General features: G+C 35.8%; 1 protein-coding gene and 1 pseudogene across 2 annotated transcripts; one reads left to right on the forward strand and one right to left on the reverse strand.

The window, feature by feature from the left end:
- Window positions 1-10,848: 10,848 nt before the first annotated feature.
- Window positions 10,849-32,124, reverse strand: LOC105518916 (dachshund homolog 2). Of its 2 annotated transcripts, XM_011952078.1 has the most exons (6): window positions 31,981-32,124; window positions 31,708-31,855; window positions 27,928-28,074; window positions 26,639-26,704; window positions 15,665-15,711; window positions 10,849-11,348 (listed from the first exon to the last, which is right to left on the reverse strand). In XM_011952078.1, exons 1-5 carry the CDS (start codon window positions 32,101-32,103, stop codon window positions 15,707-15,709), a joined length of 489 nt encoding a protein of 162 aa, XP_011807468.1. In that variant the 5' UTR covers window positions 32,104-32,124; the 3' UTR covers window positions 10,849-11,348; window positions 15,665-15,706. The 2 variants fall into 2 exon arrangements, with proteins under 2 accessions (XP_011807468.1, XP_011807467.1); XM_011952077.1 differs by having other exon boundaries at window positions 10,849-15,711; window positions 31,951-32,124.
- A 14,745-nt stretch (window positions 32,125-46,869) lies between these two features.
- On the forward strand, window positions 46,870-47,493 carry LOC105518917 (annotated as a pseudogene).
- Window positions 47,494-72,089: the final 24,596 nt, after the last annotated feature.

Consider the following 72,089-nt stretch of genomic DNA (forward strand, 5'->3'; position numbering starts at 1 on the left):
TCTATTGAGATAATCATGTGGTTCTTGTCTTTGGTTCTGTTTATATGCTGGATTATGCTTACTGATTTATGAATGTTGAACCAGCCTTGCATCCAGGGGATGAAGCCCACTTAATCATGGTGGATAAGCTTTTTGATGTGCTGCTGGATCCAGTTTGCCAGTATTTTATTGAGGATGTTTGCATCGATGTTCATCAGGTAATAAATGCCCATTGTCATTTGACAGTATCTTATTGATTAGCAATAACTCTTTATATATTACAATTATTAACTCTTCATCTGTCTATATTGCAAATGGCTTATCTGTTGTTTACTTTCAATTTTTTTTATAGTGTGTTTTACATACAGATGTGGTTGACTGCTAAGAGCCAAATCCATCAGTCTTTATTTACCTTTACGGCTTCTGCCTCAAAAGTTATGCCTCCAAAGGCCTTTCTCTTTATAACATGATATAGATATTAATCTGTTTTAGTTTAATGACTTTTATGGGTAAGTCTAATATTGTCACTACTACAATTTGAAATATTATTATTACTACTAGATTTGAAAGATTTGCGAATTTGAAAAATTTAGCAGTCATTAGGTTTGCAAATTCCATGTAGACACATTTAAAATATCTTCTAATGAAGAAAATTATTGTCATTCTTAGATAAAATGTTTCATTATCATTTTTTGTAATATTCTACAACCACAAACATAAAATTATGCAGATAGAGATATGTATGTACATTTATATGTATTTAAACCAATCTACTCTTTTTTCTCTCCTTCAGAAGCGTATGTTATTGTCTTTGTAGGTATATTTGTATATGCATGTTAACAACGTATGGGTTTATCAAATAATTAATGTTTTAGCCATAATTTTTCACTGTCATCATGGCTATATAGTAAAACATTATACAGTGACTGTGTTTCAAAACATTCCTGGATTTGCCCATATAGTGTGGCATTATATGCATTTGAAGGCTGATAATATATTATAGTAACATTTTTATGTCTATAGTTATACTGTATAGCAGCCAAAATACATCATGTTATTAGAGAGTGTACTCCTTATATGCCATACATCTTCCATACCAATTATCAACGAAATTTTCCTTTAGTAGCTACTTTGGATAATTCATAGTTCAAATATGCCTGTTCTGATGATGATAGTGATGCTGATGACTGCCTTTTAGTTAGAGAAACCTAATTTTCATTTTATATATATATATATATATATATATATATATATATATTTTGTTGGAGTCTTGCTGTGTCACCCAGGCTGGAGTGCAGTGGCACGATCTCGGCTCACTGCAAGCTCCTCCTCCTAGGTTCATGCCATTCTCCTGCATCAGCTTCCCGACTAGGCGCCTGCCACCATACCCGGCTAATTTTTTGTATTTTTAGTAGAGACGGTTTTCACTGCGTTAACCAGGGTGGTCTCGATCACCTGACCTCATGATCTGCCGGCCTTGGTCTCCCAGAGTGCTGGAATTGCAGGTGTGAGCCATCGTGCCCGGCCTATTCAGTATACTTTTGTGTTTTAATCAGTACACAGTAACTAGAGCTATTTTAATTTTCAAGGTAGACTAACTTAGTACTGGATAACCGTAATGTGCTTTGTCCTCAGTTTTTTTCACTGAAAATTGTTGTCTGATAAGAAAATTTTCTTTTATAAAAAATAAATCGAAATGCCTTCGGTGGCATTCCATTGCTGCAATTTGTCGTCAGGCACTGTGAGACAGATCGTGTTACAAATAAATATTTTAAATATTTAATTGCGTAATAAGTAATGCTGTGGAGATGGCCATCCCTTGGAGTTATAGTTTTATGGCGTGAAAGTTGCTGTGGTGCCTTACAACTTCTGCAAGTGATCTTTCTAGATTGCAATCACACATATATGCTTTACTCTTTTCTATACACATCACTGGGGACTCCTTCGTATAGCGAGATATTCACCTTGAAAGAAAATCCCACCGAGAGGCATTACTATTCCAGAGCACTTTGGCATTGCTGAAATATAAATATTCATGGTGCAGAGATATTTTCTGGCAGCGTGTTTCATGGGAGTTACAAAGAGACAATGGTTGGATTCATATTAATTAATTTGAATGTCATATTTAGGAATCAATCATTGCCCACAGATAATCCTAATTTGCTCTTATTGAGAGTATGAGAAAATTCAGCAAAAGAAAATATTAGTTACAAGCTATTTGGTTAAGTAAAGTTGAAATATTTGCGCTTCATACCCTGGCCTATCAATATATATCAGCAACAAGCTAATAAGAATTTAGCAACAGGTTTCTTCTGTGAAACTTATCAATTCCCTAAACCTCATTTGCCAGTAGTTTGACATTTTAAATTATTTTTAGAAGGGTAAATTAGAAATCAAGGACATATCAAGCTAATATCAGTGTAGTTTACAAAAATGTAAAGCAGGTTTTGAGGGGAAGTACTATGATTACAGTACTTTCCTTTTTATTTATTTATTTATTTTTATTTTATTTTTTTTTTTTATTATACTTTAAGTACTAGGGTACATGTGCATAACGTGCAGGTTTGTTACATATGTATACTTGTGCCATGTTGGTGTGCTGCACCCATCAACTCATCAGCACCCATCAATTTGTCATTTATATCAGTACTTTCCTTCTAAACCTGTTTTACATCCCTCAGAGATGTTAAAGAAAATACAGACACTTAGTTCTCAAAGTTCTCTGTGAAACATTTTCCATTAAACTTTACTTTTATTCCCTAAATTACGCCAATGTAAATGCACTGGGAGATTAGTCATAAGAGGAAATAGTAGTGTTAATTCTAGCAATCAGCAATAACCGTGAGAACTGATTGACAGACTTGTGCCCCGAGGTTTCATACTAAGAGTTCACAGAAGGATATTAACACAGATGGCCCTGGGCTGATATTCTAGGTGTGTTGAAAAACTGGCTGCTCAGTGAAAGAACATCAGATGTAATCCTAGCAGCATTTTCTTTTACTATTTGAGTATAATAGGAACACTGAAAACCTGGAATTTAGAACAGTGCTTTATCCTATCTTTTTATTTTACTATGGAAGTCTGAGAGCTAGTCTTAAAACAATAACAAAACACACACAAAGCCTTCCACATGGCAACTGGCTCTAATATATATATATATATATCATAGCCTAATTCAGAAATCCTTTAAAAAAAAAACAAAAAAAAAAAACAATGCCCTCAAAATGTAAAGTAGAAATCACTGGAAACATTTTATAGAGACTCTCCTCACCTCAATGCTTTCCCCCCCTTTTTTTTTTAATTGAGACAGAGTCTCGCTCTGTCGCCCAGGATGGAGTGCAGTGGTGCAATCTCAGCTCACTGCAACCTTCACCTCCTGGGTTCAGGTGTTTCTCTTGCCTTAGTCTCCCAAGTAGCTGGGACTACAGGTGCGTGCCACCATGCCTGGCTAATTTTTTGTATTTTTAGTAGAGACAGGGTTTCACCATGTTAGCCAGGATGGTCTGGATCTCCTGACCTCATGATTCACCCACCTTGGCCTCCCAAATCTCACGCTGGGGTTACAGGCATAATCCACCACGCCTGGCCAATGCTTTCCTTTTAAAAATTAGAGAGTGAAGGAATACTTCTGCCTTTTGTTTCTCCCTAACTCATCCCTTGCTTCCTAATGTTGGATGCCTTTGAGAATTCTGATTTTAGTAAAATACAGGAGGTAAGTGAATAACCATTTGTATGAGTTCTAGAAAATTATTTGTTTTGAGCAGAAGGAGACACAATTGGAAGTTGCTGTGCATCTGTAGCAGCCAATATCAACTTCAAGTGAAATGTAAGTCAAGGTGGTGGAAACATTAAACCATCCCTTCACACATAATACAACAAACACTAAAAGAATGAGTACTATGTACCAGATTCTGCCCTAAATGCTCAATAAAAGCATTAGTTCATTAGTTCATTTTGTATTGGGGGTGCTGCGTGTTATGGTAGATATTAGGAGAGTTGCAGAGTAATAAAGACAATCTTGAGTCCAGTGGGGAGACAAATACAATTGAAAATAATTCTAGTATAATGTCACAGGCCAGTAATAAATTAAAAGCTACCATTTAGTAGTTGCGTCCTTTGTACTAGACATTGTTCAAATTATTTAAGTACCTCAGCTCCTTTAACCCTATATAAATCCTGTGGGTAGTATTCTCTACATTTCAGACAAGGAAATTAAGGCTCAGGGTGAGTATATATATATTTTTTATGTCAGAGACAGAATTGAGATTCAAACCTAAGTTTCCCTGTTTCAAAAGCTTGTGTTCTTTGACAGGGAAAAGTGTATAGGTTACTAAGCAGATTAAAAATAAATGGACCTTTCTTCCACAGAAGGCAAGTGAATGTACTCGGTCTCAAAGGAGTACATAAGATGGGAAAGAGATACTGACAGGGCTGGCTTTGGTATTTAAAACTGGCTTCACACAAAAATAAAATTGAATGACAAATTTGTGGTAAAAATTTATATTTTTCATAGAATGACATGAAATTGCAATTTAAAAAATGTTAGCAAGAAAAAGAGAACATGGCAGAAAGGGAAAACATTTATACGTAAATTTAATGGCACTTATTTCTTGCTTTTTAAACAAGGGATTCCACATTTTCCTTTTGCACTCACCCCCAGGAATTATGTAACTCGTCCTGGGTCCTGATCATTTTAGGCAAAGAGAGCATGAGATTTAAGGAAATGGAAGCATTAAATATATGCATTGCGTAGGTTGTGGGTGTATGTTTAGCATACGAGGGGATGTAGCAGGAATTGAGATTTAAAAAGTAAGACTGCCTTATATGCCATCCCCAATTAGGGAGGGGCATTAATGTTTTAGAGTAATAATAACATGACCCTAATAAAATCCTAGGAAGAGCCCTCTAGTAGTTTGGTTATGATTGCATGCAGTTGAAAAGACTACTACCTAAAAGACGAGTTGGACTGAAATTCTTCAGGTAGGAGATAATAGAGGTTTAAATTAAGATAATAGCAATTTGGAAGGGAAATGATTTTGAAATATATTTCTGAGGTAGATGTGATAGGATTTGATGACTGGATGTTGGTTATAAGTCAAAGGAAAAATTCAGAATGTCTCTGAGGTTTCTAGCTTGAGAGATTCAGTGATGGTTATGCATTAACTAAGAAAAGGATTATTCCAAAAGGGGCATGTTTGAAAGAGAAGATCAAAAATGTTATTTTGAATATATTTCATGCCCTTCATTATTATATCTGAATGAATATATCCAGCAGACATTTGGAAGTGTAAGGCCAGAAGTGTTCGTGTACCAGTAAGACAATATTTTGTTACTTTGGTAGCAATTTTGAATTGTCTGACTTTCTGATTTCTGGTCATATACATTCAGAACTAGCTTCTAAGTTCAGAAATAAGTAAATCAGCCTGGGAGCCTGAAAGATTGTTCACAAAGTTTCTGGTCTAAAAACGTAGTATGTATGCCTGTTGGCTCTGACATAAAGACATAAATTTTACACCTATTAAAATTTAATGAGCTTGAGTATCTATCCCTGAGACCTGTGTCACTCATGCCATACTTCGTGGAGAAGAGCTCTTACAAGAATCAAGGTTGTACAATAGGGGAATATATGAAAATAAAAGAAAGTACATTCCCTTAGAAACATGTTGAATAACTGATATCGAATGAAGTGATTTGTGTGAAGACAATTTATCAAATGCAAATTGCTGCAAATATGTGCTTTAGTCACTCTAGGTCAAACTAGTCATTCACAAATACCAAGAGAATAAGACATTTTTTACCTTCATATAGTTGCAGATATTATAAGAACTAAGAATGAGTGGTTAACCTGGGAGAAATATATGGGCAGTTAAAGCACTGCAAGCTTTTAGGGGCTTTAAAACCTATCAAGCCCAATGGGCTATAGAGTGAGAACTTAGTACGTGGAGCCACCTTTATTTTTTTAATTTTATGTTCCTTTAAATGCAAAATAGTAATTGTACATCTTATAGGAAAATGTGATCTTTTCATATATGTATACATAGTGGAATAATTAAATCCAGCTAGTTAATATATCCATCACCTCACTTACTTTTTGCAGTGAGGACATTTAAAATCTACCATTTTAGCAATTTTGAGATAAACAATACATTATTAACTATGGTTACAATGTTGTGAAATTGAACACTAAAACTTATTTCTAATGTATAACTGAAATTTTATATTATTTGACCAACATTTCCCCTTTACCCATTCACACTCCCAACCCCTAGCATCTGGTAACCACCATTCTACTCTCTACTTCTGTGTGTTCAAACTATTGGATACAGAGGAGAGAGAATTTAAGGGGAAAAAGAAATAAGAGGAGACTTTAGTTTTATTTCTTCCTGGAGCACCAAGATATTAAACATGAAAGAACTTTAGGGGAATAAAGGTGGCATTTTTCTGGAAGTAAATCATATATTTGCTTGAAGGTGGCCTGACCTCTCTTCCTCTAGTGAACTGTGTTTGTCCTTCAAGTTGCAAGTGAGATGTCTTTTTCTCCAGGAAACATAGAACCATCTGTGCTTCAAACTCCCAACTATCTGTCAAAGCTAATCATTTGTCCATGGGGGAAAAAAAAATCTGCCTCGTTCTGAGTTCTGTGTTAAACCCCAAAGATACAGCAACCAGTGCATTCTTAGTAGCAGGACATATAATTAGTCTTCCTCATTTCAGTATGCTGGCTGATAGGAGCAAGGACTTTAATGGGACTGTAAATATTGTAGGGGCTCTGACTTTGGGGTTAGCTTGGTCAGGGAAGTACAGGTGGTAAGAAGATTTCAGTGGGACTTTGTCTACTTAAGGTGGCAAAAAACCCTATGTCTAAAAGTAATAAAAGGAGTGAGACTTTAGAGGGTAGAAATGGAGATGAGGCCTAGCTGATGTCATGGTTCACATATAAAAGGTGTTCGGTTGTAATGACACTTAGAATTCAGGGATGATCTACATTAGTAAAGTTGAAAATATTAGATTGATTGAGATTTCAGATGAAATGTTTTATTTCAAATAAAACTCCATTTCTGGCTTATGATTTTATAGATATTTGTGGAAGCTTAAATGCAAATGTTATACCTTGCCAAGAACATTTTTTGTTGATTGACCCGTGGAACACCTCACATTCTCATAGTTAGCTAGGATTATTAAGCATCTGTGAAAATTGATAGCATGTGTACCATCCTTGATTATGCTGAATTCTCCTTTTAAATTAAAAACATGTAGAGAAAAACATAAAAGTGCTATTTTATGCCATGTAATTGTCTCTCTTCCTGAAACTTCTCCAATCGCTTTATCCCACACTGCTCTCAGATTGATGTTCCAAATGAGTTGCTGTTATATGTTCATTACTACCTACTCACAGTGTTCTATAATATAGCCCCATTTTAACTATCAAATCTTATCTCCCACCGAAGCTGGATAAGAAGTCTGTGCTTTCTTAGAGTGGATTTCTTTCTGTTCCATGAATAGTACATACCATTTTACTTTCTTACCCTGGGGCTTAGCTGGTACTGAACTCTTACCATTGTCCTCTTCTCACAAATCCTTCTTGTTATTTAGGCCTGTAATCAAGTTTCACAAAACCTACCCATGATTCTTGCCCATAACATGTGTTTCCTTCTTTATCTCTGTACCACACATATTGGCATTTAATTATCTAACATTTGTAGTGACTTTTAATCATTTATAATGTGAACTGTGTTTTCTCATTTCTATTAGAATTTACTTGCTATATAAAGTATCCTTGTCTATGTCAGACACAAAATTATACCTAAACATTTAATTTTAATGCTCCTGTTTGACTAATTAAGATAGATTTTGAGGTGTCTTAGTGCTGCTCTGGAACTTCTAAGATCTTTACATACTGCTAATCTCATAAATGGCATGACAACTCAAGAGGCATACTCTACCTAATTTTAGCACAAATATTACACAAAAGATTATGAGTTTCATGCATTTAAAAAAGCACCCAAAAGTGAAGAAATATTCTCCCCAGGAGAGCATAATGAGTTATTGTGTAATGCCCTAAAATGTTTATTCGTTGAGTTCAAATGCATTTGTGGTTAATGTAGCTCTCGTTTGAATAAGTGAGAGAAGTTGTCCATGAGGCATAGATAATTCCGAAGATGTTAATAAATATGTCTGATAATCAAGGAGCTTTAAAATTAGCACAACTGCCTTTCTGGAGCTTCTGCCTCCCATACTTCTAATGTATTAGAACATAAAACAGGGTTCCATGGTTGTGTTCTCAGTTGGACTATCGTTCAGTTTAAACCTAGAAACTTTAGGGAAGGATTGCAGGGTAATTGACAGAGGTTTAAAAAATGAACTCTTACATGGCCAGCTGGGGTCAGGAGAGAGGACTTTTTGTTCAGAAAACTAAAGAGCTGAGCTTCAGAATTATTATTATAATCTGGGCACTTTATATTCAAAATGACTACTTCCCCTCCCAATGATTGCCTATTATCTTCATACCTCACATTTGCTTTACATCTCATAATTTAGCTACTCACATACTTTAAGAGAGAGTTGAATCAGGTGAAACTGGACAAATGCCTAGGTTTGATTTCAGTAATTCATTGACAAAGGGAAGCAGGAGTGTTTTGTGCATGTATCCTCTGTGTGCACACATGCATGCGTACAAATACAAATAGGAATAAAAACTATGCTGATTCCTTTTACTTTATCTGTAATATCTGACAGATTTCTATAATTTTAAAGGAGGGAGTCATTTAGCTATGTTTGTGATTGGGGGTAGTTTTCCTCCAAGTTCAAGCTGAAGTAGTAAATTTTAGTTCAATATCACTTTTGATCTTTATAATGCTGACAGCTGTCTAACAAAAGCAGCAGCTCCTTGACATTGTAATTCTTCAAATAGTAATTGTTTGCCTCCTTTTGATATATCAGACATTTGATGGTCTTTATAGACGCTCCCACTCACTCCCTAATCTCATATTCTATTTTAAATTATTTTTAGAACACCGTCCACATCAACATCTATCCCTAAGTAAGAGGGCACAAAGCTAGTGTTTGCTGGGTGAGAGAGGCCTTTATAACCAAATACATAGGGGTTCAGTGATATATAAATAGCAGTATATGTGAATGGCATACGTTGGGAAGAACAAAAACAGCTGTATCTGCCAAAAAGGTTAGGTGACTTGTAAGGTATGGGAAGACACTCAGACTAGGATTGTAACTATAGATGGCAGTGTTATGAGTATGTCTGGTGGTGGGAGCAACTGTAATCCCTCACCCCTACTCCATGATTAGGGAATTTAAGGGAGTCAGAGACCGCAGAATTTGCATGAGGCTGATCCAACTCCTACAGCCATATTCCCAGGATGAACATAAACTGTATTTTCTCCAAAGAGAGTGCAAAGGAAAATAACGTAATGTGGATCCTCCCAACCCTAGGAGAAAAGCGTTTACTGAGAAGGAATTGATAAACAGTGAAACCACCATCCAGCAATGATGGAATTCTTAGCCTTGACCCAGTTCCTTTTCTTAAGGCTAAGGTTCCTGTGCTTTTGGAGGAGGGAGGTGGTTGTGAAGAGGAGGATGTGGAAGAGTTGTCAAGGGGTAGCAGTGAAATGACAAGCAATCCTATCCCAGTAAACTTGAAGGTACATGGTGGGCCTCACTCCCAATATTTTTCTGTCTCAGTTTCTTCTGATGGGTCAATTAAGTGGGCTTTCAAATAACCAGAAGATTCCTATAATTGCTTTCACTTCCTTAGAAGTCCTAACCATCCATGAGACCCAAAATCAAATTATGCCCATTGATGTTAAGCCGGTGCAAATAATTGCTACCAGGTGAGATAAACCCACAGGCAGCATTAGGCACCAGAACACCTGAGAGTAGGGCAGCTACTAGCACATGCTTTCTTTGATTGTTAGATTGACTTTTAAATAGTGCAAGCCTGAATATCATATGTCTGCCTATTGAGGACTTGCTTTGTGTGTTATGGCAGGGGCTATAGTATGCTACCAGAGCAGGCCTGCTTAGCAAACAAAAATCTTAGAGATCTTTGTCCTTTACAACACAGAAAGAGCTTGTAGTCCTGTCAGAACTCTCAAGATTTCCATAAACAAGGATGGTGTGGACATGATAGTGAGAAGAAACATCTGTGGATTTACCAACACGGTTCCAAAGTAGAAGACCTAGTCATTGGGTGACCAGCTAGAATACTGTGAGATACAATACACTTCAAAAGACAGGCGTGTCGCTGCCACTTCATAGGAAAACCTGAGAGGTTTTATAATCAACCAGAATTTGAGTAAGCTCCAGTGTTTCACCAGAAGTGAACCAAGAGAAAGTAAGAGCACAGATTAAATAAACTGTAGGGCAGGGCTATAACTGGCCTTGGTTTTTCACTACATTGTGATGGGCACTTGGATATACAAAGAGACTTGATATTTTAGGGGGGCCAGAGAAGATATATACCCCTTCGTTTTTGTTTGCTTTTTAGTGTAGGTGGCTCTAGAATAAACTTTTGATGATAACAGATGCTTGGATAATATTTTCCAGTTCTTGGTGCACCCATTTTTCCTGCTTCCCAGTGTAACCCTTCCTCCTGGAAGCAGGCTCACTAAGCACACATAGCTAGGAAAAAGCAATCCAGTGTGAATCAATATAACAATCGAGGACAGGAATATCAGCCTGCTTAAACAAATGAACTGAAATAAGAACTGTGTTCATATCTGCTTGAAAATAACAAAACTAGAGGAAGATTTGCAAACATCTTGCTAGTTCCTGTATTTTGATTTGCATTGACTCTACTATATGTTTCAATGGCTGCAGTTGGCAGTTTGAAAATAAATACTCAGTGACAATTGACAAAGTCAAAATGTTTTTATTTATGCTGAAGTTTAGCAAGTACATTTTTAACAAAGAAGGTGTACTTTAAGGTTATGTATAATAGAACAGGGAAACCATACATATAAGTTTCTAGTCTCTAACACACTACTGCATTTTTTTTAATTTAAAAGACAAAAAGCCAAGTTGAAATGAGCATAGAAAAGCATCAAATATGGTCAAGTTACTTTAGCCATTAGGATTTAGCTCATATTTTTAAACTGGTCAATCTAATGCAAGGACAAAGTTTACATCATTGCTTTTAAAATGTACACGTGTTTCTTTCTTTTTTAATGTAACATAGATTAAATAGCTCCTTCAGTAAACAAAGCTTTGCTGATAAACAAAATTGAAATAACTCCATGTTGAATAGTTTCAGAGATAAACTGGAATCACAAGCATCTTCATTTATGTAAAGCCAGCGAGGACCTTTCAGGCTGAATAAAACTGTTGTGCCATTTCTAAACAGTAATAGTTACCTCCTTTAAAAAAAAGAAAACAAGTTAGTTCTTATGAAGAATAATTCTGATATGTGCTTAAAAATACTAAAACTTCTATCTTCAGGAACCTAAAATGATCTGATGTAACAGGCTCAATTTTGTGTTGGTAAAATTTAACATTTCTTAACATTTCTATATTTTCATCTGTCAGTTTTCAAAGATCCTTCAAATTTCATGCTATAGCTTCTGTTCTTCTTTCCACAGCACTGGAGACACTGAAGACTGATAAAGACTCTTCATGAACTATATTATAATATCTGTAATAATCTATATTACTTTTTCTTTTTGTATATAATGGTGCATCTGAAATACAATTCCTATAGTTTACCAGAACAGGGGGAAAAGAGTATCTGGTTATGATCTAACATAATGACAGCTTTGTACATTTAGAATTTCCTCTCCCGAGTTGACCCTGAGACTGTGTATACTGCATGAAGGGAGACTAGTTCCGAATTATCATTTTAGCTACAGTGTTTAGCCAAACCGGTATCCCTCTAAATGATAGTAATTAAAAGAGCCCATGCCATCCTAGAGTTAGATAATATTTAATTTGGGTGGGTAAAAGTTATTATTGGAAATTTTTTTTTTTAATTTTATTCTACCTCTTTTTGTCAAACCTTGTTATTTTCCACAGCAATGGCTTACAACTCGAGTCTTTACTTAGATGCATTACAAAGATTGGCTTTTGGTTACAAACGAAGTCGGAAAAGAAATGTGGATGAATCAGTACAAATCCATTACTTGTGCTTGAGAAATACTTAAAGATAATGTTTTTGAGTCAAGTGCTTTATTTTAACACATAATGGAGAGGACATTATCATTGTTGGACTAATATGTCTAATCTAAAATATTAAGTCAATCTGGTCAAAGCTTATTAGGAGGAAAGTATACCCTTTTTAAACCTTGGGTTTAATATCTTTAAAATCTTTATTCTTTCTGTGTATAAGGTATCATGGTGAGTAGCAGAATTTTCTAGATAATACCTCAGAACCAAAAATAAAGATGTAGTAAGGTAACAGACGAATAAAAGATTTGGGGTTTGGGTTAGTCAGACTCATGGAGGGTTGGACTTCATCAGAGGGCAACCAGACATTTTCCCAAGAAGCCCATGGAATTCACTAAGAGTTTTCCAGGGACCAGAAGAAAACAGAGCTTGAATTTTTGGACACTGGTAATTGTTCCAACTCCTTTGTGGAGTCTGAGAATATTTACTCTGATGAATTGACCAAATATTTGCTTAGTCCTCCAGTCTACCTCATCCTTTGTATACACAGCCTAAATGTCAAAGGAAAGCTCTTCGACATAAAATGACAGTCATTTTACCAGGATTGAAATTTATACAATATAGCTAAAGCTTAAATCATGCAACACAAATTGTGAACATTACAAACTGGATAGCAATGGCACACACTACGTCCCCTTAAAAAGGGTACATGAACTGGGCAATGAATAGCTAAAGACAATCACCATCTGTCCTTTAGAAAAATGCAGTTTCTGAAAAATTTCTACTTTTGTTATGTTTATTTCTTGCCTTTATTTAGAGACAGAAATATTTGCCCACATCCTTTATGTGTCTGCTTACAAGGCCTATTAGGAATAGTTCCCACAGCTGCTCAAAAATTGAAAGAAAAACTAGGCTAGCAAGAAAAAAACAATATTAAGTGAATCCACTTTTCTACCGGAATACAATAAATTGAGATTTCATGGTAGTGAAACTTTTTCTCCCAATTTTGAGGACAGTAGCAAAATAGACCCCGTGTGTAGCATGCTGTATAATGTTGACACATATTTGGTTACTGTTTTACATGTGCCAATGCTGAATGATCATAAGGAAGATGCCAGTAAGGAACTGCTAACTGACACCGATCCTTGGAGCAATCTCAAAGTTTGCCACATTTCAATTTCAAAATGCATTTCAGCTATAATATGAGTGATTTATCACTTAGTAGTAGCTGTCAAAGTAATCTCCTAGATAAACCGAAAACATCTGGAACCATAAACAGAGAGGAGTAGTAGCTGAATTTTAATCCAGACCCAGTGTGCTCACTTCATTAGGAACAGGAAACAGCTAATTAGTAATGGAATGTTTCATATTCTTAAAAGGGTTTGTTCTTGAGCTCCAAACAGAGATGATCTGATATGAACTCTGGATGTCAATAAGATTAAAGATTAGGAACAGAAACTAGCAAAGTCTCTCCAAGGGAATGTTATGGAGCTTGGGAACTTAAAAAGAGGGACACACACTGATATTTGGGGAGAGCTGACGGAGTTTATTGCTTTGGGATTTATCAGATAGGTAAAAAGGGGAATTTGATACATACAAATGTGACCATTTTTAAAGTAAAAACAAAGGTCCATGCAGTCCTTCCCTTAGCACAGCACTGCCTGACGTGGGCATAGGCCATGGCACAGAAGGTCAGTGTGGACACTCCATATAGGAGATGAACCTCTCCTAATCAATTGAGTTATCTTTACTGGGCCATAAATAGCTGCTCCAAACTCAAGTAAATGTGAGACTTGCCCTCTGTGGTATATATCCTAAACTTATGAGCCGGAATAGCTAAAATCATGCATCATAAACAAGGCAGATACATGGGAAAAGGCCAGAAAAAAATACACATGAGGAGTCCTCATAGTTCAAACAAGGTAAGTTAAACACATCTACTTATTTTTAAAAAAGACACTAGTTTATTTTGAAGTGACTTAGTTCATTTGCAAATTCTATTTAATGATGAGACTTTCTTGGATGTTATATTTTTAGTCACCCGTCATTGTTATTTATTTCAGGTATTTGATATTAATAAACGTTTTTATTTGACTTGCTTCAATCCTTCTCTGTGACTTATTTCTAATTTGGCATTATTTCACTGAATTGGGCTAAAACAGTACACCTACTCGATATAAGCATACCTTCTACAGCCCATGAAGAATAGCAGAATCCAAATGCTTATGCTTTAGAAAACATTCCTTCAGAACATGGAATTACTGAAATGTCACATTGATATGAATTAATGTAATATTTTTAAGTGTTTAGAGTGGGTGGCCATTCCAGCAGAAATTGCATATACTGCCATGGGGAACCTCTTATTAGAAAATGGATAAAAACTCAGTTGGCCTTTTGCATAAGATGCTCGGTGCTTCTGTCACACCAGAACTTAATGCTAGGGCAGACGTGAAAACAACACAATGGATTAGATTTTGTTTAATGTAAGGAGGGCACTTTAGGAGGGGCATTAAATCTTCTTGATCATTAGAGTACCATATAATACATTGGAATGCTGCTCTATTAGATTTTTAGTAGGCATCAAAATGATGATAACAGGTATCTGCCCCCACCCAATGGCCAGATCTCCTCTAAGTAAACAGTTAAAAACATCTGAGGCCATTTCCTGGGCAATTCAAGCCAAACGACCCATTTGATCCTAATCATTTGAACATATTAGGAATCTGGCTATGTCTAGACCAGAGAGTGAACAATATAAAATATCCATAATCTCACTGACCCATCTGTCTTTCTCTTTTCTTTTGCCTGTAGATTTTTCATCCTGTTTGCTTATTAATAGCTTAATAAAGAGGAAGCAAGATTGGGGATGGGAAGAGAGAAGAAAACAGTAAAGGGGTATTTTTAGCAGCTTGGGTATCTGTTTTTATCATTGCATTCTTTAGGAATCAGGAATGTGCTAGTAGAAAGGGGTTAAAGGACTTGCTCCACCATCAGCAGTTCAAAGGAAAAACTGGGTGCGGTAAAATCTAAAAACTAGAACTCCTTATATTTTCTTAGAGAACACTACAGGCCAAGTGCTTCTTTTAGAAATGAGAGCTCCAAAGCAGTGATAACAAATATCGATCATTTGCACAAATGATTTACCACCTGATCTAATTCCTGTTAAATACCAGGTCAGACAAGAAGTTATTTCACAGTAATTGCAGCTTAAAGTAGGTGTGTCTGCATTTTAATTTGTCTCACACCATTTAGAAATAGCATTTTCTCTGTCTTAAAAATTCTTCCACCTACTTACCCCACTAGGATTCTGTGTGAATTAATGTGATAATGTCTTTGAAGCACTATGAGCTCCTTGAGAGAAAGCAGTTAAAGAAGTGTAAAATGTGTTCAGTCATTATTATGACTATCCCCTAAAAACCTGTGAAGCCCATTCTCTAGGACATTTGTCCTGTGTGTGTAAGGTTCTATTTATCAGTAATGAACAAACAGTAATTAAAGGTTCCATATTTTAAGGATGTGAGTATGAATTCTAAAGAATTTACAACACTACATAAGCAGGTAACTGCTACAGCACCCTATTCGTGCCTATGATCAGTTGGAGTTCCGGCATCAGTGTTCAGGCTGCACAGAAAAAACAATAAGACCTGGTCAAAATTTCATTCGAACAAAGAAAATTCAAAATCTACTCAATGCACTTCACTGAAAACCACAAACTCACTTTATAGTATTTCGCTGTGCTATGTGTTTTCAAGATTTGAATAAATCTCTCTGAAATTAATGTATTATTTTATTAGGTTGATCTATTAATCAAATATTCATTTATATGAGTCTCATTTTATCAAAAATGAAATTATACAAAGGTGAGCAAAAGCGTAGATTTACAGAAGTTTAAAGCTTAATCTTATTCTCTAGGGGTGATATCGACAATATAAATATGGTGTAAATGATATTCCTTAACTCTAAAATATGCTTATGAGCCCTTTGTGCATGTTCTTCTTCTTTACAACCTGCAGCAAAATGCATAACTAGCTTAATAAGCAAGGCATTTAGGAATTGTTTTTTCCTCCGCTGTCTAAAACATGAGTAAAGGCCTATATTGTTTTTTGTGAGTCAAAATCTTTGCTAATGACTGCAATGTTCCCTCAGTATGAGATTTCCTTCCTTGACAGGATGGTTATTTGAAAGTAATTGCTCACTTTTCCTTTTTCAAGAAACTACCAAGAACTGTATCTATAATGTGTTTAGAGGATTATATTTACAATAAAATGCATTTGTGATTTTTCTTACCCAAGGTTCGTGTTTGCTTCCAAATGTCTCCTCACCACTTGTTTACCTCTATAAACAATGGGACTGCAGTACAAACTAATAGAATTCACACAAGTATACTTTAGGCTATCAAACCTTTCTTTCAAGGTAGCTAAGCTATTCTTGAACTATTGGCAATATTTTGTAATGAGTTCTCCAGCTAAGAAGTAAGTTCTATGTTTTCTTTACGTTGGTTAATCAGTGCTGTGCTTCTGATTTACAAATGGGCACTATATTATTTAGGAGCAAGTAAGATCATCTCTTGAAGGTCATGATTTCCTGACCTGAATAAGAGAGAGATAAAATAATGTGCTAGTTAATGCTCCACTTGTTTTCCACTTCAGTCTTAGATTCAATCCTAATTAAATGTAGAATTAATTGTAGAAACTCAACTTTAGTTGTGGAAATATGTTCAGAATATGATATTCTCAAATCAAAGAAGTGACAGTAGTGAGGTTAGTTTGGGGTCCAGTTGGTTATTATTGGAGTAGTATAAATATGAGTTACTAATTTGAAAGTAGGAAAAGCAGACAATTGCAAGCAAGGGGAAGATATAATATAGTGTTTGATTACTTTTTGTCTAGAGAAGAGCACTATTTTGGAGTCATTTTTTCAGAAGGTTCTGTTGCTTATTTTTAGAATATGACATGTTTTTTAAAAACAGAGGTTTCTTGAAAAGAATAACCATTTGGGCTCATTAGCCTTACAAATATCTGACTTACAATTTAATCAAAATGAAGACCAGGATAGGTCAATAGGTCATCTTTTTTTTGTGCAAATGGTATCATAAAGGTGTATCAAACTATCTTACTCACTTGTATCACACCCTGGTTTTGTGAAATAATTATTTAATACATCTCTTTCCCCTTTTTTGAATCTCTAGTTCTTAGAAAACATTCCCTTAAAATGGAAGCATGAATGCCCTTCTGCTCACACATGGGGATAAAATGCAATGATATCGTTAACCATAACTATCTATGGGAGAGCACATTCTTTAGTGGAAGCTTTACACATCACTTACAGGCCAAATAGTTCACTCTTACCGAAATAAATATTAGAAAACACAAAATAAAATTTTTGTGTATTTTATAGGGCACCATGATAATGATACCTTGTATTTGTCATACTTATCAGATAGTATGTATCTAACTTATTGATGAGGAAGAATAGGCAAATATTATGATATCTATTTTACTAAAGTTAAGGCAGAGAGAAGGTAAATGACTTCTCAAGGTTAGTGACTGAGTTAGCAAGTTAGTAACTGAGAAATTCTGACTACTAGATCAGAGCTCCTTCTGCCACTTCATTGTGACTCTCACATACTGGTTATAAAACAGCAATAGAAGCGCACGTGTCCAGTACAGAGATCTCCAACTGTTGAGTCACATTAAGAGCTTTAGAAATACTGAAATTCTATTTTTCATCTTAGAAGAGAGAGGAAGGGAGAGGAGAATAAATGAAAGCTAACGTGTATGGAACACTATGTCAGGAGCCACTCCACACGTATATATGGCATATATGGAATGCCATCTTCCTTCATTATTTTCTTGTTGTGGATAATGCTACAGTGAAAAGTGCGAATTATGTTTCTATGCCATTTCTCTAAATAATCTGAGACCAAGTCCCCTACTTTCCATAAGTATATAAGTTACAAAATGTTTTTTCTTCTTCTTTTTTTTTTTTGAGATGGGGTTTTGCTCTGTTGCCCAGGCTGGAGTGCAGTGGCCGGATCTCAGCTCACTGCAAGCTGCGCCTCCTGGGTTTACGCCATTCTCCTGCCTCAGCCTCCTGAGTAGCTGGGACTACAGGCACCCGCCACCTCGCCCGGCTAGTTTTTTTTGTATTTTTTAGTAGAGACGGGGTTTCACCAGGTTAGCCAGGATGGTCTTGATCTCCTGACCTCATGATCCACCCGTCTCAGCCTCCCAAAGTGCTGGGATTACAGGCTTGAGCCACCGCGCCCGGCTTCTTCTTTTTTTTCCTTTTTTTTTCTGAGACAGAGTCTTGCTCTGTTGCCCAGGCTGGAGTGCAGTGGCAGGATCTCAGCTCACTGCAACCTCCGCCTCCCAGGTTCAAGTGATTCTCCTGCCTCAGCCTCCCAGGTAGCTGGGACTACAGTTGTGTACCATCACACCTGGCCATGTTTTGTATTTTTAGTAGAGATGGGGTTTCTCCATGTTAGCCAGGCTGGTCTCTAACTCTGGACCTCAGGCAATCTGCCTGCCTTGGTCTCCCAAAGTGTTGGAATTACAGACATGAGCCACCACGCCTGGCCAGAAAACGTTTCTTAAGGTTCTAATTGATTTGAGTTTTGTACAGGATGCAGATTGGAAATATTTTAGGTAATATATTTTAAAGTATAGTTAAGTTCTATTTTAAAATGACTTTTAACTACTACTTTTGTCTGCAAAACTTATAGAAGAACACTACAATACTCGATTTTAAACAAATCAAAATATGGAGGAAAGTGAAAAATGAAAGTAATGGATAAACAAATGTTGACTTGTACAATGTTAAAAATGATGACATCCAACATTTCCCATAGAAGGTTGAAATGCGGTTACCAGGAAATTGTAAGATCTGAGGGTTTATTAGTCCTATTGAGGGTTTTTCCTCACACGTTATTAAATGGTTGCTCACAGATGCTGAGATCAACATTACGTTTATTCATCTTTATTATTTTAATGAAAACGAGAGCACTTAGACATTTGTGAAATGTTGCAGGAAGTCAGGGATCCCGAATGGAGGGACCAGCTGGAGCCGCGGCAGAGGAACATAAATTGTGAAGATTTCATGGACATTTACCAGTTCCCAAATAATACTTTCATAATTTCTTATGCCTGTCTTACTTTAATCTCTTAATCCTGTTATCTTCATAAGCTGAGGATGTACATCACCTCAGGACCACTGTGATAATTGTGTTAACTGTATAAATTGATTGCAAAACATGTGTGTTTGAAAAATATGAAATCAGTGTACCTTGGAAAAGAACAGAATAACAGCAGTTTTCGGGGAACAAGGGAAGACAAACATAAGGTCTGACTGCCTGCAGGGTCGGGCAAAATAAAGCCATATTTTTCTTCTTGCAGAGAGCCTATAAATAGTTTGCAAGTTCGGAAGATATCGCTACATTCTTTTCCTAGCAAGGAATATTAACAACTAATACCCTGGGGAAGGAATGCATTCCTGTGGGGAGGTCTATAAATGGCTGCTCTGGGAGTGTCTGTCTTATGCAGTTGAGATAAGGACTGAAATATGCCCTGGTCTCCTGCAGTACCCTCAGGCTTACTAGGGTGGGGAAAACCCCACCCTGGTAAATTTGAGGTCAGACTGGTTCTCTGCTCTTGAGCCCTGTTTTCTGTTGTTTAAGGTGTTTATCAAGACAATACATGCACTGCTGAACATAGACCCTTATCAGTAATTCTGCTTTTGCCCTTTGCCTTGTGATCTTTGGTTTTGCCCTTTGTCTAGTGATCTTTGTTGGACCCTTATCAGGAGTTTCTGATTTTACCCTTGTCCTGTTTCCTCAGAAGCATGTGATCTTTGTTCTCCTTTTTGCCCTTTGAAGCATGTGATCTTGTGACCTACTCCCTGTTATTGCACTTCCTCCCCTTTTGAAATCCTTAATAATAGATCTTTCTGGCTTTAAGGCTCAGGTGGGCATCATGGTCCTACCGATATGTGATGTCACCACTGGTGACCCAGCTATAAAATTCCTCTTTGTACTCTTTCTCCTTATTTCTCAGCTGGCCGACACTTATGGAAAATAGAAAGAACCAACTTTGAAATATTGGGGGCAGGTTCCCCCGATAGTGAAAAAACAGGAAGATAGGAAAGAAATGTTTGTAAAATAACGATGCTTTCTTGAAAGCTAATAAAGTAATTGTTGGAAATGTTGCTCCAAAAATCATTTGCATTACTGACAAAAAAGTAGATTCCAGCTGAAGTATGTGGATCATTACCATTGTTAATTTTCAAATATTAAAAAAGTAAAATGTAAACTTGAAAGGGTCAAGAGGTTAGGGGCCTTAAAGGAGTTGTGTATAAAATCCAAAAGAATGTTTTTCTTTAAATTCATTTTAATTCCCAAAAGGTAATGTTACATGTCTATTATAAACGAAAAGTAAGTTCCCTAGAGTAAATAAATGAAACTTTATGCTAATGCTGCTTACAGAATTCCAATCTAAAATTAGTTAAGTGGTTGAGAGTGGTGGCTCATGTCTGTAATCTCAGCATTTTGAGAGGCCAAGGTGGGTGGATCACCTGAGGTCAGGAGCCTGAGACCAGCCTGAGCAACATGGTGAAAATTCAAAGTTAGCCAAGTGTGGTGGCCCACGCCTGTAATCTCAGCTACTTGGGAGGCTGAGGCAGTAGAATCGCTTGAACTTGAGAGGCAGAGGTTGCAGTGAGCCAAGATCATGCCACTGCACTCCAGCCTGGGTAACAAGTACGAAACTCCATCTCAACAAATATAAAATAAAATAAAATAAAATAAAATAAAAATGTAAAATTAGACAGCGAGGCTCTGTTGAAACCTAGTTCTGACACAGTGAAGTGAGTGTAGTCAAGAATAAAAAAGGTTATTTCTGTTACTATTTCAGCTGCTCCCACAGTTTTAAATAGAAAAGAGAGTTGTATGGTATTTGTCTAAATTTTATAAAGATTACCCCAATCTTTACAAACTTTTAAAAGCAGAGGTGATTATTAAATTACACCTAGTTTTAGATGATTTTAATTAATGAACTATGAAGCAGAGAAGCCTCTGCCCTTTCCCTGAACCCCATGCAGTGTTTTGCATTGGATAATACTATAGTCTTGTTATGTATCCTAACTAGCTAACTAACTATGTGAGATTTTTACAAGAACAGATTGATAGTAATGTACAGTGAGATAAATGAATGAGAGTTAAGACTGTGTTTTAGTTCCCACTGTCAATGGCAAGCAAATTAACTTAGGTTATTTTCATACTTACAAAACAGAGGTTAATCATGTCTTTGCAAACTACCTCCCAGAAATAATCCTCCTAGAGGATATGATGTAAAGGATGACACAAAGTACACCATGCTATATACATAATAGGTCCTGCCTTTCTTTTTTCACTATTCCAATTTTAGGCTATGAATTCCTCATTCTCAGAATGATAAGTGTCTTGGAACAGAAACTCCACAGATTCATGTGGTAGCAATATCATAATTTTAATTTTTAAAGTACTTTGAAAATAATGGCATATGATTACAGTCTTCTATGAAAATCTGTTTATTTTATTTATTAAAACACAAATGTGGAAGTAAAAAAGTGAAACTTGACTTAATCCTTTAATCAGGAAAATGTTTTTCCTTTTGCATGTCCTTCAGGTATACCTGGGTTGGGGTTGGCGTATGGTGAATCCCAAGCTTAAAAAATTGTATTGTATATGTAAAGAGGATGGGGCACAAAGTAACTGGTCAAAGAGTTATCAGAGTTAAGTTAAACAGCCCTTCCTAGATTATAGTAAAAAACACCTGTTAATTAGTGAATTACTCCTGTAGACTCAACATGCTGAATAGCAGAACAACTTATCATGGCTTGGAAGTCTCACTATTTGCTATAACTGATAAAAATAGATATATCCACATATATTTCATATTATGAATATATATTAAATGTTCTAGGCCATAAGCTATGCATATTAAATTATGCCCTAAACTATAATTTTTAATATAATAGATGTTAAAATGATATTTTCTGCTTTTGCAGTCAAATGACACTTTTTTTGCTTTTAATTCTTCAGTGGCACCTTCACCAGGTACTGCATAGATGAGATCATGACTTTTGTATCTTTGAATGGCCAGTCTGTACTCTTTATAAGATCCCTTTTTATCTGAGCAAAAATGGTTCAGAAAAAAAAAAGGTCTAGTAGTTTTCCTTTTACATCAAATTTTGGTTTCCTTTCACATGTAGATTTGACTTAATATCTACTTCTAGTGTGTCAGTAGCAAAAGGAATAAAAAATTTATTTAGGATGCTACTACATTTATGGAAAAAATATCAGAGAAAAATATATTCCAGTGCTAAATTATCTTGTGTCTTTGTCAAACATGTATACATAAAAGAAAATGTAAAAATTATTCACAGAGATTGATATTCCATGGGCAAAACACAGGTAAACATTTTGTGGTTTATTTTTTTTTCCTCAAGCAAATGCAGTGGCAGATACAGGGTCAGTATGTCACTGCGCCCTTGTACTTTATGATGTTATCTCCCCTGAATTTTATTATTTTATTTTATTACTATAAAGTCAGTTCATGGTGACAGTTGTCTATTTTCTAAAATGTAGGAGCATCATATTCTGTTTTTGTTTTACCTATTGTTATTAAGATGTTAACTTCAATTTTTTTAAATTTAGGAAACATGCACTGTCAACTATACCACTAACCACTAACAATGAAATATAGTCATACAAAAGTTAACTACGGTATAAACATGCAAAAGGAGAAGTCTCCCTGAGATCATAAAATGATGTTATTTTCTGTTCAGCAGTTCATGTTACTGCTGTTCATGCTAATTAATTAAAGGAGCTGTTGCAGTAATGTGCAAACAGGGAATCTGAGAAACTGAGAGGGCTTTTAGGTCTCCAAGTGAAGTTAAGTCAATCTGGGCGCAGGCAATCAAATGTAATGAAATCACTTGTCAGTGCTAAGCTTGCAAAAACTGTGAAGTTTGACTGGGGAGTAAAAGGATTATAATTAGATTTCCAATAGGATAATAACTAAATGGCAGAACGCAGTAAAAAGAAATATTACTTTGTTAGCTAATGGTACTGCTGTTCAGTTTTAGTTTTTATCAGCACACTTGTAGTTGTGCTAATTTAATTTGCTTTTATCAGCAAAAATGCACTATGCAAATGGCACTTGAATGTCATTTGCAAAAAAATCATTGATCTGAAGGTGCACTTAATGACACCCGGTATGTTTATTTTATGTGAAACAGGGATTGGTTGATAAGATGGTTGATGTGCTATCTTGCAGACCCTCAACTGAGTTATAGGAATTTGGATGGAATGACATTAGCACAAGTGCTCCACCAAATACTTCATCTCTAGAGATAGCAGACATAGCCACTGGAGTAATGTATACACATTGTGTGATCACCAGAAAATATTCTGCAGGAGTTGCTATGGTAGACTCCCAAAATATAAAAGATACAGATATCCTTTCATGGAAACTTGGTCTATGCATATTATCTTCTCTGTCAAACAACATTCGAAGCATAAAAGACATGAAATAACTAAGCTGAAGAGATGTATTATATACATATAATGTATTACATATGATACATTATATATAATACATAATATATATACACTATATATAGTATATATATAAAATCTTATATATGTAAGATTTCTGGTACATGTGCAGTTTGTTCGCACTAAAACTCATGTGGAAATTACCACAAAACTGGATATGACATTTTTGCTTCCGGGGTGGTCATGTAACGTTTTTCTAAGTGCCTTTTAAATTCTTAAGAAGATGTCACAGTGGAATCAATTGAATTTCAAAGGGAGAGTACTAGGTGAATGACAGATGTCTATCTAGCAGAGCTATTGACAATAGGAAGAGAAAGAACTTTCCTGATGCTGGAATTTTTCCTGTGATGGAGATGAATTTTGGAAATGGTATTGTATTGGCATACATGAACTGACCCTCACAAACAATGATAGGAAATGATCTTTCAAGTTAAAAAATAGGTTTCAAGGGAGATGGAAAAGATTGAAACAATATCAAAATAAGTCACAAAAAAGAACTGTGACTCACAAAACCAAAACTAATAGGAAGAAGAGAAAAATAATGGCTAAGCTTGCTTTTCACATTTTCTGAGCATTATACATTTTCTAAATTTCATAGATACATTCAAAAGTAATGTTTTTATTACTTTTTATTATTTTACAAATAATAGGCAAAATGTTTGGGATTTTTAGGTGATTATTTGACCTGATTGATTTGGTAAACTCTATTTAAAATTATTTCTGATAATATTTTTAGGCACCTATTTTCCTGGCTAAAAGAATAAAATTTGCTATTTTTTTAAATTAAATTGTGATTCTACTGTCATATTAACATAAGACATTAACTCTAATTTTTCACAAAGGGATGATAGGGGTTTTATCATTTACAGTGCTTAAATGTTGTGCTAAGAGAAGAGATAATGTGTATTTTTCCATTTGTATCACTTTTATATATAATCTTATTTAATATAATGTAAAAGACAGACATCCAATAAAGAATTATTAACCTACCATATTTTACCATATATAGACAATATTAAACATAAATACTAGACAATGTAATTTTTAATTTGGAAAAAACCACAAATCAGCTTCTTTGCTTTAAAATAAATTCCATCTCAATCCTTTTAAGATGAATCTAATTATCTCATATTTAGCAAGTAAAAACTTGTAGAACTTATTAAAAGTATGCACAGTGAAAACAAGTATTAAATGTGTCTTTCCCTAAGTACAAGTAAATATGCAAAAGCGATTCTTGGTAGATTTCATAAAAAAATTTGGAAACGAAGAGTGGATCCACCTTTTGCTTATATCTCCTAATTGCCCACGAATAAAATATCAGTATTTGCTACATGGAAATGAAATAATTTTAGGAAAGTTCAAAAGCTTGTATTTCTCTCAGAGTTAAGAAAGATGTTACTACTATGAACTAAAAGTATCATATAAATTAAATGAACAGCAATAAATCAGAGGTACAGGTTAAAAGATAATAAAGATAAAACTCACTAGTGGTGTATTCGGATTACCCTCTCCAGTTTCAAAGCTGACCTTAAACCCACTCAAAGCAGGGCACAATCAAGTTCAACGTTCCTTAAAGACTATATCTATATTTGCGTGTCACTGATTCAGAAGGGATCAACTGCTTCAGGCTATTCATCTCTACCATGGAGCTGGTATGTGATGGCAACCTCAAAAACCCGGCCCACAACTAGTGGGGCACTTCTTAATGAATTTTGCTGTGATGAATTGGTTAGACAATTGAATTCCATTTGAATTGGTTTTGCTCATGTAGACACAGCCTTTAAGCTGAGGGAATAAGCAGGCAAGCAAAAAAGGGATAAGAAACAGCAAAAGCTTCATTGAATGAGGTAAGCATGCATGCTTTTACACCTAACATAGTTAGTGCATTAGTTAGGTCTACCCAGCTGCAACAGAGCCATGCATCACTAGAGCATCCATGAGAGCTAACGTTTCTGGTTTTATAAAGATGACTCGTAAAACTACATGTAAAACAACTTATGAAGCTACCACATAAAATGGTGACCCTCAGATGAACCAAAATGGATATTTTGGTCACATCCAGTTCTGTTGCCTTTATGTAGATCCACTCATCACACAGTAGAAAGGCACTGATTAATTCCAGCAAGCAACATATTCATAGTTGTCTTCAATTTTCAAAGTTAGGAAATAGTTTTCTCATTAAAATGTTCTTTATTTTTTATTAGAGTGAGGCATTTTATCACAATAAATGTGAAAATAAATGTAATCTGCATGCAAAGTTCTAGAAGTGCATTGGAATCAACCAGGAACATTTTCAGTGGTCACATTTAACTCATATTTTTATGTGCTTTTGCACTCCAGTGAGACTCTATATTGATTTGTGTCATGTTTTCTTACTACTAAATATTGTCAAATATTTTTAAAGATGTAAGCATTTGTGATAATCATGGAAATCACGAATTATAAGTGATGTCCTGATTTTCATACTTAAGTGGTCTCTAAGATTAACATCAAAATTTAAAGGATGAAAAAAGTGTTGTCTGGAACACCTTTAAATTTTTGATAAGTTATACTTATTGTACCTGTGGCTTTTACAAAGGATAAAGTGGTGAAATTACAAAAATACCTCATGGTATTGTACACTTTGAAAAGGTAAATTACATTCACATTTATGCATTTTTAGAATACGCCTGACATACAAATGTGTATTCTTTTTACAGCTAAACGTATTTGCTCACATTGTATATGTAAAATTATTAGTCCCTATGTAACCATAGTTACTGGGTTTTCAAAGCCATGTTAAGTATTTTTTTCCTCAAAAAAACTGCAAATTGCTTCCTGTGTCATAAAGTAAGAAGGGTTAAAACTTATTTATTTTATTTATAAGAAGAGTATCATCATAGGAGCTCATCCCCACCTCATCCCCAGGGGTCACATAATAAGCAGTCATAGAAACAAGTTTGCAGTTGACTGTACCTTGCATAGCAGCACTGTCATGAGGAGTCCCATTGTTTTCTATTTCAATATCTGGAATTCCAGTATCTGAAATAAGTGACATGCAAGATTAAGGTACAATTAGGTGGTTCTTGATTTCATTTAAAGGGAAAACTCTGGTAAGCCAGTACTTTGGTCCTATAGATAACATAAGACCTTGGGTGGCATTTTCGTTTTTTGTATGTCTGTTTTTAACGGTAAGAGGGAGGATTATAAACTGCAGCTGAATTTTACAATTGAGCATATATTTCTAGGTATATTGTAAATACCTCTATTTTTTTCATTCTCTAAAAATAAATCTTAGGAAAATAGTCTGTCCATTAAAACCGCCTAAGACTGTCAGGTTAACTCGCCCCCATCCTCATGCTATATTTTCCCTTTGTAAGATGTGATTCATGATATTATTTATGATATACACACACACACACACACACACATATGTGGAGATATATATATATATATGTGTGTGTAATATATATATATATATATATATCTCCACATATGTGTGTGTGTGTGTGTGTATATATATATAGTAAGTACAAGTGAATACCAAAATATTCATTACGGTTTGTGGTCTTCATGTATTACTGGCTCTAGAGGCAAATGTTTTATGATTGTGCTGCTCAGGTAAAAGCTAGTAATTTTGATGTAAAAAGGTTCTGTTTGTGTGTGTACATATTTATTTGAACATTTACTTGAAATTGGGTCTGAGTGAGATGAAACAATGTTATGAGGCCTCAGAATTAAAAACAGAATCAAAAAAGTTTGGAATTAAGATCTTTCATAATTCAAGCATCTCCATTTACAGGATCTGCAGGGATTTACTCAGAACATGTTATTTCAGCCCAGTACTCCTTAGGCATGGCAACACTGATGGAATCTGCATTAAAGGAACAAGCATTGCCTAGCTAATCAAAATACAGTTCACCAAACATCAGCATATTCTAACATCAGTAGACCTAATGCACCTACATTTTAGGTGCAGGGTGGTTATCAGTGTTATTGCTTCTACTGCAGAAGTCAGTAGGATTTCCTATTATTCCAAGGCTATTTGTATCTCCTGAACAGTGGTTATTTTGACTGGGTTTAATTCATGCTCTAAAATACTTGGTCTCAAATTGATTTTTTAATCATTCCTGGACAAAATATATCCATTTCCCTCTCTCCCTTCCTTTCTTCCTGCTTTCCTCTCTTTTTTTTCCTTCTTCTATTTTTCTTAAATCAGTTTTGCTTTGTTTACCTTGAGAGTGAAAGTCCAAATCAGACATTACCTTTTAACATCCTCAGGCCACTGTCACTAGTGGTGGCTTGCTTAAGTGCCTGCTCCACTTGCTCTCGGCGCTTTGATTCAAATTCCAAGGCTTCCTGCAATTTTCTCTTGGTTTTTTTCTCCTTTTTCAGGCGCTTTTGCATGGTAGCTGAAATGTAAAAACATAGCTTGCAAAGACTTGAGCAATGAAATAGGGATGCCAGTTTTGATGAATTATAAGCCACAGATATAGATACACAGAGATATAGAAATGTTTCACTTGACATATGGTTAGCGTTCTTCTGGTACTAATTCTCATTAGGGTCATCTAAAGAATGCTTTATATACTGCATTTCAATCACACAACTGACTTCTTTCTATTTTCACATTTCCAGAGTGTATGTTCTGTAATACACATGCATTTGTATGATGGTGGCAGTGGTGGTGGAGAATTGTCTTCTACTTTGACTCTCTATATGCATTCAATGATTCATTAAACATTTTATAATTCTCTCAAGAAAAATATTCTTTTTATTAATCAGGTTACTGATTACTATTCATATTTCAAAATGCAAAAAAATCCTGAAAATATCTATTAGCTTGCAAAATATAGTCCTTGAAATTGAAAATGGTAAATGTCCATTCCTCTGAAATTTTACCAGTTGTAAAGGCAAATATCTGCCTGTTTAATGTATATATCATCAATCTCTCTCTCTCTGCCTCTCTCTCGCTCTTTCTCTGTATGTGTATATACAGTCATAGGCTGCATAATGAGATTTCAGTCAATGATGGACCACATATACAATGGTGGTTCCATCAGATTATAATGAAGCTAGAAATCCCTATCACCTAGTGACATTGTAGTCATCCTAATGTACTAGTGCAATGCATTACTAGTGGGTATGTGGTGATGATGGTGCAAATAAATCTATTGTACTGCCAGTCATAAAAATAAGAAACTTTCAAGTAAGAAAAACACTTTTATCTCAGTTTTACAGATGAAGAACCTGAGTCCTTGACAGGTCAAGAAATTTACCCAAGAAAACATAGTTACTAGTTTTCAAAGCCTGAAGACCAAAGATCACATAGGTAGTTGTTTCAAAGCCTAAAGACCATATAATTGGCCAGGGGACCAAGGTAGGTGACCTCCAAGGTTTCATGTAGCTATATTATTCTATGGATTTAAGTGTTTAATCTGCAAAGAATATTATTATATAAGTGTTTTTAATCCAAGTAACACACTATGACTAGTAACCAAAAGAGAATTAGGTAGAAATTGTTTCTGAGTGTGGAACATTGCTTTCTTCGATTAGAAAAAAAAAGTTTTGCAAATTATTTTAATACACACATGGTTTTATATATAGTTATATTTTTATGTATGTAGTTACATATATTCTTCATACATATATATCTATATATATACACACACACATACATATCACACACACACAGACGGACATAGTATGTTTACTATATCTTTGGAGAGATGTTACTTTATGATAATAATATCAATTTCCCCTCTGTCTTTCCCATCACGTGACTTTAGGTAAAGAGTATATTCTTTGTCATTAAAAGTGGGGTATACCGGGTGTGGGATCTTTAACAAAGTAAAAGAAATTTTAATGATTATCTAGAACAACTATTGTAGTAGGTGAGGATACTGGGATTCAGAGAGATGAAGTATATATAATTTCTATAAATCAACGAAGATGACAAAGCAGTTTCCTATAATTACGGTAGTCATTATATACAAAATGCTAAAAAAAGTGCTTAGCTACGTATGAGACACTTGATAAACATTAACCCTAGTAATATTAGTAGTCATGATAATGGCAGTAGTAGTAATAATGAAAGCAATAGTATTAGTGGTATTATTATTATTATATTGTGATAAATGCTAAATTTATTAAATACAAATACTTCACAGAAAATTTGATAACAGATACAATATTATACCTACCATGTCTAAGAACTTTTTAAAAAACAATAGATATGAATTATAAATACAGACCTGATGAGTCTATAAAAAGTCAGTGAACAGAAATCAAAATAAATAGATCCCTAAAAGTTAGAAGCCAATTTTACCATATGTAGTGGATTTTCATAAGCCAATTTAAGAGTCTTATTATATTTAAAATACAATTTTTTGGATGTTTGGTATTAAGGAACTCTCTACTAAAGAAATGTGAGTTATGATTGTTAATCATATTGTATTTTGTATACCAAATATCAGAAAAATATCAATTTCTCCAAACTTTAAAAAGATGGTTTAGTCTTTGATTTGTAGTATTTCATGAATTTGACAAGATAAGCAAAATGGGCTTAATTCTTTTTAAGTGCAAAGACTAAATTTCCATTTTGAATGAAATCAATGATTCCTAGGCCCTAAAGGAAAATATATAGTATGTTTTCTATTTTATAAAATAAATTTCAGAGTATAATATGCTACTTTCAATTAGTATAAAGTTAGGAGATTTCATGCAACTGTAGTCATCTTTCTTTGTTCAGGCAGTTATATTTGGATTATGGATTTTCACACCTTTTCTTTGCCTGTCTTTTCCACTCTCTTTGCTAATTTTAGGCTTTGTGACCCCCTACACAGAAGAGTAAACAGGGAAGGGAAAGAAGTTGAAATTCATAAATGTCATGTTTATGGCTGTTTAGTATTTTATGATAAATACGGGGAAGATGTGGAAATCATTGACTAAAGTGAAGTTTTTAATTCTCTGTGGTTTTGATATGAACTATTCTCGTTTATTCATTAATCAAGTGGCTACTCACAGTTGGAAAGTTAATCCTATTTGTGAACAATTCTAAATATCTCCATTCCTTCCCTTTTGTCTCCATCCCTATTTCCGCGACTCTAATTCAGTCCTCCTCACCACTGCCTGGATGACAGCAATCTCCTTTTGCACAGTTTTCTTTTTCTCTAGTTTTATATGCACTCCCCCAATCTATTCCCAACATGGTGGTGATTGATCCAATTGAAATCAAATCAGATCATTCCACTGCGTATCTTTTAATATTTCACATCACCTACAGGATAAAGTCCAAGCTTTCACATGATTAAAATTGTCCTTCATAATGCAGCTTCTACTCCCAACTTTCTCCATCATCTCCCACTATTCACTTCAAAAACCTCAACGACATTATAATAAATTGTATTTAGTTATCCATGTATGAAGTTTCTTGTCCCCAAGCCTTTGCTAACTGATACCTCTGTCTAGATTGTCCAAATCACTTAGGTTTTCATTTTTTTTTTTTCCTCCTGATCTTTCAAGATTCAGATTCAGGTGTCAGCATCAGGAAGTGTTCCTTAACCACCGTCAACAAACTAAGCTAACTACTCACTCTCTGTATAATCATATTGACTGGACATGGCTGCTTTTGCCACTTTGTGTTAAAAGTAAATGATTGCACTAGCTCTCTAAAACATAAATCCTTCCAAAACAGAGACTGTTTTTTATTCGTGTTATAATCCCATAATCTAACACTGTGCCTGGCAAAGGGTATGCATTTCATATATAAGGAATTGTTAGATTATTTATATTCAGGTGAACTTTATGAAATTGTGAGATAACAATAAATATTCACGTTTCCAAAACTGCAGCTGGCCCAAAGTGCAGACATAATTCATTTTCTTTTAGTATAAAGAGCGATGTTTTAGTATAAAGAGCGATGTTTTGGTTTATACACAGTACTTAATTCTTAGCTTATCATTTTATCTCAGACAATATTTCTATTAGTATTGAAAATACCTCCAACATAATATTCACTCTGTAATTGAACTTGTAAAACTTACTTCTGCTTTGAAGCTCAATTGCAAGTTGTCTTTCAAGGTTTTCTCTAATTTCTCTCTCTCTATAAAGCTCCAGTCGTAGTTCCTTCTTTTCTTGTTGAATCTGCTTCTCCTGGATGCGAGCATTATCCAAAGCCACTTTCAGTAGGCCCTGTCAAGGTACAGGAAATGACATGCAGTTCATCTTATCTGTTTTAATTTATCAAATATAAAATAATATATGTAGGTGCTAATGTCTTGTATTACATTTATTTTGTTTATAGAAATATTGTTGACCTGAATGTTGGTCAACAGAGTCTCCACGGAGGACAGACTATCAGCAAAAATGAATGGTCCAGGGAATCCAGCGGGCAATGCCTGCCCAGGAGTCAGCTGTATCTTGTCCAAGGGTGACTTCATTATTGGAATTTGTACTGGTACCTCTTCTGCAAAAACAAAATTAATATCAGAAGGTTCACAGATTAAGAGCTCAAAAGTCACACTATGCCACCTCTACCAAGCATCTATAAAGATTTTGTTTCTAAAACTAAATGACTGACACTCTCATAATTAGAAGTCGTATTTATTCTCCAGCTGCCTCTAATTTCAAAAAAATAAATATTTCAGTAAAGAACTTGTGAAACTGGAACAATGCTTATGGCTAAAGAGGTATAAAATCTGCAGAAAAAAAATTTAAGATACATACAATTGACATATGCGTTTATGAATATCTATAAGTTAAATACTCAGATCACTTCCTGGAAAAACATAAGCAACATTTTATTTTTTCTTCTCTAAATCTATTAATCTATCAATCAATTTATTTATCTTGATTATCTTAACAGCTTTATTGAAGCATAATTTACATAAAATAAAATTCACCTATTTTAAGTATACACTTCATTTTTAGTAAATTTCTAGAGTTGTCTAATCATTACCACAAATCTATTTTAGAACATCTTAATTTCCTCTATAAAGACTCCTCATGTCCATTTACAATTAATCTTCTTTCCCACCTCAGCCCCTAGAAACCATTAATCTGCTTTATCTCCAAAGGTTTGCCTTTTCTGAATGTTTCATGTAAATAGAATCCTACAATACATGGTTTTTTGTGTCTGACTTCTTTCTCTTAGCATGTTTTTTAAGCTTATCCACGTTGTGGCAGGTATCGGTGGTTTATTTTTATTGCTGAATAGTACTTCACTTCATGAATGTGCTAGCTTGCGTTTAAACATTTTCCAGTTGATGACTATTTGGATTGCTTCCAGTGTTACTTTTTTTTAATATATACTTTAAGTTCTAGGGTACACGTGCATAACATGCAGGTTTGTTACATATGTATACATGTGCCATGTTGGTGTGCTGCACCCATTAACTCATCATTTACATTAGGTATGTCTCCTAATGCTATCCCTTTCCCCACAATAGGCCCCGATGTGTGATGTTCCCCTTCCTGTGTCCAAGTGATCTCATTGTTCGGTTCCCACCTATGAGTGAGAACATGTGGTGTTTGGTTTTCTGTTCTTGAGATAGTTTGCTGAGAATGATGGTTTCCAGCTGCATCCATGTCCCTACAAAGGACACAAACTCATCCTTTTTCATGGCTGCATAGTATTCCATGGTGTATATGTGCCATATTTTCTTAATCCAGTCTGTCACTGATGGACATTTGGGCTGATTCCAAGTCTTTGCTATTGTGAATAGTGCCGCAATAAACATACGTGTGCATGTGTCTTTATAGCAGCATGACTTATAATCCTTTGGGTATATACCCAGTAATGGGATGGCTGGGTCAAATGGTATTCCTAGTTCTAGATCCTTGAGGAATCACCATACTGTTTTCCGCAATGGTTGAACTAGTTTACAGTCCCACCAACAGTGTAAGAGTGTTCCTCTCCAGCACCTGTTGTCCAGTGTTACTTTTTATTTCATGGAATATCCCTTATCAGAAAATAACACGTATGACATAAAATCACAAGTTACACCTATTCTCCTCTTTTATTTTTATGTTGTATTCTTCAATATTCTCATTACTCAATAAAGAGCTATGAATATAATTTTTGTTTATAAATATGTTTTATATTTACTTCAAACAGATATACCTAATTATCAAGGGAATCCCCTCCTACTTTGAGAACCCTGAGTACTTGGTTATTCTGGTTGACAATCTTTCATATGACCTGTATGAATTAGATAAATTTTCTTCTGTAAATGCATATGTAAAAAGAAACTGCCACTGAAAGGTAATCTTGGGATGTTAACGAAACAAATTCAGTTACTCTTAATTGGGTTCATCAGCAGTGCACGATGGGGTGAATCATAGCACCTCACACAGTTACGCTGCTCACTGGAGTATCTTAATTGCATCAAGAGAGCACAGGCAAAGTTTAAAATATACGTATCTCTCTGGTCAGAAAAAAAATTCAGTGACTCCATATATTCTAATGAGACTCACTCAATAAAAAAGACTTGGCTTAAATCTAGACATAACCAATTTCACACAGTTTGGAAACAACAACAAAAAAAGGTCTCTTGGTTCTGGTTCCTGTAGGTTTGGAATATGGATTTGTCATATATTAAGACTCCATTTTGCAATTGCAAGCAGCCTATGTATGCAGTGTGCAGAGTCTTGAGTCCCATTAATTTAACAGTTACCGTTTGCTGTGGAATTTCTTGTGTGGGAAGTTGTGCCATTCATTTGTGGGAAACTTCAGTGAGATTACTTAGTACTATCTCTGAATAAAAGGTTCTTAGTATATATCACCTTTACATTTTTTATTTTTCCAAAGCAACAGCAATTTTAAAAATGCTATATGATTATATTAGAGTCAACAGTTTCACACCATTTGAATCCAAATATTAAAAAGAGCATTTGTTTATTGACCTTAAATAATTCAATAAAAAGCCTGAACTATATCATTAATTTTCTTTTTTTTTTAATTTATAAATAACATAAATTTATTCTCTCACAATTCTTGAGGCTTGGAAGTCAAATATCAAGGCGCTAGAATATGACGAGGACCTTCTCACTGCATTCTCATGTGGCACAAGTCAGACACACAAGAGAGAGTGAACTCACTCTTGAGAGCTCTTTTTATAGCTTATTAATCCCTTCGTGAAGACGGAGCTCTCCTGACCTAAACACCTTTCATGAAGTCACAACTCTCAACATTGTTGCATTGGAGATAGTTTCCAATACCATATCTGGCGCAGTGGCTCACGCCTATAATCCCAGCACTTTGGGAGGCCAAGGCAGGCAGATCACCTGAGGTCAGGAGTTCGAGACCAACCTGGCCAACATGGAGAAACCCCATCTCTATTAATTTTCTTTAGCACAGAAAGCTATGAGAATAACTTCCCAGAAATTATTTTTTAGTAAAGCTTTAAAAACAGTATTTTGTTCACAGATGCAAATGTTTTCTACAATTCACTTGTAGTTTATTTTCATACTCTAGTTATGTAACTCTGACTATTTAAAATTAACCCTAAACTCTTACAAGACATTTACGTCTCTACTTTTTTTTTTGGTAAAGTCAGTGGTAAGTTTAGAAGAGTTAAACTGTTCCAGAGAGAATCAACACATTATGACAAATTCTGTGACCTTATTCAGCTACATGGTTTCATTTGAAGTATCATCTCATAAAAACACTATTAAAACATGTCTTAGGCAGCAGCTCTAAGCTTTCTAAGGTACATTTCTCAACAACCACAGTGCTATGCTTCAGTTGCATTATTTGATGTCTATATTTAAGTATTATTTTTTCCTTCTCCACATGAATGCATTAAGTGGATGGAATTACTTTATAATGATGATATATCAATATTTATAACAGCTGGAAAGGTTCTGTACTTTCATACTGATGTTTATAAATCTTCAAGTATTAATTTATGTAGCCTGGAAAAGCTATTATTACAAAATGAAGTGCTACAAAGTTATAACATTAACTTCCTGCTGATTCAGAGACAATATAATCATTTCCCTGAATAAATATTTTGTGTCAAGGACAGAGTTCTTAAAATAATGGATTCATTGTTACATATCACCTACACATATGTATAACCTCAGTGGTGAGACTCTGAGGGTTACTTTACAAACAAGATAGCTGAAAAGGAAAGCAATACATTTAGTATGCACAAAACAAAATTATAACTACATTAAATTTGTTAGAAGTCTTCTATTTGAAGATGAAAAAAATGCCATTAAATTGGCTGAAAGGAAAATTACTATTGACGATGAAGACAGGTTGCATGGTCTATGGTTTATAATGTTGCTGTACAGTAAATTGGAGTTTCAAAATAGTATTACTCTTCTTTAAAGAGATAGACACAGCTGAATTAGGTGTTGCTTGCTGCAGTGAGGATCAAACACAGAAAGAATCATATTTCATCAGACCTAGTCAACACCAGGAAAATAAATAGAAATATAAGAGGTATGCAGGCAATGATTCATTTTGATAATCTGGCCCAAGAGAGACACATAGAGACAGCACACGGATCTAAGCTTCTATCAAAAGACAAATAGGACACAGAGGGTGGGAACAGGGATGACAGTGTAGCAGAGGTCACATCGATTTTCAGCAGCAGTTTTAACATGGATGAGATAACCCTGGACTCTATTTGGCCCATTGTTCATATCCTATCTGTCCCACAAGCAATAAATTTCCTAGTCCTAGAAAAAGGGCCATAAAGAAGAAGGATTCTACTTATGACTTCTTATGATTAAGTTTCTGTGCTAACCAAACATGCTTTTCAGACCAAGGTCACATTGCATGTTAAGGTCCATAATAGCCCAAAAGTAGTGGAAGTGTATTATGTTTTAGTGTATGCAAGAGGAAACTGTCAAACGATTCATCAGATTTTTTTTTCCTATTTAACTCATTTGCTACAAAAATGAGTGGTAAATGAATTGGAAATCAATTTCAATCCGGTAATATATTTTTACATCTGAACAGCATCTGAATTCTGCTCAGAATTTAAATAGGTGCACCGTCATGCAGGAATTTAGTAGATAGGTTTGAAAAATCCTAATTGGCAATAAAATTTTAAATGGGCAAGTACTAGAAGCATAGGCTATTGGTTAAATAAGAGCATCCTTACTAAACACAGGAAAAAGGATTTTGATTTTTTTGATTTAAAAAGCTGGTATTCAAAATGTAAATAGTAAAAGCTTTATCAGTACATAGAACATAATAGTATAAACTACAAAGTAAAGATAGGAGAACTGCTATTTAGTCAAGGACATGAGCGACCTCTCCAGTTATTAAAGCAAGGTGGAAACCACTTTTATTAAGCCTGTTTGTTAAACCTGCCATACTTTGTAATAGCGATTGGGCATCCACTTAGAGAATAAGTTCTTCATTTTAATGTATTTCTTAGAGTCCAGATGAATAGATAAAAAAGTTGATGAGAACTTTTGTAGGAAAAAAAGATAAACGTATAGTGAATACTCAAAATAGAAAAATCACCCAGAAAATTAAGTCCAGGCTGCTAGAGGCTCTCTACATGACTCTAGTGCTTATTTTCCCATTTTTCATGGAGTGTCTCTCCTCTGAGCTTTAAGGATTGTGATACAGGAATATAAACTTAACACAGCTGACTACGCCAGCCGTAGAAAAATGTAGCTCCCTACCAGGTCATCAGTTTTATTCGTTATCAAGTAAATTATACTTTATTATTCATTTTTTGAGAACTTTTCCCTAAATACAGCTGTCCCAAGTGACTCTTTTTTGTTTTTCAATGTTATTATTATTACACTCAGGACAAGTGAGAGACACCTGTTTCCCTCTCACAAACTGAGGAACAATTACAACAATAAAATGACCAACCGCTGTGTAATGTGACCTGCGTGAATATAAGGAAGTGTACATGGCTTCAATGACTCCTCAAGTATTGCCATCATCAAATGTGGAAAAGAAAAGCTTGATCCCCAAATTGTTGTATTTCTTTAAGGAGATGAAATAAAAATAATACAGATAAATGAAAACAGAAAGCCAGTAGCAAAGGAATGAAGATGTATCAGCCTGAGAAAGTGACACAGATACTCTACAACTAATTATGTCCATTTGCTGTGGATCCTTAGATTAGCAATTTCACATAACAGGCTCCTTTATAAATCATGTATTAGAATTCAATCATCTTTCAGACAAAATACTATTCCAATAACAAATATTATGTTCAGTGAAAGGTTTGGAAGAAGGATGATACCCAGTTCTTGTCATTAAGGAGTGGATATATTAGTTAGGAAAACAGTTGATGCTTAAGCTTGAATCATGTTCATGTGGCATAGATTGTTATTTGTCTCTAGGAGTTCAAAGGAGAGATCACTGTAGTTTGGAATGAACCCTTAATAATCTATTCACTCTCTAGCTGAAAGGCATTCCCACTGTCCTTAGACTAAAGCCCCACAGAACTTCCACGTGATATTAGGTGTTCTAATATCAAAAAGCTTCCTTGCTCAAATTAGTGTTGAGAAAACTGGCCTAAACAATATTTAACAATTTTCCTTAAAGCTAGGATTGCTGGATCCATTACAGGGTGCTCAGTGGAATTTGAATTTCAGATAAACAGCAAATCATTGTTTAATATAATTATGTCCAAAATATTCCATGGGACATCTTTAGACTAAAAATTGATTTCTCATTTATCTGAAACTCATATTTCACAGGGCACAATTTTCATTTATTTTTAACTTGCTAAATCTTTTAAAGCAGAACATCTCAGACTCCATTTCACAAATCAAATCACCGCTAAAGAATATACTCTTGTAACCAAATACCGTGTCCCAAAATCCTATGGAAATAATTTTTTAAATAAATAAAATGCTAATACTAAATATTAACAAATGTTATATGTCAAGATAGGAAGCAGGAGCATAATGAAGAGCAAAATACACTGGAGCCTAATTGCTTGGGTTTGAATCCCTGTTATATGATTTGTAGGACCCTGGGAAAGTTGCTTAACCTTTCTATGCCTCAGTTTCTTTATCTGTAAAGTTAGGATAATACACTTACCTCTTAGGGCTGTTATAAATATTAATGAACTACTATTAGCAAAATTGATAGAATAATTTCTGACCTAAAGTAAATCCAATATAAGTGTTTATTAAATAACTTAAATGGTAGTTGAAAATTTACAGAAGTGGAAGAGGGGTATATAGTCATATATTTAACAAACTAAGCATCTATTAACACCTCATGAAACACAATGTTTGGAAATATCCTTCTCTAGGTAAAAATTGGATGAGCCCAGCTTCATCTTAAATTAGCCCACTTTTACTTTCCAAGTCATTGAAGGTCTGAAGACACAGGTCAGTGGGTTTTAACCAGGAGCAATTTTGTTGCCCAGAGCACATATGGCAATATCTAGAGAAATGTTTGATTGCCAAGACTACGTACTTCTGACATCTAGTGGTAGAGGCCGGTGATGCTGCAAAACGCCCCATAAAGCCTAGGAAAGGCCTTCACCCCCGACTTCCGCTGGATTCCCAACAAAGAATTATCTGGCCAAATGTCAATACTGGTTGGGAAGCACTGTTCTTTCCTATTTTTCATATAGGAAAATCTCAAAGGACAGTTAACTAGATTTCCCCTTCTACAGGTTGAGGATCCCTTATTGGAAAATCTAAAGTCTGAAATGCTTCAAATTCAAAAATTTTTGAGCTCAGACATTAAGCCACAAGTGGAGTAATACACACCTGACATAATGTGACAGATCACAGTCAAAATACAATAAAAACTTTGTTTCATGCAAAGTTATTAAAAACATTTTATAAAACTACCTTCAGGGTAAGTTTATAAGGTGTATATGAAAAGTAAATTAAGTTCATCTTTAGACCTGAGTCCCATCCCCAACGTATTTAATTATGTATATGCAAATATTGCAAAATCTGAAATACCCAAAATTAAAAATGATATGACTTGGACCTGTGTCAACACACAAATCTCATGTCAAAAATCCTCAATGTTGGAGATGAGGGCTGGTGTGAGGTGATTGGATCGTGGGAGTGGAGTTCTCATGAATGAGAACTATGGTGCTGTTCTCAAGATAGTGAGTGAGTGACGTCTCATGAGATCTGGTTATTTAAAAGTGTACGACACCTCCCCATCTATCTCTTCCTCCTGCTCTGGTCATATAAGACATGCTTACTTCCCCTTTGCCTTCTACCATGATTGAAAGTTCCCTGAGGCCTCCCCAGAAGTCAAGCAGATAGCAGCATCCGCATTCCTGTACAGCCTGTGAAACTGTGAGCCAATTAAACCTGTTTTCTTTATAAGTTACCCAGTCTCAAGTATTTCTTCACAGCAGTGCAAGAACAGACTAATACAGAAAATTGATACCAGAAGTGGGGTATTGCTATAAAGATACCTAAAAATGTGGAAGCAGCTTTGGAACTGGATAACAGGAAGAGATTGGAGGAATGCAGAGGGTCAGAAGAAGACAGGAAGATGAGGGAAGGTTTGGAACTTCCTAGAGACTTTTTAAGTTGTTGTGACTAAAATGCTTATAGATATACAGAAAATGAAGCCCAGACTGAGGAGATCTCAGATGGAAATGACGAATTTATGGGAAACTGGAGTAAAGATCACTTGTGCTATGCTTTAGCAAAGAGCCTTGCTATATTGTGCCCCTGCTCTAGGGATCTGTGGAACTTTGAACTTGAGAGTGATGATTTAGGGTATTTGCCAGAAGAAATTTCTAAGAAGCAAAGTGTTCAAGACGTAGCCTGGCTGCTTCTAACAGTGTATGCTTTTATGTGTGAGCAAACAAATGACCTGATACTGGAACTTATGTTTAAAAGGGAAGCAGGGCATAAAAGTTTGGAAAATTTGCAGCCTGGTCATGTGGTAGGAAAAAAGAAGCCCATTTTCTGGTGAGGAATTCAAGTGGCCTGAAGAAATTTGCATAAGTAAAGAGGAGCTAAATGTTAATAGCCAAGACAATAGGGAAAATGACTCAAAGGCATTTCAGGGACCTTCCTGGCAACCCCTTCCATCACAGGCCTTGAGGCCTAGGAGGGAAAAAATGATTTCATGGGCCAGGCCCAGGGCCACACAGTGCTGTGTAGTCTCAGAACCCTGCTCCCTGCATCCCAGCCATTCCAGCTTCAGCCATGGCTAAAAGTGACCCAGGTACAGCTTGGACTGATACTTCAGAGGAAGAAGCCATAATCCTTGGCCACTTCCACGTGGTGTTAAGCTTGCAGGAGCACAGAGTGCAAGAGCTGAGGCTTGGGAGTCTGTGCCTAAATTTTGGAGAATGTATGGAAAAGCCTGGTTCCCCAGGCAGAAGCCTATGGCAGGGGTGGAGCCCTCATGGAGAACCTCTATGAGTGCAGAATAGAGGGGAATATGGAGTTGTAGCCCCCACGTAGAGTTCCCACTGGGGCACTGCCTAGTAGTGTATCTGTGAGAGAGGGCCACCATCCTCCAGACCCCAGAATTATGGATCTACCAACAGCCTGCACTATGAACCCAGAAGAGCCAAGACAATCAACACTAGCCCTTGAGAGCAACTGTGGGGGTTGAACCCTGCAAAGCCACAGGGGCAGATCTGCTCAAGGCCTTGGGAACCTATCTTTTGTGTCAGTATGCCCTTGATCTGAGACATGAAGTCAAAGGATAGTCTTTTGGAGCTTTAAGATTTAATGACTGCACTGCTAGGTTTCAGACTTGCATGGGGCCTGTAGCCCATTTCTTCTGGACAATCTCTCCCTTTTGGAATGGGAGTATTTACCCAATGCCTATACCCTCATTGTTTTTTGGAAGTAACTAACTTGTTTTTGTTTTGTAGGGTCATAGGCAGAAGGGACTAGCCTTGTCTCAGATGAGACTTTGGACTGCAGACTTTTAGGTTACTGATGGAATTAGTTAAAACTTTGGGGTACTGTTGGAAAGGCATGATTTCATTTTGAAATGTGAGAAGGGCATGTGATTTGGCAGGGGTCAGGGCAGAATGATATGGTTTGGATCTATGTCCTTACTTACATCTCATGTCAAATTGTCATCCCCAATGTTGGAGATGCAGCCTGGTGGGAGGTGAGTGGATCATTGAGAGAAAGTTCTCATGAATGGTCTAGCATCATCTCCTGATGCTGTTCTCATGATAGTGAGTGAGTCAGTTCTCATGAGATATGGTTACTTAAACATGTGTGCCAAGACAGGCTTGCTTCTCCTTTGCTTTCCTCCATGATTGAAAGTTTCCTGAGGCTACCTCAGAAGCTGAGCAGATGCCAGTATCATATTTCCTGTACAGCCTGAAGAACCATTATCCAATTAAACCTCTTTGCTTTATAAATTACCTAGTTTCTGGTGTTTCATTATAGCAATGTAAGAATGGACCAATAATGGAAACGTGTCTGGTCTGAAGCATTCCAGATAAGGAATATTCAAACTATAGAGAATGTAAGAAGCTTAATAAGAAAAAAATGTCAAATAAAAATTTAGAACTAACAAAATGCTTTACAAGGTGTGTTTTAGAGTTTTTACGGATTTCATTTGAGATTGCTACCTGCATGATTTGCTCAAATAGTATCTTCCTTGTGAAATCTATAGGGACCATCCTATTTAACACTGCAACTTGCACCCCTATTTCAACCCCCATTGAGATGATTTCTTTTGTTCTGTAAAATTTAGCACCATTTAATATACAGTATAATATAATTATTTATTATTTTATTAAATATTTTATTCCAGTACAATTTAATCTTTTTGAGGGCAGTGACTTTTGTCTGATTTTTATTTGCTCACTGCTGTCTCCTCAGTGTCTAGAATAGTCACTATTATGTGTCTATCTATAACCTATGCAATGCATTGGATATGTAGACTGGTAATCTTAAAGCCCTGTAAGATTTCGAATCATCAGATTGATTCCACTATTTCTTTTTTATTCAAAAAGATAAGATTGTACATGAATATATTATTTATTTATTTATTTACAAATATGTAGTAGAATGAAGGAAGAATGGGGATAGAGGTAAAGAGTTTCTGGTCAACTCTTAGTCTTTCCAATAAAATAAATGATTACTATAATCTACAAGTATTGTGACAAATTGAAATTTTACAATTTTGAAAAATAGCTTGTATAGTTGTCACAGAATGTCTAGTGTAAATTTATTGAAATTGTCTACATAGCATAGTCCTCTGAGCAAAAAAATTTAAAACATAAAGCTTTCTGTCCCACACACATAGTTTCCCATCATCTCTGAGATGATCTATTAATATATCAGAGATAAAGCAGAGCTGACTGGTTTTTTGGAGTAACTATATATTTTATAGAGCCTAGAAATACAAAACTGCTGAGGGCCCAGAAAGAGACTAGAATTTGATCTAAAATCTGCAAATAAAAACAACAACTTCTGATATAAACAACCGAAAAGCACCAAAGGAATGTATGTACAAGTCCCTTCTCCAGGAAACCAGCCTGGCTACCTCTGTGTAAAAGGCTGCACAAAAAAAATAACATTTTATCAGTGCCAAGTAACATTGTAACATTCTGCATCATAAACTGGCAAACAAGAGGCAGGATTGGGAATGGGCACGGTACAAAGAAAGTTGCTGTTTTAAAGAGATGTGTTTGGGATAGATGGAGGAGGAGGGTACCCATTTCCATAAATTAGATGACCCTTCCAGGTGATAATGTTTTGTCACTCCGGCTCATTTGTAAAATGACTTTGTACCTTCCCTCTGAAATCTGAGTATGCCAGCCATCGTGGTCCCTCAGTGGCAGCTTTCAACCTGACTGTGTCAAGTCAGCCATGTTGCCCATATTCCCCAGGATTCTAACATAGGTTTGCTTTTAGTCTTACTGGGGGCTCAGGCATCTGACTGGCTGAAGAGGCTGCAAAGCAGATTTCTCACTTTGCTTCCCTGCCTGGAGACATCCAGTCTTTTTTTTTCAACCAAGAAAGAAACTTCTTTTCTTAACCTGGCACAGATCAGGAAGATAAATTTACTGTTCTGACCTGGCAATTCAGGTGCCAAATTTAAAAATCATTGTTTTCATATTTGGTTAGTTAACTTATCTGAGTAGAGAGAGTCAATGGAAGGTAGAAGAGAGCAGGTTATTCATCCAGCACTTTAGAGCATAGTTCTCACACTTTATCGTGAATAAGAATGCACTGAAAGTACTTTAAATACACATTCCTTGCTTCCAGAGTTTCTTACTCAGTAGGTATAGAGTAAAACTTGGCAATTTGAATTTTTAATAAGTGCCCGATTAATGCTAAAGTTGCTGATGTGGGAATCACAATTCAAAAAACCACTGGGCTACATAAAGGTTAATTTTTGCTACATTTACAAGATTATAATATGATTTCCTATCACAATATATTTTTTAACTAGTTATTTTTCACATTTCAAAAAATCATTTCAAAATGATACCTAATTTTGATATCATATCAAAAATGATACCTAATTTTAAGTACGTATCGCCAAAGCTTCAAGAAACTGAATACAATTAAAGACACATATCAACCAGTCGGTTTTATAGATATAGAGGTTCTGAAAATCAATTTACACTGCAGAAAAATATGCATGAGGGGTCAATTTGTAGCATAGATTCAGGAAACAAAATAGTAAAAAACATGAGCCTATATAAATAAAAGGAAATATTTTTCCAAGAATGAATTCTATGGATTATAATTAAATTGTATCCAAGAAAGGTATAAAGAATATATTTTAGAGGATTAACATTAAAAATTAAAGATAATTCAAAATCAGAATGACACTACCACGTAAAACTTGGGAAAACAGCCTATATAACAAAGAATTCAGTTTGTCACCTCCTGTAAACTCTTTCATGAGGAACGTGCCGTTAATTACACAGATTTGACATTTTTATCAATATGCTCACTCATAACTGTGCAATTATACCTGTTTGTAATCTATGCATATTCATATTTTCATGTTACCACAGTACTAATGATAGACAATTCTGTTTTCATTAGCCATTTCCTTCCCTTGCTCATGCATGCACACATGTATGTGCACATTCCCCCACAATCACTGAGAATATATACTGAGATTTCACTCTTAGCTAAAATATGGAGGCACTGGGTTTGGTACAGTGGCACGAATCTGTAGTTCCAGCTACTCAGGATGCTGATGTAGGAGGATCACTTTAGCCCAGGAGTTCCAGGCTGCAATGCACTATGATCATGCCTGTGAATAGCCACTGCACTCCAGCTTGAGCAATGTAGTGAGACTCCACCTCTTAAAAAACTTAAAAAAAAAAATTGAGGCACTGAGGCATCACACGTTTTATACAAAAAATTAAGGGTTTTCCTAATAGATGAGGTTGATACCACAACTGCAACACTGCTATAAACCTAGCTAACTCAAAATGTCCCTAATTATTTATTTTAGAAAGTTGAATTTTATTTAAAATATATATTTAATTAATAAGGCAAAGCACTGCAATTTTCACATTTTTTTTTTTCTTATCCTGTGTAACACAGACATTAAGATAATACAAACTGTTGCGGCCAGGCACCGTGGCTCAAGCCTGTAATCCCAGCACTTTGGGAGACTGAGGTGGGCAGATCACTTGAGGTCAGGAGTTCAAGACCAGCCTGGCCAACACGGTGAATTCCCATTTCTAATAAAAATACAAAAATTATCCAGTCATGGTGGCAGGTGCCTGTAACCCCAGCTACTCCAGAGGCTGAGGCAGGAGAATCGCTTGAACCCGGATGGTGAAGTTAGCAGTGTGCCAATATCACACCACAGCACTCCAGGATGGGAAACAGAGTGAGACTCCATCTCAAAAAACAAATAAACAAAGCTGTTGCTTCTCGCCTGAAAATTTCTTAAGTTTTATCAAAGAAGTTGGTATCTATTCGTAATGCTGATTTTAACAACCTTTACGAAAAGCACAATCCTAGTTTTAGATGCTGTCTATTGCTATGAAAAATTCATACCATCTTATGGACATTCTTTTCTTGATATAAATAATAATAAAATAATTCATAATCTATATCCAAAGAGGCAAGAATAGGTAAATGCCAGCACTAGAACACATGAATGTGCCATTTTGTTTTGTGTTTTAATGCTGCCTCTTCTTCATCTTCATTTCTAGTTTGTGGAGACTGATTCAACTTTACTTTCTTCTATTTCAATATTCTCACCTCAATGACTTTTATCAGAAACACTTTTGAGTACCTAGTTGTGCACTGTATTGTGGTATACATCAAAGTGGTATAAATTGAAGAGTGTGGTAGTGATTTTCTCTAATAACTACTAGACAAAGAGTAATATTTTCAAAAAAATTTCAATTAATTAGAAACCTTTCAAAAATGTGTCATGCAGTTGAATGTAAATGATTATACAATGGGTAATCATCTGATACGTCCCTTTCTGATTTTAACTTATTTCCCGAGTCTGCCTTCTTCTTATAGCATGGTAAACATTACTGAATATCTCTGTGTGTAGGAATGCTAAACAACGACTCTATTTGTAGAATATAAAGATCTACCTCAGTGTGTGTGGGAAGTTTAAAGGAAAAGACTAAAATGCAAAACACTTAGCATGGTACTGAGCACACAGTTGGCCCTGAAAAAGATGAGCTACATCTGAAGCTATGCTAGCCTTCGAGATCTGGAATGTTCAAGAAAAAGAAGTGCACTGAATATACATTGATTCCAGGATTCACCCAATAAATTCTTCAAAAAAGTTTACTCTGGCATTGAGTGAAGAATTTACATAGTGTATCAAGAATGAATTAAGGTATTACAGCATTGTATTTTGTCTTCCTAATAACCAGACAAAAGAATAAACTTGTAATTCTGTAAGTGAACTCTCTCAGATTATTTCCAAGGTAGTTTGAGCCTGAAGTCTTCAAACTACCTGAGTAGTCTGAATTGACGCCCCACCCTGCTTCGGCTCTCCCTCCATGGGCAGCACTCACTGTCTAACCAGTCCCAATGATTTGAGCTGGGTACCTCAGTTGGAAATGCAGAAATCACCTGCTTTCTACATTGATCTCCCTTGGAGCTGCAGACAGGAGCTGTTCCTATTCGACCATCTTGTCAGCCACCGAGTCGCATTTTCCCCTCAAATTTAAGTTGTAAATTTACTCCCATGGAGGCATGCAAGTTTAAGATAAGTGTACTTTCTACTAAGAATATAGGAAAAGGGGGACAGTTTGGGGTCTGGCTGTTGGGAAGGTGTGGCCGCAAGACAGGCTGGGAAGATGCCAGTGGCAACGATGAAGGAAAGTGATTTCAGGTTCAGAAAGTTGTTGGATCAGAGCCAAGAGTTCCAGGCTTTTGGAGGAACTGCTGCACCCCCAGTGTATGGTAAGCTTCTAGCTTTTTATTTGCTCCATAACGACATGAATAACCCAAGATATCTTTGGTAAAGAATACCACCTGCTATAAAACCTGCAAATTCTGAACTTGGGAGAATTTGCTCAGTAGGAAAAAAATTCTGGCATAGAGATTTCCTTGGGATGTATACAACCCTCAGTGCTTACCAGTAGCCTAAGATGTTCCAGTCAATTATGGAAGCACTTAGAGATACAACAAGGAGATGAGCCTTTGCCCTGCCCTCTCAAGTGTGTACCTCAATAATGGCTGATGATTTTGCAGCCTTTGTTGGACGTCGTGTAGAAGAGGCTGTGAAAAGTATATTAAAACAAGAATGGCAAGCTGACCCCACCATAAGAATGGTTGTGCCCAGAAAGTCAATTGCAAGGGCCCCAGATGTTTCTTTTAACAAGTTTATTCCCTTGCCAGAGCCAATTCCAGTTCACCCAATCCCCAGTGAACAGCAGTTATCCAGACGGACGGGTTATGTGGCTTTCCTTGATAACTGATTTATCACCCTGAGTTTAAGATCCACCTTCAGAATCCTGTATATTGACAAATATAGAAATGGAAAGTTTTAATTTTCAATTTGTTGCATAGATGAAGCACCTCAGCATTCCTTACCATGTGATAAAATACACATATAAAGTACAATGTTGTATGTACATTTTGTTCTTAAACATTATGCTAAATAGTTGTTGAAACAGTTCTCATTTCAAAATACTTAACAGTCTGGATGGAGCCTCTCATTGCTACAGCAGTTAGTTTGTTTTTTAGTGACTTGTGCAATAAGATTTCCTGTTTCTTGTGGAACAGTTGTTGTCAACTGTCTCTTGTATGTGCAGAGGCCCCAGCACACACCGCACTCTCATCTGCACCATTGTTGGATAGTTGTAATGATTCATTTGGAGTTTGAGGGCAGTACCTGTATTGCTAGGGATTATGATTTACCCTCTTTGGAGACCATGCTCTCTTTTCTCCCCAAATTCTGAGAGCCACTAATGTAAAATACAGAAATATGTCTGAGAAACAAATAAATCATTTTTATACTAAACCAGTTTGCTAACTTTAGATGTTTTCCAATACTGTGAGTACATCTATTGGTGGCAGTGGAGGGCTTGCACGGAAATGTGACTCATTTAAGATGTTCATGAGAAGTATTAAGTTGTATTATCTCCTTTTATAAGATGGGAAAAGTTAAGTGTGGAACGCTTTATGTGGAGAAAGAAGCAATTAACATATGTGATACACTTTGTACAACTATCCAATGGCCTACTGATTGCTGGTATTTATCCTCTGGGTCAAGTTCTGCCCTTTGCAGAAATACTAAATGAGTCTTTCATTCTCTGTGTGACACTCCTCTGAATATTTGAAGTTGTTGTTTTATATCTACAGGTTAAAACAGCCTTTAGTTCATTTATTCTGCTTTAGTTCAATAAACATTTAAATGAAAAAAAGACAATATGAAAAATCTATCTTAGTTTTTCCTGACAAATTCGACCTTATTTTACTAATGTTAACATTTCTTTTTATTACTATTATTATAATAATTTAAACTCTAGAGTACATGCGCACAACATGCAAGTTTGTGACATATGTATACATGTGCCATGAAAACTTCTTTACTTACTGTTGTTACAAATATTTACGGATCCATATAGAATGGCAAATGTCGAAGCAAAGACGCTACAGACATATTTCACTTTTGCTAATAGCCCTAGTACTTGAGAATTTTTTCTCATTTTTCTGTCATAAGAACTTTAGTTTGAAAGAAGAATCTTAAGTGTTTACTGAATATAAAATTATGTCTATGCTGAGGCCGGGTTTATGCAGACAGTAAGAGTTTGATGGTTTTATTAGCCTGCAAATATAAATATATATTATATATATACTTATGTATGTAAAATAAATATTTATTAAACATCTTAAAATCTGTCAAAACTTGAAATGTAAAGAGAAACATAGTCAGTTCTCAATTTCCAGTGACATTTTAGATCACTATGATTTTCTCCTCTTTTCTTTCCCAATTGGATTCTATCCTTATACACGCAATAGTCGCCCCTTATCTGTGATTTCATTTTCCAAAGATTTCTGTTACTCCTAGTAAATGGCAATCAGACAACAGGGGAGTACAGTACAATAAAATGTTTTGAGAGCAAGAGAGATCACATTCACATAACGTTTACACAGTATATTGGTATAGTCGTTCTATGTTTCTATCAGTTATTGTTGTCAATTTTTTACTATGCCTTATTTATAAATTAAACTTTAACGCAGGCATGCATGTATAGAAAAAAAAAAACAATATGTATAGGGTTCAGTACTCTTCACTGTTGTAGGCATCTACCAGGGGTCATGGAACGTATCCCCCACAAATAAGATGGGAGTACTGTATTCAGAGCCAATGATACTTCTTTAGGAGGAAAATATTTTTAAGATTTACTTCACATGAAGCCCTACAAAATTCATTGATTAGTATTAAATACAGTTGTTTAACATTTTCTGTTTTTATGAATGTGTAAATATTATGAACTCAATAACCAGAGAAATTCTGGAACATGAAGAAAGGAAAATAAAGATAAAATTAATATGTAAGATCTTTCATTACCAATATGTTGTAATCAGACTTAAACAAAGCACCCAAAATTTCTGCCCTAAATTCCAATTCTATGAAATTGGCATATTTTTGTGAGTCACTTATTTGGATAAAGTGCTTTAAAAATCAACTTTATAACATTTGAGTCCCATGAAATTATTTTCAGTTTGGTATTGAGAGGTGAAGCCAGCTGAACTTCCTGGGTCAAGTGGGGTCTTGGAGAACTTTTCTGTCCAGCTAAAGGATTGCAAACACACCAACCAGCACTCTGTGTCTAGCTAAAGGTTTGTAAATGTACCAATCAGCACTCTGTAAAAACGCATCAATCAGCGCTCTGTGTCTAGTTAAAGGTTTGCAAACACACCAATCAGCATGCTGTAAAAACGGACCAATCAGCACTCTGTAAAATGGACTAATCAGCAGGATGTAGGCGGGGCCAAATAAGGGAATAAAAGCTGGCCACGGAGCCAGCAGTGACAACCTGCTCAGGTCCCTTTCCATGCTGTGGAAGCTTTGTTCTTTCACTCTTCACAATAAATCTTGCTGATGCTCACTCTTTGGGTCCGCACTCCCTTTATGAGCTGTAACCCTCACTGCAAAAGTCTGCAGCTTCACTCCTGAAGTCAGCGAGACCACAAACCCACCAGGAGGAACAAACAACTCCAGAGGTGCCACCTTTAACAGCTGTAACACTCACTGTGAAGGGCTGCGGCTTCACCCCTGAAGTCAGCGAGACCACGAACCCACCAGAAGGAAGAAACTCCAGACACATATGAACATCTGAAGGAACAAACTCCGGACACATCATCTTTAAGAACTGTAACACTCACTGTGAGTGTGGCTTCATTCTTGAAGTCAGCGCGACAAAGAATCCACCAGAAGTAATAAATTCTGGACACAGTATCATATGTTAGTCATTTCTGCATTTGTCCTGAATCTGCCTTCATGTTTGCTTTGGATAACCTTAAGGAACATGCGGCCAAGTGTGGTGGCTCATGCCTGCAATCTCAGCACTTTGGGAGGCCAAAGCAGGTGAATCACGAGATCAGGAGATCGACACCATCCTGGCTAACATGGTGAAACCCCGTCTCTACTGAAAATACAAAAAATTAGCCGGGCGTGGTGGTGGTGTGCGCCTGTAGTCCTAGTTACTCGGGAGGCTAAGGCAGGAGAATGGCGTGAACCCGGGAGGCGGAGCTTGCGTGAGCGGAGATTGTGCCACTGTACTCCAGCCTGGGCGACAGAGCGAAGATTCCATCTCAAAACAAATGAACAAAAACAAACAAACAAACAAAACCAACTCAACCAAACAAATAAACAAAAAAGGAACATGCTTCTATCACCTGAACAGCTATATCTATTCACATCACTTTGAGATTTTAACTTTCTTGATTCTATTTGATCACTAGGGAAGATCACTTTGCTCACTGCCTCTGTGTACATTGTCACCTCCCCTCCCTTATTCATTTCCCATTAGGCATTTTTCCAGTGTGAATGGCTAAATACTGTATTTTTAACCCGGCATTGAAATTACTTCCTCTTCTTGGCTAATGACAAGATATTCTATCTTATCTCTAGTTAAAATACCTATATTAACAGATGGTGAAGTGCGTCATAGTCAGCCTGTGATTGTCAACCACCATCAATAGCACAATTTCTCGGCAGAATTTACTAATAATCCATGTAACCATCTAACCTTACTTACCACTGTCTCTGACAGTTGGCGCATTTAAAAAAATTATGAGGGTGAAAAGCAATACAATATGCTATTCAAGTTTGAACACTGATGTGTATTGCTTTATTGCCACTGCTACAAGTTTCCAGAAGATACTTTCTCATCTGGATACTTACAACATGAGTTATCTTCCCCCATTTGCCTAGAAAATTGACTCACTGGTTAGCAAAATTCTATTATTGATACCGTGTAGCTTTTTAAACCTTGTCAACCCAAACTTTTGAAGCATATAGGGGTTGCATTTTCAGATACCAGGTAATTATTTCTTATTTGCTTTTCAATAGAATAATACAGGTTGTAAAGGAAAATTTTACCATTATGTTTTTCTGTGCTTAGACTTCACAAATGTTATATCCCATATCAGCACCAAGGCCAAAAACTGTAACACAATACTGGTAGTATCTCCACAGATATAAAATACTCCTACTAAAATTAAGATATAAAATAAGGGCCGGGCGCGGTGGCTCAAGCCTGTAATCCCAGCACTTTGGGAGGCCGAGACGGGCGGATCACAAGGTCAGGAGATCGAGACCATCCTGGCTAACACGGTGAAACCCCGTCTCTACTAAAAAATACAAAAAACTAGCCGGGCGAGGTGGCCGGCGCCTGTAGTCCCAGCTACTCGGGAGGCTGAGGCAGGAGAATGGCGTGAACCCGAAAGGCGGAGCTTGCAGTGAGCTGAGATCCGGCCACTGCACTCCAGTTTGGGCGACAGAGCGAGACTCCGTCTCAAAAAAAAAAAAAAAAAAAAAGATATAAAATAAGAACAATTACTTAGGTCTACCGTAATAAAAGAATGGTCTTAAAACTGTGTTATTCATAATAATACTGACATTCCCATTAGTAGTGTGGCATACGGTTTCAAACCTGTATACCCTGTTCAAATGGCATGGTGTCTTTTTGCAATACTGTTTGTGTCCAAGCAGATACAAGGTTTATAGAGAATGCATCTAGAGAGCCATAAAACTGGTGGTAAACATATTTCTCCATGGTATTTTAGTACTTGAAAAAATTCAATCACTTTGTTGCAAATATCTTAAAAGGCTTATAAAGGCAATGGCTTCCCATAGCACCTGTTTCAATAATTTTAAGAGTGAGAATAGGTCTTATATACCAAAGCTCACATTCTTTAAATTTCTTTTATTTTTACATGTCTTGCTTTTGAAATTTAAAAGAAGATTTAAGTACAATGCACTTTGTGTGCTAGTATGACAATGAATAATCAGGCTTCCAACTTGCAGTGTTACCATGTTTTCCAAAATGAATCCAGGAAATACATTTTCACTTTGGCGTAGGTTTTACTCTTTCTGTACAAGGTATCGTTCGATGACTATAATTTGGCAAATAAAAATGACATGTTACATGCTCAATGTGCTATATGTGTTTGTGTAAGTTTTGCATGAGTCAGAGTAGAAAAGAAAGCCCTCAAAGTAGAGAACATTAGAGTTTAAATTAGAAGCAAAAACAGTTTAATGATAAATTCTGAATTTTTGGAATTGAAATTTGGAAACATTTGTTTTTGTTTTTATGATCTTTCTTGCTATTACACTTTGCCTTCTAGTCAGTCCTCAGAAATTTTATTTATGTTTTTGAATGGGAACCGTGTGTGATGTGTGTGCATTCTCTCCCTACCCTTCAAGATAGAGTAAAATGGCACTTCCTACATCCTTCCTTCATCCCAAAGAGTGTATTCTCTTATATGTATCTCAATAATCAATTTTATTAACCGGTACCTTTCTTCAGAATGTACTAGCAAACAATCCACAGAGCAAAGACACACTACACCCATTGAATGGGAGAAAATATTTGAAAACTATTCATCCCACAAGGGTCTAGCATTCAGAATATACAAGGAACTCAAACAACTCAATAGCAAAAAAAAAAAAAAAAAAAAAAAAAAAAAACCCAAACCCAAAAACCTAATAATCCCATTATAAAGTGGGAAAAGGACATGAATAGACATGTCTCAAAAGAAGACATACAAATGGCCAACAGATATATGAAAAAATGCTCCACATCACTAATTATCAGGAAAATGCAAATTCAATCCCCAATGAGATCTCATCTTAGAATTGTTATTGTTAAAAAGAAAAAAAACTAACAGATGCTGGAGAAGATCTGGAGAAAAGGGAACTGATACAAAGTTGGTAGGAAAGTAAATTAGTACGGTCACTATGAAAAATAGACTGGATATTTCTTGAAAAACTAAAAATAGAACTACCATATGATCCAAGTGTCCTACTACTGGATATTTTTCTAAAGGAAAAGAAATCAGTATATCAAAGGAATATCAGAACTTGCATGGTTTTATAGCATTATTCACAAAAGCAAAGGTATGGAATAAACCTAAGTGTCCATCAAGGGATGAATGGATAAAGAAAATGTGGTATATATATACAATAGAATACTACTTGACCATAAAATAGAATGAAATCCTGTCATTTGCAGCAACATAGATGGAGCAGGAGGTCCTTAAGTTAAGTGAAATAAGCTAGGTACTGAAAGACAAATATTATTTGCTGTCACCCATATGTGGGAGCTAAAAATCGTCTCACGGTGGTAGAGAGTAGAATGATAGTTATCAGAGGCTGGGACAGATACGTGTGTTGGGGGAAGGAGATGAAGAGGTTGGTTAATGGGTGCAATCATATAATTAAGTGGAAAGAATAAGTTCTGTTTGATAGAAGAATAGGATGACTATAGTTAACAACAATATATTATGTATTTCAAAATAGCTAGAAGAGAGCATTTGAAATGTTCCCAACACATAGAAATGGCAAATGCTAGAGGCGATGAATACCCTAAATACACTGACATGATCATTTCACATTCTATGCTTGTGACAAAATGTCACATATCTTACATAAAATATACAATTATTACATATCAATACATTTCACTGGCAGTTTCCAATTGTTTTGCAAAAAGAATAAAGTTATAATAATGAAATATAAAACCTCCACCTGTTATCTAGCTGCCCCTTTTTAAAATTATGTAACATGCCTGCCAAAATATTGAAGCCTAAACACGAATCATTCCTCCCTGCCTCTCAAAACTGTCCACACTTCTGAAGAAAGCAAAGGTATAGTACAAAAACTTTTCACTTTGAAATCCTACACAGTGTAAATTTTCTGACCACACATATGGAATCTCATACTATCTACTAAAATATGTTCTTCAAATGTTATTTATATGCTGTATCAGTAATTAAATAATTTGTAAAACAAATCCCCATAATACAAGTTTATCTATGTAACAAACTTTTACTTGTACCCCTGAACTTAATATAAAAGTAAAAAAAAAGTTCACATGTTAATGTCTTAAATCTCTAGTTAGATTTAAATTATTTGAGAGTGGGGACTATGACCTAATTATTATTTTTCCTCTGCAGAAGCTATCATTTTGCTATATACGGAGTGGACATTCAATAAGTACCTGTTTTCTAAATTACATATGACAGAAAATCATATGAACATTTGTAATAAGCTAGAGCTGCCTAGAGAGCACATATTAACACTTAGAACACAAAAGCCTAAAGGTAAATAGATTCCCAGACTGAATTCCTAGAAACTTCCCATGATCCTTAATTTAAGGAAAGAGCACTCAACAGGTTAACACTCATTCTGCTGAATGTGATTGAAGTGGGATTGTTCAGTATTGTAAACATGTCTAGTGGTCAGAAAGTCAGTAATTAGAAGAGGATTTGAGGCATTGATTCACTGCTTATCAAATCCATATTCCCTAAGTTCAAAATGAATGGGTTTCTATAAGTGGAAAAGAAGCGTATGATTCTTCTAGCATTACTGGAGATGATTTCTTTAAGTAGTGTTCCATGCTTAGTGTGAACTAGGTTCTTACTCTCTGAGAGTTAATTACCAAATTGTTTTATGTCCTTAGTAACAACATACTACAGCTGACCCTTGAACAATATGGGTTTGAACTGTGCGGGTCCACTTACACAAATTTTCTTTCACCACTGCCACCCCTGAGACAAGACTAACCAGTCCTCTTCCTCCTTCTCAGCCTACTCAGCATGGAGACAGTAAGGTGGAAGACCTTTATGATGATATACATCCATTTAATAAATAGAAAATATATCCTCTGTTCCTTATAATTTGCTTAATAAGATTTTCTTTTTTCTAGCTTACTGTATTGTAAGAATACAGTATATAATACATGTAACATACAATATGGATAAATTGACAATTTACATTATCAATAAAGTTTCCAGTCAACAGCAGGCTATTAGCTTTAAGTTTTGGGGGGGTCAAAAGTTATACATGTGGCCAGGCATAGTGGCTCATGTCTGTAATCCAAGCACCTTGGGAGGCTGAGGCAGGAGGATCACTTTTGGCCATGAGTTCTAGACCAGGCTCGGTAACATAGCAAGACCCTGTCTCTACATTTTTTAAATTATCCAGCCATAGTGGTACACATCTGTAGTCCCAGCTACTTGGGGGGCTAAGGTGGAAGATTCCTTGAGCCCAGAAGGTTGAGGTGGCAGTGAGATATGATTGCATCACTCTACTGCAGCCTGGGCAATAGAGCAAGACACTGTCACTTAAAAAACAAACAAACAAACAAACAAACAAACAGAAGAGTTATATGTGAATTTTTGACTGGAGGCAGGTGGTGGTTCGTGCCCCAACCTCTGCATTGTTCAAGAGTCAATGGTATTTACAATGTAAAGTGGATTTATTCTATTCAAGTTATAATATTTAGAAAAAATTAAATTTGTGGATTCTAATCTCTTGTGTACTTGTTCTTTATTACATACAACAAATATGATTTAATACTGAATGCTGTACTTTCAAAAAAGACTAGCCATAGCGGTATACAACTTGAGCTGTGTTTATGAATACAACTATATTGACCCTTATTGTTGAATCATTTGGGTGTAAAACATTTAGTACATTCAAACAGAAAGAAACCAAATCAATTGTCTTGCAGAGCTGACATCTTTTCAGATTGAATTGATTGTCCAATTCAATTTTAATGACAAATCTCTCTGTGTGTGCATACATGTGTATGATAGCCAAGGGCATATAAAACTTAAAGCTACTCTCTCCATTTCTACCAAGAAACACAGTACACATGTGAAATATTTTTCTAGGCAAAATAAAATAATTTCCATAGCACTGAAGTATTATCCAAAATTGAATTACAACCGAGAAATTCAATTATTCATTGTAATTTTCCTTTGGTTAATTCCATTCCTCCACCTTTGTCAAAATGTGTATCATTTGGGAAATAGGTGACATCTATTTCTATTGCCTTGACAAAAAGGTGGATTTATGAGTCCTTCTGGAATCATCTTTTATTTGCAAAAATGTTACCTCTATGCTGTAGCGTCTCCAAACACAGAAAATGCATTTACACACAAATGTATAGTATTTAACTATATTTTGTCTTCTTATCTCCCTTCGGTGTTATTCATATGGCCATATCTTATACTTTGTTCAAATTTATTTAGAAGAACCAAGATAGAGCTACATCCTGTTACCTAGGGCTTAAAAGATGTCAGACTCCTTTTCACACCTTATGAATAAACACAATGATTTAGAACATTTTCACTGAAAATACTTAAAAGACAGGGATATGTTTTATAAATTGTATAGAACATTTGAAATAGACTCCATCTATTGTTTTTGGAATTTTCTTTGTAAACTATTGATACCAGATGTAACCTTTTGGGTTTTAATGGTTTCAAGAGGTTGTTGCAACCTAAAAGTTAGGGTAAATGTATTTGTGTTAGCCATGCAAACTAAACACTATCCAAATATTCAATCATCCTTTAACGATCTAACCTACGATTGAATATCTGATGCTGGAAAGACACACAAAAATTCCATCAGAGACAAGGGCGATTTCCTTCTTTCACAAGGAAGATAAAATTACCTCATGGGAGCTGCTGTCCTTTTCCATTACTGAAACCACAGAGAAGGCCTCTACAATTTAACCATTTGTAATAACAAATAACAACTTTGTTCTTATTTCATGAATCAGTAATCATGGTTACACAATTTTTACATTCAAAGTAAAATGATCTAGAGCAATATAAATTGAGGATAAAGATTTGTCCGAGGGGGGAAAAAATCTCTTAAAATATAGACATATGGATTTTAAGAATACCTCTTGAAATTCTCAAAAACTGGAAAGCTAACCCTATAATTAAGGATAAATCAGGAGAAAGTGTACTTAGATGTACCTTAGGAGTAGAGTCAGCCTATTTAAAACAAATAACTCCTAAATATTCTTAGAGCCCCAATCAACTTTAAATTTAAGTTGGTGTTTTATAAGGAGGTTAAAAAGAAGAAACTTAAAGTGAGTTTCCAGTGACTTAAATGTGTCTTCTATGTAATGTGAATATAAATAAGGTTTCGTTTCCTGACCGATAGTTTCTGAGCAGTTATTTTCCTCTCTACTCTGCAATTCAGCCATTGGTGTGAGAAAAATCTCAATTCAGTAACAATAAGGGAAAGGGGAAATCCTCATTAGATTGAAGTGTGGGTATTATCAATCAAAATAAAAGAAATCATCATGGAGAAGAAAAAGTGGGAAAGTGATATGATTACAAATAATGTTTTGCATATCATTGCAGTCCAGTGATTGTGAAAAGACATGCAACATGTAGAAGAAAATTCAATTGCATGCACTGGGGTCTCAAATTGGAGTAGTTAGGTGGAAATGAACAGACAAGAGACCCACACCCCACCAAGAATGTCAGGAAACCATAAGGTGGTGGTCAGGTGGTTGTTAAGCTGTCTCTCTAAAATAATAATTGGTTGCAGCTAGCACCAAGGAAAGTCAGTCTCCCAGTAGATAGAAAACACGTGAAGCTGGTGATCAGCCGCTTCCCAATGAGATCTCAGGGGCTGGGCGAGTAGGCTTAAGCATGTACACTAAGAGGCAAGCAAAATGGCAGAGTTTAACGGGTATATAATCTTCCTATAAGAATACTTGACTGATAAGGAAAAAAACGTCTCAAGTGAGCATGCTCACAACTTCAGTAAACTGTGCAGGCAGCCTCTCCCAAGTGCTAGCAGGCCACTACCTATGCACACAGCCCACCTCAAGGGAACAATAAGACACAGAACCTGGAAGCATGCCAACATATAAAACTCCAAGTCAATAGGTCAAGTAGTGCACTCGAATCTCTCAAGTTGCCCACTTGGCCCTCTTCCAAGTGCACTTTACTTCCTTTCGCTCCTGCTCCAACACTTTTTAATAAATTTTCACTTCTTCTCTAAAACCTGCTTTGATATCTCCTCACTCTCCGCCTTATGCCCCTCAGTACAATTATTTATTTGGGGGAGGAAAGAATTGAGGTTGCTCAGACACATATGGATTTTCTGCAGCTAACAAAATAACATGTTGCATTACAGTGTTGTGCTTTGGAGTAAAAAACCCTATTTATGTTTCACATTCTGGCCAGTGCATTGACCTTTATTTCACACTGTAAAATAAGTGCTGACTCATTTTCTTTTTTCTTTCTTTATTTTTTTTTTTTTCTGAGGTTCAGTCTTGTTGTCCAGGCTGGAGTGCAATGGCGTGATCTCAGCTCACTGCAACCTTCACCTCCCGGGTTCAAGTGACTCTTTTGCCTCAGCCTTCTGAGTAGCTAGGATTACAGGTGCACGCCACCATGCCTGGCTATTATTTTTTTTTTTCTATTTTTTAGTAGAGATAGCGTTCCGCCATGTTAGCCAGGCTGGTCTCAAACTCCTGACCTCAGGTGATCCACCCTCCTTGGTCTCCCAAAGTGCTGGGATTACAGGCCTGAGCCACCACCCCCGGATGTGCTGTTTCATTTTCTAGCCCTGAGAGAGTAAACTAGATCTTTTAATTTTCACTCAAAAGTGTCAGCACAAAATTATTATTTTCCATTTAAAACTCTAGAAACATGTTTCTATGTCATCACTAAATGTTGGTGCTATTTTTTTTAAGATTTATTTTTCAACCCCTCGTTAAAGGCAATTGTATTAGTCCGTTTTCATGCTATTGATAAGGACATACCCAAGACTGAGCAATTTACCAAAAAAAGAGGTTTAATGGACTTACAGTTCCACATGACTGGTGAGGCCCCACCATTGTGACAGAAGGCAAGGAGGAGCAAGCCACATCTTACATGGATGGCAGGAGGCCAAGAGAGAACTTGTGCAGAGAGACTCCCCCTTACAAAACCATCAGATCTCATGAGACTTATGCTCTATCATGAGAAAAGCACTAGAAAGACCTGCCCTGATGACTCAATTACCTCCCACCAGGTCACTCCCACAATACATGGGGATTGAAGATGAGATTTGGTGGGGACAGCCAAACCATATCAGCAATGAGGATGAACAAAATTATTTTTGGAGAAAAATGTTTTTTACGGCAGTAATCATAAATTTGTTCATGGCTCCTGTTCATTAAATTAGAAATATTTTCCCAATCCAGCAGCCAAAATATCATGCTGGAATTGGCACATAAAATCTTAACAGAAAAATGTTACGTAGAATTATTTATAAGTACTTTGTAAATAATTAAACCAACACTACTGTGAATGTTTGAGAAGCTACCATTTTCTTTATCTTTTATGACAATATCAGTAAGAATTTTCATCAGACCAATTTGGACATGCTGTTTCTCTCCACTTTCTTATTCATCACTTAGAGTAATAGTTTGGCTGTCTCCTTACTGTGATGATAACCATGACACAAAGGCATATGGCTCGTGGCTTGGACTCTGCAGGTTGCAGGTATCAACTGTGATATAATCATTAACAAGCACTGATAATCTAATGGGCAGCAGGTTGCTCTTTATGTCATAAGTGCATGTGCATCTCCACTCTACTACTTAATATTGCAAGAACTTCTGGTACTGCTCTCAGTGCTCCAGTTTGAAGGGAGAGGAAATAGTGCCAAGATGCATATATTGTTTATTTCAATTCTGTCACACCACTGCAAAATAGTTATCTATCTGACTGCCTTCCACCCTGCCTTCTGTCTCCAACCTTTCTTCAGAGTATATATAGTGGGGGTGGTGTTAGGGGGTCACTATGGTCTATATTTTGTATTATAGAAGAAAGGAGCAGTATTCCAATTTCTTGTCTTCACGGCTTCTCACGTATAATGTTATAGATTCCTGTATATTCCTATTGAGAGTTTCTTCTTGTGATAGGATTGTTGAATTCTGAGATAGGAATCATTGAATCTTGTTTCTGGCCGTGTTTGAGAGCTAGTTTTCTTAGCTTGTCTTTTTGTTGAAACTTATGAGAAGAATATTGTTTGAATTGTAATTTGGGGAAGCACAAATGAAGCATACATGACATATATGTAGCATATAGGAAGTAATGCCTTTAGAATTCTCCATTTTTCAAACTTCATCTCTACAATTCTACCTGTGGTCCTGTTGACTTGATGAATTATGGTCCTAAGATTTTCACATATTAAAAATGATTTTTCTTGACCATATGCTGCCCGACTACCACACCACTCCTCTTCTTACATTTTGTAGCAAAACTCCCAGAAAGAGTTGCCTATACTTACTTGACTGTCTTGTGAACTTACTTCAATTAAGCTTTTGTCCCATCTGTCCAAAGATCCCATTCTTATTAAGGTGGCCAATTATATATATTTGTAAGTCCAACGGTCAACTCTCAGTCCCAATCTTACTTGACTTCTCAATAGCTTTTGACACAGTTGATCATATCCTCCTTAAAATATTTCCTTAATTTGAATTCCAGAGCATCATTTTCTCTTAGTTTTCTTCCTACATCATTTACTTCTCCTCCACAGTTTCCTTCAGAAGTTTCTCTTCATTTGCCAAGCCTACACTGGAATGTCAGAGGGCTAAATCCTTGGGCTTCTTTTCTTTTTTAATCAGTCCTTTGGTGATTCTGTCCAATTTCATGACTTTAAACACAATCTATAGGCTTATTATTCCAAATTTTATACCTCCAGCATGTACCTGTCTCCTAGATTTCAGACTGTATATTTCACTGCTTACTCAACATCTTCAGTAGATGTCTTACAAGTACCTCAAAATTTACATGATCATCTCCTCTACCTAAATTCTCCTTCTGGAGACTTTATTTATTTTTTAAAACCTTTTATTTTAGGTTCAGGGGTACAGGTGCAGGTTTGGTATACAGGTAAATTGCATGTCATGGGGGTTTGAAGTGCAGATTATTTCACCCCCAGTTTATAAGGTTAGTACCAGACATGCAGTTTTTGTATCATCTCTCTCCTCCCAACCTCCACCTCCACCCTCTAGTAGGCACTGGTGTCTGCTGTTCCCTTCTTTGTGTCCTTGTGTACTCAATGTTTAGCTCCAACTTATTAGTGAGAACATGCAGCATTTGGTTTTACGTTCCTGAATTAGTTTGCGTAGGATAATGGCCTCCAGCTCCATCCACGTTGCTATAAAGAATATGATCTCATTACTTTTGTGGCTGCGAAGTATTCCCTGCTATGTATTTACTACATATTCCTTATCCAGGCTAGCACTGATGAGCATTTCAGTCGATTCTATGCCTTTGCTATTGTGAAAGTGCTGCAAGGAACATATATACTTATGTGTCTTTATGCTAGACTGATTTATAGTCCTTTGGGCATATACCCAATAATGAGATTGTTGGGTTGAATTGTAATTCTGTTTTAAGTTCTTTGAGAAAGCACCAAACTGCTTTCCACAATGGCTGAACTAGTTTAAATTCCTACCAGCAGTGTATAAGTCTTCCCTTTTCTCTGCAGCTTTACCAGCATCTGTTATTTTTGATTTTTTATTAATTGCCATTTTGACTAGTATGAGATGGTGTCTCATGATTTTGACTTGCATTTCTCTAATAATTGATGGTGTTGAGCATTTTTTCATACGTATGTTGTCTGTGGGTATGCCTCCTTTTGAAAGATGTCTGTTCAGGTCCTTTGACTACTTTTTATGGGGATGTTTGTTTTTGGTTTCTTAATCTGTTTACATTCCTTATAGATTCTAGATATTAAACCCCTGTCAGATGCATACATTGCAAATATTTTCTCCCATTATGTAGGCCGTCTGTTTACTTTGTAGATTGTTTCCTTCTTTGTTTCTTTTTTTATTTTTATTTTTTGTCAGTACATTGTAAGTGTATATACTTGTGCGGTATATTGGATGATTTCATACAAGTATGCAATGTGAAATAAGCACAGCATGGAGAATGAGGTATGCATCCGCTCAAGCACTTATCCTTCAAGTTACAAACCAGTTACTCTCTTTTAGTTACTTCAAAATTTACAATTAAGTTATTATTGACTATAGTCAACCTGTTGTGCTATCAAATAGTAGGTCTTATTCATTCTTTCTATCTATACTTTGTACCCACTAACCATCACCAACACCCTCTCCAGACCCTCCCACTACATTTATCACTCTCTGGTAACCTTCTTTCTATTCTATATGTCTATGAGTTCAATTGTTTTGATTTTTAGATCCCCAAAATAAGTGAGACTATGCAATGTTTGACTTTCTGTGACTGGTTAATTTCACTTAAGGTAATAATCTCCAATTCGATCCATATTGTTGGAAAGTTTTTTGTTCTGTGCCTGATTTATTTCACTTAAAATAATAAACTCCAGTTCCATCCATGCTGTTGCAAATGACAAGATCTCCTTCCTTAATATAGCTGAATAGTACTTTGTTGTGTATATGCACCACATTTTCTTTATCCATTCTTCTGTTGATGGATACTTAGGTTACACACAAATGTTCGCCACTATAAACAGTGCTGCAACAAACAGGAGTGAAGCTGTCTCTTCGATTTACTGGTTTCACTTCTTTTGGGTGTATACCCAGCAGTAGGACTGCTAAATCGTATGGTAACTAAATTTAGATTTTGAGAAATCTCCAAATTGTTCTCCATAGTGTTTGTACTAATTTACATTCCCACCAACAGTTTATGAGGGGTTCCTTTTCTTCACAGCCGTGTCAGTATTTGTTATTGCCTGCCTTTTGGATATAAGCCCTTTTAATTGGGGTGAAAAGATATCTCATTGTAGTTTTGATTTGCATTTCTCTGATGATCAATGATATTGAGAAGCTTTTCATATGTCTGTTTGCTATTTGTACGTCTCCTTTTGAGAAATGTCTCTTCAAATCTTTTGCCCATTCTTTGATGAGATTATAAGATTATTTCCTATACAGTTGTTGAGTTTATCATATATTCTGGTTATTCATCCCTTGTCAGACAGGTAGTTTGCAGATATTTTCTCCCATTCTGTGGGATGTCTCTTCACTTTTTTGATTGTATCCTTTGCCATGCAGCAGCTTTTTAACTTGATACAATCCCATTTGTCCATTATTTTTCCTCTGATTGCCTGTGGTTGTGGGGTACTGCTCAAGAAATTTTTGCCAAGAACAATGTCCTAAAGATTTTCTCCAAAGCTCCCCTGTAGTAGTTTCAGTTTGAGTTGTTAGATTTCTGTCTTTCAATCCATTTTGATCTGATTTTTGTATATGGTGAGAAACACTGGTCTGATATTTCATTCTTCTGCATATGGATATTCAGTTTTCTCAACACTATTTATTGAAAAGAATGTCTTTTACCCAGTGTATGCTCTTGGTAACTTTGTCAAAAATAAGTTTGCTGTAGGTGTGTGGATTTGTTTCTGAGTTTCCTATTCAGTTCCATTGGTCTATGTGTCTATTTTTATGCCAGTATCATTCTGTTTTGGACACTATAGCTCTGTGGTATTACTGAAAGTCAGGCAGTGTGATTCCACCAGTTCTGTTCTTTTTGCTTAGGATAGCTTTGGCCATTCTGGGTCTTTTGTGTTTCTACATAAATTTGAGGATTGTGTTTTCTAATTCTGTGAAGAACGTCATTGGTATTTTAATACAAATTGTACTGAATTTATAGATTGCTTTGGGTAGTATGGACATTTTAACAATATTGATTCTTTCAATCCATGAACATAGAACATTTTCCCACTTTTTAGTGTCTTCTTAAATTTTCTTCATCAGCATTTAATACTTTTCATTATATAAATCTTTCATTTTTATGGTTAATTACTAGGCGTTGAATTTTGTGTCACTGTTGTGATATTGATAATGAGATACCTTTTTTGATTTCCTTTTCACATTGTTCACTGTTAGCCTATAGAAATGCTACTTTTTTTGTTTGTTTATTTTGTATACTGCAACTTTACTGTATTTGTTTATTAGTTCTAATAGTTTTCTTGTGGAGTCTTTAAAATTTTCCAAATATGAGACCATATCATTTGCAAACAAAGATACTTTGACTTATTTATTTCCAATATGGATGCCCTTTATATCTTTCTCTTGTCTGATTTTTCTAGCTAGGACTTCCAGTACCATGTTGAGTAACAATGCTGATGTGGGCATCCTTGTCATGTTCCAGATCTTAGAAGAAAAGCTTTCATTTTTTCCCCTTTCAATATGATACTAGCTGTAGGAGGAACAGAACATTAAGGATGGAGTTCTTTCATTGGTTTTGGGGTTTCTGGAGTTGACTGATTAATATGATTAGACCCCCAAACGCTAAAGATTTTACTTCTAATAGTATGGAGAACACTGATAGTTCTTAGGGTGAACTGTTTAGTGAGTTATGCAACATAAATGCATTTGACACTCCTGATTCACCACTTGTGAGAAGCAAGGAGTTTAGTGACTCTATACATAATACTTTGGCCATATGTGGAGAACCAAGGAACATAATGAAGCTGGTTAGTTGCTCCTAAGTGGACAAAGTGATCAAAGAAAATGATGAACTAAGGGATTCTATCTCCTGGCTTCAGAAGGAGATACTGAGTCTCAAATATGCTAAGATCGCCCTTAGTGGGAGTCTTGGCTCCTGTAGAGAGAGTTGAAATTGTGGAAGAACAAACACAAGCTCTTATCATGCAAGTGGCTGATCTGCAATGAAAAGTGCATGCACAGCCTTGCCAGGTGTCTACTGATAAAATGAGGCCATTGATTGGAAAAGAATAGGACCCTGCAACTTGGAACGGGAATGCGTGGGAGAACCGTGAAGAAGCTGAAACACTGAGTTTGTAAACTCTGATGAACCTTTCTTGCCAAAAGAAACCGCTTCCCAATCCCCAGTAGAGGCAACATTCCCTCGCAGTCCCATGCTGCCATCAGCCTTTCCATCTTTGAGGAGATAAACCCTGCACTGCCTGAGGCAACAATTATGGCCTCCCCTGAGGCAGGTGCAAGGTAAGATAAGGTTGATTATCCTCAGGAGCCATCCCCAACAACCCTGCTTGCTTCTAAACCTATAACTAGACTAAAGTCCTGGTGGACACCTAGGGATGAGGTTGAGAGTGTGACCCATGACGAGGTGCGCTACACTCGAAAAGAACTGTCTGGGTTTTCTAATTTATATAAGCAGAAATATGGAGAACAGGCAAGGGAATGAATATTAAGGGTGTGGGATAGTGGGAAGGAATATAGTATTGAATCAGGCTGAATTTATTGATTTGGGCCCAAGAAGTAGGTACTCCACATTTAATGTTGTTAAATGTAACAATGCTATTAAATATTGTTGTAAATTTTTCAGCTCTATTAGATCTGTTTGATTCCTTCTTAAAATGGCTGTTTTGCACTTCACCTCTTGTATATTTTTATTGTATTCCTTATATTCTTTGGATTGGGTTTTGACTTTCTCCTGAATCTTGATCCCCATCCATATTCTGAATACTATGTCGGTCATTTCGGCCATTTTGGCCTGGTCAGAAACCATTTCTGGGGAACTAGCGTGGTTGTTTTGAGGTAAGCAGACACTCTGGGTTTTTGAGTTGCCAGAATTCTTGTGTTGTTTCTTTCTCGTTTGTGTGGGCTGATGTTCCTTCAATATTTGTAGTTGCTGTCCTTTGGATGTTTTTTTGTGTGTGTGTTTATATTCTTTGATGCCCTTGAGAGTTTCATTGTAGCATAAGTGGGGTTCAGCCCACTGGTATCATTTCTGGAAGATTTCAGGGAGTGAGGGCTCGGCTTAATCACTCCTGGGCTGTGTGCTCTAACCCTGGGGGATGGGTATCAGACTCCCAGCTTTGTTTTCTGGCCTCTCAATGTTAGAAAACTGCTGCATTTGGGAGGATGAGATGTTCCCAGTCCATGAGCAGCAACAATCCAAAGGCTGGTGCCAGCCAAAGTGCTTCACTGGGGCAGTGGCAGTGGGATGCATGCTTGCATATACATGCCAGCAGCAGCAGTGGCACAGCCAAAACTTTCCATATTGGTACTAGCAATGAAATGCTGAGAACGAAATAACTTTGGAACCAACCTCATCTTCTGTTTTCTTCTCACATGAACTAACAAATCCCTCAGTGAACCATTTTGTCTCTACATTCAAAATACATCCAAAATCAGGTCATTTTTTACTACTTCCATTGCTGCTACCCTGGTCCAAGGCACTGTAACTCTCACATCACATTACTGCAGTTGTAATTTGACTATTCTTTCTGCCTCAGTTTCTGCTCCCCTTCAGTGTATTATTTACCAATATCCAAAGTGATACTTTGAGACATAAATCAGGTTATATCTCTTTTCTGTTCAGAATCCTTCAATGGCTTTCCATCTCCAGAGGCTTCCTATCTTCTCAGAAGCTTCAATTTTAAATCCTTAAAATAGCCTATACAGTCTTACGTGATCTGGATCCCTTTAATTCTCTGATTGTGTCTGCTACCGCATTCCCTTTCATTCCCTTTGCCTCAGCCACACTCAATCAACGTCTTTACATTTACTGTTGTCTCTGGCTATAATAATCTTTCCTCAGATATCAGCATGGTTAGCTCCCTCATCTACTATACAAATATTGCCTTCTATGGCGCTTTTTATGGTCACCTTATTTTAAATAGAATGCCTTTAGTCTCTACTAGCACAGACCATCCTCTTGTCTGGTCTATTATTTCCATAACACTTATTATCATGCAACATTAAACAAATAGGTAATAGAAAGACATTAATATGCAAATATAATGTTATATTTGTGTGTATACATATTTATTATTAACCTCATTACCTATTTCCTCCAACTAATATACTCTTCATAAGAGTAGGCAATTTTGTTTCTTTTACTTACTGGTGTATATTTAGCATCTAGAATACCCCCTGGCACATAGTAAGATGTCAATAAATGTTTGTGAAATGGTTGAAATAAAAATGAAAATATGGGCCAGGCACGGTGGCTCACACCTGTAACACTAGCACTTCGGGAGACCAAGGCAGGTGGATCACAAGGTCAGGAGTTCAAGACCAGCCTGGCCAAGATGGTGAAACCCCGTCTCTACTAAAAATACAAAAATTAGTCGGGCATGGTGGCAGAAGCCTGTAAACCCAGCTACTTGGCAGCCTGAGGCAGGAGAATCGCTTGAACCCAGACAGCAGAGGTTGCAGTGAGCTGAGATCACGCCACTTCACTCTCACCTCGGCAACAGAGTGAGACTTTGTCTCAAAAAAAAAAAAAAAAAAAAAAAAAATATTACTAAGGTTCTAGTTTTTTGGGGCATAATGAATGTCTGTGGCATTTACAGAGAATAGTATTCATTTAATAATTCATATATTGGGCTGTGACTTTCTTTTCTATACTCCTAAACTAGTAGTTAGTTGTTTTATTACTACCTAACATTGCATGTGTTTGACTTATTTCTAAAATTACTGAAGAAACCATTCTTCCATTTTTGGCTCAATATCACTAATAATCAGAGAAATGCAGATAAAAACTACAGTGAGATATCACCTCACCCCAGTTAGACTGGCTATTATCAAAAAGACAAAATATTAATAATAAATGCTGGCAAGGATGTGGAGAAAGGGAAACTCTAATACTCTGTTGATGGGAATGTAAATTAGTACAGTCATGGAAAATACTATGGAGGGATCTCAAAAAAATAAATAAATAAAACTACCATATGATCCAGTTATACCATTACTGGGTATATATCCAAAGAAGATGAAGTCAGTATATCAAAGAGACATCTGCACACCCAGGTTTACTGTAGCACTAGTCACAACAGCAAATATATGGAATCAACCGAATTGTCATCTAGAAATGAATGAATTATACTTTTGATGTCTTTGTACACCATGCTTAATGACTATTTGATGATGCATGTAAGTTAAAGATTACTCAAATCCATATTTTTCTTATTTTAATTCCTCTTTTAAAGAAACTTTAAATGAAATCTACATATGTTACCTGGGGCATCTTGATAGACATTGCCTATTTTTATTTATACCAAAATAGATATTATTGCCATTAAAGTTGCAGATCACAGTTTATCCACTCAAAGGAATGTGGCAAGGGGTGACAGCAGAAAGTGTCACAAACTATTTCAGAGAGGAAAACTGAAAATTTTCTTAGTAACCTATTTAAATATAACATTTTTATTTAGAGAGAGACAAAAAAAAATCTACTAGGGGATTTATTTAAGCTATTTAAATGACATGAATGTTATAAATGCAGAATAAATAATTATAGAAAAATCTATATTTATTTGTATAGTTATTTGTATTTTCATCAAAATAGTGATGTTTAAGGATATAGGACATAATGTGAAACAGAGCCAGAAACTAGAGAATCACTTAATATCAGGAGGTGTGTCTTTCAATAAATTTTCAAAATTTGGTAAGCTTCCTTTCTCCCTGAAACCAATGATAACCGTCTTCTCTAGGGAGTTTTTGATATGCAGGGACAAGTGTGAAGGTATACTCAAGAACTTTCATCCCAGATATTCTCCTTCACCAATGGGTAAACTCTTAAAGTCTAAAAAAATGTGCTTGTTCAAGGAAAACCAGAGCTTTCCCATTTGTACACCATTCTTAGTTGACTTAAAATACATGTGGTACTATGGAGTAAATATTTGTATTCTCTCAAAATTTATATGTTGAAGCCTTAATCTCCAATGTGATGATATTTGGAGGTGGGGCCTTTGGGAAGTAATTAGGTTCAGATGAGATTGGTGCACTTACAAGTGAGATTCAATATCTCTCTCTCTCTCCACTAAATGAGCAAACCTGGAAACAGGCTCTCACCAGACGTAGAATCTGCCGGCACCTTAATCTTGGACTCTTGAGCCATTAGAACTCTAAGAATAAAAAAGTTTGCTGTTTAAGTCACTCAATTTATGGTATTTTTGTTATAGCAATCTGAACTGATTCAGACATGCTCTTTTGGAGTTTTTATGAAAGTAGTATATGATTTCCTTTACCTCCTATATCTAGTGACTGTGCCAGATAGTCTGGAAAAAAGCTTGTGATAATTATTAAGCAGGCAGGCTCTCAAGTCAGATGGCCTAGGTTCAAATTAAGTTTCTACCACTTACTGAGTGACCTTGGACAAATTCCTTCTCTCTATGCCACAATTTTACCATCTTTAAAATGGGCTTAACAATTGTATCTACCTCATAATGTGGATTTGAAGTTTAAATGAGTTAATAATTGTAAAATCCTTAGAGCCATACCTGGCCTGAGATAAGATCTTAATAGATTTTTATTTTTATCATATTTTTTAAAAAATATTTTTGATGTGAGAGAGTACATAAGAACAAAACGTAAATGCAAATGCAACACTTCCCTGGTAGAAACACGGTACTTAAGAAGTTTTATATTTCTATTAAATTTCTATTGTTTTGTTCTGCTTAATAACAATATGAACTGAGCACATTATTATCCTCTGGACATTCATTCATGTCACCTAAAACAGCAGTCCCCAACCCATTTGGCAAAAGGGACTGGTTTCATGGAAGACAATTTTTCCACTGACAGTGAGGGAAAATAGTTTTGGGATGAAACTGTTCCATGTCAGATCATCAGGCATTACTTAGATTCTCATAAGGAACCCACAACCTAGATCCCTTGCATGTTCAGTTTACAATAGGGCTCACACTCCTATGAGAATCTAACGTCACTTCTGATCTGACAGGAGGCGGGGCTTAGGGAGTAATGCTCCTTTGCCGGTAGCTCACCTCCTGTTGTGTAGCCTGGATCCTAACAGGCCACAGACCTGCACTGGTTCAAGGCCCAGAGGTTGGGGACCCATGAAATAAAACACCTCATATCTTCACTCTACTTAAACACAACATATTCTTCCTCCAACACTTAACTCAGGTCCCACCTCTTCCACAAAGCCCTTCGAGACTACACTGTCCATTGGATCTACACTTAAAGCAGCAATTGCCTGTACTAGTCATTTGCAAAGTAATCTTTTTATGCTTTGTGACGTTCACTTTTCTGATGTCTTTATTATTCCTAAATACACTATAAAGTCCCTATAGAGAGGGCCCTGTCTTTAACCTCTTTACTTTCCTGTAGCACCTAGAACATTGCATACATGTAAGATTCACCATAATTATTTGTTGATTATGTTTTACCCTATTCTATTTTGTACATGCTAATAATATAATAAGATTGATTTCTAAAAGGTCCATATACAATAAAAGCCCTGTTGCCTAAGTTGATATTCATCACTGACACATAAGTGTATGGTCATTTGTGTGTATATAAACATGCAGGCACACACAATTATAAATCCTGTCATGAATATAATTGCTTTTCTCAATGAACTTCTGTGAAATAAAACACAGCTAATGCCTCCCACTTACCATTTCCACTGAAATTATAGTTTGCAGCTTGTAGTGGGAAAGCACTATGTAAAGGATCCGAACCATTGTGTTCAGAAATGCCATTGATTGTCTTTATTACTAGAATAACAAATCCTCCAAAATATGATAGCAAGTAATATGATCATTTCCCTTGGCAGCACCATTAAACTTGGCAGTGAACTACTTCAAACAGCTGTGAGTGTTAAACATTAGTTCAGCCTTAAGTAGATTTGGCTATTAAATAGCCAAATGTGCACTGCAGTCTATCTGAACGTTAAAAGTACCTTTCAAACTTAATTTTACAGAAATCTTAATGACCAGAACAAACTATTGAAGGCAAAAAGAAAAGTAATTATTTCAACAGATGAAAGGAAACAATAAATGAATGTTAATGTTTTAAAAGGGGGGCTGTGACTTCTTTTTTAAAGGAAATGTTCTGAGCTCAAAATATGATGATACTTAAGCTACTGTTTACATAGGAATTATTCCTATTTGCATATATAATTATTGGAGGGGAGGGAATTAACAGCTTTTTAAAACTTGAGTTATTAAGTGAAACACCAGAAGAATATTTGTTTTCAAAAGGGAATTTCATTAGTTTCCTTTTTAATTTTTGATTTTTAATTTTTATGGGTACATAGTCTTTGTACACTGTTGGTGAGAATGTAAATTAGTACAACCACCGTGGAGAAGAGTTTGGAGGTTCCTTAAGAAACAAAAATTAAAGCTATCATACTATTCAGCAATCCCACTACTGGGTACATACCCAAAAGAAGGGAAATCATTAGTTTGTAAATGCTTAATTTAGACATTTTCTACAATGATTAGAACTAGGAATGAATCACAAAGGTAAATGGGCATGACCAGAAATGGAAAAGGAAATGACAAAAGCAGATGCCAAAAGACTTTGGTATGTGGTGGTGGTGGTGTGGTGGTAAAGAACGATTGTGAATTTGAAGTGCAACGTATTTCATTGTCTTTTCCCAGTGCCGCCAATGGGTAACTCTGAGAATGTGTTGAAATTCTAAACTGATAGACAAAGAACATAACTAGTGAAGAAAGTAATGGTCTTGGAATTGTTCTCATTATTACCTTGTAGATATTTACAAGTTAAAGGTATACATTTAAATTATAAAATTGGCAAAATCATCACATCAGCATAGTAAAAAATACTTTGAAAGAAAATAAACA

Source organism: Colobus angolensis, unplaced genomic scaffold, assembly GCF_000951035.1.
Source record: "Colobus angolensis palliatus isolate OR3802 unplaced genomic scaffold, Cang.pa_1.0 Scaffold331, whole genome shotgun sequence".
In the NCBI taxonomy this organism is placed as follows: Eukaryota; Metazoa; Chordata; class Mammalia; order Primates; family Cercopithecidae; genus Colobus; species Colobus angolensis.

What these genes read in the sequence shown, in the direction of transcription:
- LOC105518916 (XM_011952077.1), bottom strand. Translation starts at nt 32,103, where the DNA reads ATGAAGTCACCCTTGGACAAGATACAGCTGACTCCTGGGCAGGCATTG. An exon ending in TTTCTATAAACAAAATAAAT is followed by an intron (nt 31,856 to 31,950) that starts GTAATACAAGAC and finishes GTACCTTGACAG; the next exon opens with GGCCTACTGAAAGTGGCTTT. An exon ending in TGGCCTGAGGATGTTAAAAG is followed by an intron (nt 26,705 to 27,927) that starts GTAATGTCTGAT and finishes CACTTATTTCAG; the next exon opens with ATACTGGAATTCCAGATATT.